The sequence below is a fragment of the Tursiops truncatus genome, chromosome 1 (genome assembly GCF_011762595.2).
Source record: "Tursiops truncatus isolate mTurTru1 chromosome 1, mTurTru1.mat.Y, whole genome shotgun sequence".
Lineage (NCBI taxonomy): Eukaryota > Metazoa > Chordata > Mammalia > Artiodactyla > Delphinidae > Tursiops > Tursiops truncatus.
Window position 1 is genome coordinate 156,336,600 of NC_047034.1, and position 72,089 is coordinate 156,408,688.

General features: G+C 46.2%; 1 long non-coding RNA gene across 1 annotated transcript; it reads right to left on the reverse strand.

Moving 5' to 3' along the window:
• Positions 1 to 40,731: 40,731 nt before the first annotated feature.
• LOC141276225 (uncharacterized) lies at positions 40,732 to 47,550 on the reverse strand. Its single transcript, XR_012325474.1, has 3 exons — positions 47,512 to 47,550; positions 45,897 to 46,020; positions 40,732 to 40,972 (listed from the first exon to the last, which is right to left on the reverse strand). It is a non-coding gene; the product is annotated as an uncharacterized lncRNA (long non-coding RNA).
• Between the last annotated feature and the right edge of the window lie 24,539 nt (positions 47,551 to 72,089).

The window sequence follows — 72,089 nt, forward strand, 5'->3', positions numbered from 1 at the left end:
TTGGTCATTTCTTAAAAAGTTAAACATGCATCTACCATATGATTTTGCATTTCATCCCTAAGTATTTAACCAAAAGAAAAGAAAGTATATGTTCATACAAATATTTGTCCATGAATGTTCATACTGGCTAACAGCTTTTGTTTTGAAACGATAGTCCAAAACTAGAAAACTCAAGTGTCCATCAACTAGTGAGGCAATAATAAATGGTGGTAAATCCATACAATGGAAAATATTAAGCAATAAAAAGGAATGAACTACACATACTATGTGGATGAATCTCAAAAATAATTTTGTTAAATGAAAGAAGCCAAACAAAAAATATCTACCATATGATTGCACTTTTACAAATTTCTTGAAAATGCAAACTTATCAATGGGGACAGAAAGCAGACCAATGGTTTCCTGGGAATTGGGGGGGTGGGTGGAGAAGAGAGGGAGGGATTCCAAAGAAATTTTGAGGAGTAATGATTATGTTCACCGTCTCGGTTTTGATGATAGTTTTATGAGTGTATATACAGGTCAAAACTTACCAAAATGTACATTTTAAATATCTTCAGTTTATTGAATGTCAGTTAGACCTCAACAAAATTGCTAAAAAACTTAATAGCAGGAAAACAAATAATGTAATAAAAAATAGACAAAGATTTGAATGGACATCTCACTGTAGAAGCTATATGAATGAAGTATAAACACAAGAAAAGATGCTTAAAATTATCAGCCATTATGGAAATACAAATTAAAACCAAAATGATTACACACCTATTAGAATGGCTAAAACAAAAACAAAAATAAAACAAAACACCAAACCTGACACCAAATGTTGGTGAGTATGTAGAGTAGCTGGACCTCTCATACATTGTTGGTAGGAATCAAAATGGTACAGCCAGCCCTGGAAATCAGTTTACATTTTATTATAAGTTTAAACATGCACTTACCATGTGATCCAGCTATCCTATTCCTGGGTATTTAGGGAAATGAACACTTATGTTCACCCCCAAATCTGTCCACAAATGGCAGCTCTATTCATAACCATCAAAAGAATGGTAACAACCCCAAAGTCCTTTAATATGTGAATGGATAAAAAGACGATATTACATTCATACAATAGAATACTACTCAGCAATAAAGATGAATGAACTATTGATTCATGCAATAGTATGGATGAATCTCAAAGGCATTGTGCTGAGTGAAAGAGACCATTTTCAAACAGTTATATACTGTATGATTCTATTTATGTGACATCCTGGACAACAGGATGTACAGTGAGTGGATCAGTGGTTACCAATGGTAGGGGGAGAGTTTGGCTACAAAGAGGCAGCATGAGAGCATCTTCTGGGGAGATGAAACTGTTTTGTATCCTGATTGTGGTGGTAGTTACACATATCTACACATGTTAAAGCTCGTAGACCTGTACACCAAAAAGAAAGTCAATTTTACCTCATTTAAATTGAAAAAAATATGTATGGGATGCAGCTAAAGTGTACTCAGCAGGAAATTTTTACCTGTAAGTGCTCTTATTAGAAAAGATGAAAGGCTGAGGATTAATAAGCTAGAACAGGGCTTCTCAGCCTCATCAGTGTTGACATTTTGGACTGCAAATTCTCTGTTGTTGGGGGCTGTTCTGTGCATTGTGGGATGTTTAGCAGCATCCCTGGCTGCTACCCAGTAGATGTCAATATCATTTTCTCCTCAGTTGTGACAACAAATAGTGTCTCCAAATATGGCTAAATGTTCCCTATGGGGCAAAATTGCGCCAGTTTGGGAACCCCCAAACTAAATATCTGACTTAAGAATTTAAAAATGAATAATATAAAAATTATCCAAAAATTAGGAGGTAGGCAATATTAAAAACAAGAGCAAACATTTATGAAATGGAAATCAAACCTACAGTAGAAAGATCCAACTCAAAAAAAGGTTGGTTTTTTTCTTTTTTTGAGAAAAGTAATAAAATTGAAAAATCTCTGGTGAGATTGATCAAGAAAAAAAGAAAGAAAGATAATACAAGGAGTTAAAAAAGGGAACATATTTATAGATGCTGCAGAGATCTAAAAGATAAAAAGGTATAGTGAAGAACTTTGTGCTAATTCTTTGGAAAACTCAGATGAAATGAAAAAAAAATTTCAAGAAATATAAACTACAAAAACTGACTCAAGAAGAAATATAAAACTTGATCAGTCCTATAATTATTAAATAAATTGAATTATTAGTTTCAAAATGTACCCTAAAAGAAAAACAGACCCTCCCAAATGATTTTACTCAGGAGTTCTGCCACCAGATATCTATTGGAATAGATATTTCCAATCTTACACAAACTATCCCTAGTGCAGAAAAAGAGGAAACGTACCACAATCCATTTTATAAGGCCAGCACAGTCTTGATAGTACATCCTGTCAAGGACAGTATGAGAAATTAAAAGTATAAGCTAATCTCACCCAAGAACACAGATACAGAGTTTTAAACCAAATATTGGTAAACAAATTTTGCCAGGTATTCAACTATGCCATGACCTAGTTTACTCAAGGTATGTAAGACTGGGTAAACATTAAAGCCTAAAAAATTAAAGTGATTTCCTACTTTAACGAAATAAAGAAGAGAAGTAATATTTTAATAGATGTGACAATTTAATAAAATTCAACAGCCATTTATGATTTAAAAAAAAAGTTTCTGCAAAGCAAAACTAGAATGAAATGTCCTCACCTGATAGAGAGAACCTACAAAAAACCTACACCAAATATCATATTTAAACGTGAAGCATTGAAAGCATTCCCTTTAAGATGAGAAATAAGATGAGGGTGCCTGCTATTTCCACATCTCTTCAACAGCACACCAAAGGCCCTAGCCAATGAAATAAGACAAAGATTAAAAAAAAACGAAATAATAATTGTGAAGAAAAATCATACTGTTATTATTTTGAGATGATCTGATTATAAACATAGAAATCTCCAAAGAATGTGCAGATACATTAATAGAATTAATAAAAGCTTATCAAGTTTGCTATATATAAAGCTAGTACAAAAAGTTAATTGCATTTTCTACATCAACAATGAACAGTAAAAACTGCACTTAAATAAAGATACCATTTATAATGGTATAATACTTCCAGTAATACTTCCAATAAAATGAAATACCTGGGAATAAATCTAAAAAATACATGCAGGAACTTTATGCAGAAAATTAGAAAACTATTGAAAGACATTTAAAAATGATTAAGTACACAGACCTACTAGAGAATGGACTTGAGGATATGGGGAGGGGGAAGGGTAAGCTGTGACAAAGTGAGAGAGTGGCATGGACATATATACACTACCAAACGTAAAATAGATAGCTAGTGATGATAGATAGATATCATTATAACACTCTAGTAATGAAGACCGAGTGACCTTGGTTTAAGAGTAGACAGACCAATGGAAATGAAAAGACTCTCATATCAGCCCTTACACATTCTGAAGTGATCTTGTTTGCTGATTAGAATGTCAGCTCCCTGAGGTCTGGGACGTTTGCTGACTCATTCACCCCAGCGCCTAGACATGGACTGGCAGTCTGAAAGGATATTTGTGGACAGGAATTCAGGGTTTAAAAAAAAAGGCCAATTGGAAGATGACTGCCTAAGATTAGTTAGAGGCAATGACTTGTCCTTTGAAGGCATCATGGTAAACAGGGGTTAACTTGATTTTAAAATCACTGAAGACTTCTGACTGAAAGGAGAGTTATGTAGAACAACAAGGGGCCTGTCTTTGCGGGACACGGGTAACAGCACAGAACAAGTTTAAAAGAGCCAAACAAATTAAGCTAAAGAGAGAATAAGTTTAAATTGGGTCGTTTTCCCTGGAGATTATTGCAATTTTAAGGCTAATGCTGCTCCTCAGAATGTTAGCTTTACTTGGTCACCATGGATGTGACAGTGTGTGGGCCCATCATTAATCAGGATAAGGAATTACAGATCTGGGTGCTATTACCCTAGGCTTGTTTGTAAAATGGATTTCTCTGCGGGAAGCACTGACCTGTGACCACGCGATGTTTGGATTATGCTTCAGAGCAGGGGACGACTTGGCAAAGGCCCTTGTGGTTTATAACCGATTTTATTGTCTACAATTGAATTTTGAATTTTGAGGTCCAATCAGTTTGAATTCTTTCCAAGTATAATTTTGTTACCCATGCGATGGCTTGAATTTAAGTTTCATGAGAGTAAGTTTGCATGCGGTTTGGGTTTTAAAAATTAAGTCTTATTGGAAACATTTTATTATTCTGAAATGTATTTGTTTTGGTGATAGCAATCATAAGGGTAGAACTGCTTGCTCACAAATGGGGTTGTTACTGGATTTCCTTGTGCCTGGATTGATGGATGACGGAGAAGACACTCCTGTAGCATAAGGCTCTTTTTGGGTGGTCATTTTGGGTACAGTTGTCACGGAATCCAAAACTATGAGACGCAGAAGTAGAGAATTTAGTTCATGTCCCTGAGTGTAATTGATTTCAATACATTCAGTCAGAATGTGTGCTTATGGGGAATTAAAGGATCAGCAATTTACAAATGCTGCCATTATAATAGGATCTGAAAAAGAAATGATAGAACCTGCTGAGTGATGTGAGGCGATGGGGAATGTATCTTTTGACAGGAACCTAAATGCCTAGGGCTTTCTGTAACGTGAAATGCGGTGGGTGTGCTGGGCTGGGTGGAAAGCCACCAGTTCCAGGATCAAAATTATAAAAATAATTGTAATAACCGCCACTTATTAAGAATTAACTGTGTGTCAACAATTGACTAAGAATTTATCTGCATTATTTCATTTAATCTCCTAAGAATCCTATGTGGCAGGTCACACCGGGTTGTCTGTTGTCTATGTGGCGTCATGGCCACCTGTCATCAGGTGTTTCTTGCATTGCAGAGGAGAAACTGGGACCTACATTTCCCAGGATGCCCTTCCTCATATGGTTCCTGGTTTGAGTTGGCCAAGAAAGATGCTTGTAGGAGATTTGGAAAGTGGAGAAGAGAGTCAGGTAGATACATAGACATGAGTTTTGAAGCACCTTCCAGATGAGCTTCCGAGATTCACCTGTTTCCCTCCTGCAGCCTGAGAAGGTCGGCAGGTGCTTCCCAAGGAAAAAACACCTGCTCTAGTGATGTAGCTGAGGTCTTCAATGTACTTTTCCCAACGGTTGCTTTCCCAGCCCTTCCAACAGCTGTGGAAGCTTCTAATTCCCTTCATTAAAGCCCTTTCTATCAATACATGGAATATATCGAGTGGCTTCTGTGTTTTTGATTGGACACTGACTAATACATAGGTGTTTTTCTTATTTCTGTTTGTCAGATGAGTAAACTGAGGTTTAGAGAAGTGAATTGCCCAAGTGCACACAGAAAAAGGCAGAGTGGAATTTAAACCCGCGTCTGCCTGATGCAGGATTTCCATCACCAGATTCCACTATTTCTGAACATAACCTGGAGATCCAGGCACTTGAACTTTACTCATGACCTCATACATGCAAAGCTGGCTCTCTCCCAGAACTCTAGCCCTGGGGTTAACTATCAGCGTGGGCGTCCCTCTTAGAGGCAGAGCCTGCCAGTTTGCTGATCCACTTAAACTGCATGGGCACCAGCCAGCTCTGATTACTCTTTCTTGTTGGAGACATAGGCAACTTCCAGGGGTTCCTTAACTTGTGGGTGAAAATGAGGGATGTATTTTCCCACCCTGCCTTGCTCATACCGATTGCCATTATAGAGGGCAGATTTTTGCACTGATGATTTTAGGGATATCTAAAATTGTTCATCATAAATGTCCACTTAAAGGTCACATAACAGGATATTAACATTGGTTACATCAGAGGAGAGGTAGTGGAGTGGGGACTGGGAAAGCTGTAATTTATAACCTTTCTATTGTACATTTCAATTGTTACAACAAGTCTATATTCCTCTTACAATTTGAAAAATATTTCGCAAAAAACCTGAAAATAAAATATAGGTTCACTTTGATACAATGGCATGTGGCATGATGTATGTAGGTGTGACACTAAGTTGACAACAGACATCTATAATGTCACATAGTGTGTTTTAAGTGATGGCTCAGGACATTTTGTATATGATGGCAAGTAGAAGAGCAATGGTTCTCAAAGTTTTGTTTCATTACATGGTGGATGCTATGTTTGAAATGCCTGTTAGATACCCAAGTGGAGATGGGAATATGCAGTTGTATGTATGGGTCTGAAGTTCAGAGAAGAGGGCCTGCCTGGTGATATACATACAAGAACCATCAGCATATGAATAGTATTTAAAGCCTTGGGACTACGTGAGATGTTTCAGTCAGCTTTCATTAGGTTATGCTGCTGTAACAAACAGTCCCTAAATTTTCAGTAGTTCATAAAGAACACGTGTTTATGTTCCCATCTCGTTACCTATTACCTGCAGGTCAGATGCAATGTCTCTGCTCTGTTTTGCTCTGTATGTCTTCTTCATTCTGGCAGCTGGGCTGAAGGAGCAGCCTCCATCTAGGACTCGTGGTCCTTAGGGAGGAGGAAAAGAGCAAAAGCAGGCAATGTGATAGCACTAGAAGCTCTGTTCAGGTGTGGCGCGTGTCACTAATTGGTTTCATCAGAACAAAGGATCGAATACTATGTGCGTGCCCCTTTCCCTCCAACATTCACATTTTCACCCTCCTATACCATGTCCTCCAATACATAGAGCGTCTGTCTGTGCCCTTAGATAAGTGGCTGAGATACATGATGTATGAACTGTCCGTGATGACTTTGGAGTGGAGCATGTGTTCCTCCTCCGCAGGCATGCCTCCCTGTGTATGTAGCACACGTGACCACATCCTTCCCTCCCTGATGTGTTAGCTGGGGGACCCTCAGGCTGCTTCCTACAATCCTCTCTCGGGCCTATGGAGGTCTTCCCCTTCCCAGATCTTGAGTTTCCTCCCCTGATCTCTAGATGATGCCACAGCTGGAAGTTCTAGGATTGGGGGAAGGGGACAGGAGGGGGAGAGCAGGCATCCCAGATGGAGCAGGTAAGAAAAGCATCTGCATCGAATCCCTAAAGAGTAGGGATGAAAAGACAGTCTGTCACCAGGAGAATAAAGGTGTAACAACAAATGTGCGATTGTGTCACTGAGTGCCATGTCCTTGAGGGTGAAGAGTGAGGGCCACCAGCGAGGGGAGGGGGCAGCTTTTCTGTAGAAGGGTAAGATGGTGGCAAAGGGAAAAGCCACAGAGAAGGAGCCCACAAAGGTGGCAGAGACCCAGCGAAAGAACAGGGTCACAGAGACACAGAGAAAGCCAGACACTGCGATGCTGACAAAGGACAGAGGCAGAGATGAGATGGGATGGAGACACAGAGAAATGGGAGAGTCAGAGAGAGCTTTTTTTTCATGTGGGCTTTCACTGTGGAGACTGGGGCCCTGGGAGATGCTCTGAGGGGCTGTCCCAGGTAGGTGTCAATCAGTGGACATTGGCAGGACAACCCCAATCAATGTGTGGACACACACCAAAGGTCAGCTGGAAGGTACCAGTCAGTACATTTTGGTCAATGAGGGTTGGTCGGTAAATATCAGCCTGAAATTCAATTAAGCAATCTAAGAAACACAGACTGATCACTCTTGGGGTGCCAGGCTCAGTGCTGGGCGTCTGGGGATGGGAAGAGTAGATGAGGCCGAGCTCAGGATCTCACAGGGCAGGTGAACACATCATGGGGAATAAAATACTGCCATTTAGTGTTTGCTGGGTATGCACTGAGCCTAGTGTCTCAGCACAGATCACCTACCTGAGGCCTCCCAGAATCCCAGGAGGAAGGTATCAGTATCCCCATTTTCTAGAGGAAAAAACTGGGCTCAGACAGGTGAAGTTAGTACCAGACAGAGCCGGGGTTTGCACCCAGCTGCTTTGGATCTCCAAAGGTGCTGTACTGGCCTACAGTGTGTTGCCAGGTCTCCGATCAGCACCAGAGGGTTGAACGTGGGCGCAGGTGTGCTGTTTATCTGATGGCGTGTCATTGGAGGGAGCGAGAACTGGTGGGAGGGAAGCCCAGGAAGAGAGGACAGCCAGGGCACACAGGCAAGTTGTTCCGGGCTCAGCTTGTATCTTCCCTGCCCGAATCATGGGATTAGCCTTTTCTTTAAAGAACCCTGGTCTCTTTTGGTGGAGAATGGTATCTAGGAAACAAGATCTAGGTGGCTGGTGTGCTAGTTGCCTCTCTGGGGCAAGACGGAGGCCACTGGCGGAAGGGAGCGCAAGGTCAGAGCTGGGGCAGGACTGGGATCTGGGGTCCGGGGCGGGAGGGGCTGCAGGAGTGGGCCACATGACCTGGTGGTGGGGACGGGTGAGGCGGAGATCCTGGGGGCGGGGCCTGGGGAGGAGGCTCGGTTCTGGCGGGCGGCTCCTTTATTTCACGCAGCCTCTTGAAGAGCTCCTCCCTGTGAAACCATCCATTCCTCTTCATCGCCTTCTATCTTGTAAGCGCAACTTGACGATTTCTTTTTGAGGGCCCTGGGCTTTATCTTTCCCATCTCGTCAGTGAGTTCTTTTCAGAGGTCGCCTTTTCTGTGGCTGAAAGCTCTTCTCTCCAGCTGCGTGCCCCCAGCCCGCTCTCCCCACAGGTGCAGTGTGATGTCTGTCCTCCGGCATTGTTGTCCTCACCTTCTTGTGTTGACAGCACAAGCCCAGACACTGGAAAGCGGCTCTATATCGAACTGCTGGGGCCTCAAGCCTCCGCAAGCTGCCTGGGACACGTCAGTCCTGGGAGCCCTGATGGGGACCGCACAGGACCACAGCTCACACAGGTGGCCCCAGACTCTGCCTGGTGGGGCTTCACGTTTTCATCTTTAGTAAAAGACATGAATCTCCTGTTTCTCTTCTCTAAGCCTGACGTTCAAGGCCCAGAATAGCCTGACGTTGAACTAATATTTTAGCTCTGCCTCCCACGAACCCCCCTTTTCCATGAATGTCAACGTCTGTATGCTTGGGGTCTTCACATCTCTTTACATTTCGGTTCTTTGTATTCATCTTTTTAATTAAAAAAATTTCATGCACTTACATACTGATTGGTTGATTGGTTGAGGCATACCTTGGCTCTTTTCTTACCTTTTCCCACCTTCCACCTGCTGAAATCCTGTTCATACCACAAATGTCACCTCTCCCTAGGAGTCTATCCAGATTTTTCTGATTAGCACTAGTCATTCCTTCTGGGCTCCATGGCTCTTTTAATGGAAGTGATTACCTCCTGCCCGGGTGTTGGGTGCATACTCATCCGTCCCACAGGTTCTGGGCGCCTTCTCTTGTGCGCAAGTGCTGTGCCACGTTTGCCTGTCTCCAGCATGAAAAGGCCTGGCGCACAGTGGGAAATAATCCAAAAGGATTTCATTTAATCAAGCAGAATCATTTTCCATGGATTTCTTTTTCTTCACAGTTTGCTCTGGGATGTTAAAGCCCAGACATTCACAACTTGTCTGCTAGTTCTTTGCTATTCAAAGCATGGTCTAGAGATAGGGAGTGTGACCCCCTACCCCAGGCTAGAGTCAGAACCTGCATTTTAACAGACTCTCCAGGTGTTTCCTATGCACAGGGATCTAGCGTACTTTCTGGGGGCTGGGATGAGGGGGTGGGGACGGACTGCCATGTATGGCCGTGCCATTGTATGCTGCGCAAAGGTGATTGGCTGAGGGGGCAGCTGAGGGCTCAAAGCCAGCCAGGGCCCCACTCTCCCAGGTGTGTGCCTGAGCTGTCAGTCCCGAAGGAGTGCCTTCTAAGAACTCACGCTGAGGCTCCACGTAGGTTGCAGGTGGGAGTGGGAGGAGGTGGGGAGGGCTTAGGCTGCCATTTCTGCTGAGTCCCATTGTCACGGCTTTATCCTTTGTTGGTTCCTAACTCTTCTTCCCCGACAACAGCAATCTGATAGAGAAAATGCATATTTTGTGTTCCAGCCCTTCTGGCCTTTCAGTTCCTCAAATATGTCATGTTTCTTCCCTCCTTAGGCCCTTTAACAGGTTCTTCCCTCTGCCCTCTGTCTCCCTGTCTTCCTCATGCTGCCACCCTCTACTCCCCATCCATCACTAACTCCTGTTCCAATCCTCTGAGTCTCAGCTGAAATGTCACTTCCTTGGGAAAGCTTTCCCTCCTTCTCCAGATTGCATCAGATCCCTGGGTTGTTTGCTGTCAGAGCTCCCTGTACCTCTTCATGGCATTTATTGCCATTTATAATTAAATAACTAATTGTATAATTAGCTGTTTCATGCCTGTCTCCGCCCGATCCTTGATGGGAACGCCTCAAGAACTGTAGCCCCAGCTTCCAGCTCAGTAGTTTGTTCAAAGGTGCTCAAAAAATGTTCGTTGAATGAATGCATAAGACTCTAAAGACACGAACTACCCAGGTCACCCTGTCTTCTCCTTTCCTTGTGATGGGGATTTCAAGCCCTACACCTGAGCTTGGGTCCTGGTCACACTGCTGTGTTAACTCAAACTGTAACAATTCTGCACCCTAAAGCAGGTGAACCTGTCTTCAAAGTGAACAAAGAGATTGGCCAAATCCTGTTCCTGATATAAACCTAATACAGTTTCCCTTTGTCCCTTCCTCTGGCATAGTCTGTGCTTCTGCACTGGTTAGTCTGACCAGATAGTTAGCCAAGATGTTAATTTTCCCACTTTCCCACCTTGTGTTTCATGTATATGTAGGTAGCACAGTGCACAGAAGAATCCAGAACTCAACACTAGACTTGCTCTGGCCACTGACTATGTGACTTTGGGTAAGTTCCTCCCCTTTTCCATCTATAAAACGAGGAGTTGGGCTAGATTAGAGATGGCAAATATGTGACACACATGCTCTCATTCCCCTTCCTGCACCAGTGGCAGACAGTATTAATTGATCACTGAATTCTTTATTGCTGACTCCAGATGAGCCTTAGAATTCTTAAGGTAGTACTCTGACAGCCACTACCAGCCGATCAGAGTTGGTACTTGCGTTGAGCTCTATTTGCCATCTGAGGACCAGATGTTCCCTAAGGTTTGCTCTTGCTCAGGCATTTGAAGATTTTGTTTCCTCTGCTGTTCTCACCAGCCTTTCTAAGAAAACCTTGTCAGCACTCATCTCTTTCCAAAGCCTCCCTCTTCTTACACCCTCTGCTACAGCCATGGGGAATACTCTTTGCTAAGAATTTTGGACATTCTTCACCTCTCCCATGTGCCACAGAAGACAGCTGCCCCATATGCATGCAAGCCAGTCTCAGAAGTCCCCAAACTGACCACAGTTTTGATTCAATTCATTTGAACATGCGTTGAACATTTAAAGAAAATGATAAGCCCTCTCCTTCCTTCAGTGCCTTCCCCAAGCTTTCTGCAAATTCCTGGGGCAGTTTTTGTTCTCATGCTTACCTTTCACTTCTGACTTTTTGCTTCCCTGACTTCTCAGTCATGCACCTGTCAGCACCCCTCTGTAGCTCTCCCTCTGTGTATTGTCTCTCTCCATGCTGGACAGGGCCTCGTTTCCTTCATTCTTTTCAAAGCACCATCACCCCATGGCTGCTGTTATGTGATAGACTTGTCCTGAAGGTTTGCAGTCATTGGGGGAGGGTAGGGCAGAGGAGGGATTGCAGCCTGGGAAAGCACAGTACAAGAAACACTTTAAACTGGAATATCCATCACCTTGTTTCTCCATGTCCCTTAGCCCACACTTCCCCAGAGATGTCCACTGTCCCCCTTTCCTCCTAAGGCCCTCAGCCTACTTGCTGGGTCCACTATCCCCTAAAGCCTTTCTCACACACTCCCCCACTTCCCTCTGTTTTCCCGAGAGCTGCGTGCCTCCTCTCCTGGACTGCCCGGGGAAATAGAACATTGCCTTACCTTATTATACAATTCCTTTGAGTTCAAAGAATTGCCTCCATGTATTTTCCTAGATAAGATGCCATCTCCTCTGATAGGAATTTTGCCATTCTTCCAGGATGTAAAAGCAGCCATAGTCGGTTCTATTTTGAAGAGCGATCATCGTTTCTTCTTCTTCTTTTTTTTTTTTTTTTTTTTTGCGGTACGCGGGCCTCTCATTGCTGTGGCCTCTCCCATTGCGGAGCACAGGCTCCGGACGCACAGGCTCAGCGGCCATGGCTCACGGGCCCAGCCGCTCCGCGGCATGTGGGATCTTCCCGGACCGGGGCACGAACCCGTGTCCCCTGCATTGGCAGGCAGACTCTCAACCACTGCGCCAACAGGGAAGCCCCCATCGTTTCTTCTTGATACTAAAGATGAATAAGATGCAGTCACTGCAGTCACCCTGTCTGTGTATCTTGCTTTCTCTGGAGCCAGAGAGTCTTTCATCTTGGATTTTCTCTGGGACTGTGCTTCACATTTCAATCTCATTCTCTCTGGTCTGGTTTCATCGATCCTTTTGACACATCAGATGGTTGCCCCACTGTTTCCAACTTCCCCAGCAGTGTGAATTATGAATTCCACACATTACTGGGAGGAGAACCTGATTGGCTCAGCTTGAGTCATGTGCTCACTTTTGTCCAATCAGCTGTAACCAGGAAGATGAAGTCATTTCGTACAATTAATGCTGCCATGGTCAACCACCAAGGGTATCCAGATAAGGGACTCACCATCCTCCAAAAGGCTCTACTATTCCCAGACTCAGTTTTCTCTTCTCGAAAGTGGGGTGATAATTCCTACTTACGGTGACGGCCAAAGGAGCTAATGTACATATGTGGAAGTTCTTTTTCAACTCTGTAGCACCACATACAAATGGCTACCCGGTATCCATTTCTTCTCTGGGACTGGAGGCACATGATTCCTCACTTTGCCACCCCTCAGTGAGGGAGACGTCCAGGAGCTGGAAGAAGCAGGAGGGGCTGGACGCTTATCCTCCAGTGCAGGATTGATATTAAGCTGCATTTTGACTGGGAGCAAGTGGACATATATCTGAGGTGGCTGGTCTGGTCATGGGTCTGCTTGGGTAAGTGTGAGCTTTGTCTCTGCTCTAGAAGCTCTGGAAGTAGGCAGCAGGGTCAGCAATGAGGACACGAGTGGAGGAAGTCGGAAAGCCAAAGCCCAGGCAATGCCAGGCTCAGGATCCATGGACGTGTCTGGATTCTGGGAACAAAGGACCAGGGACCAAGCTCAGGGAGGTGCTGGTGACTTCTTCTGGATGATTTGGGTGCTGCTAAAGCCAGGTTCTATTGGAGCCTTAATCTAAAAGATTAAGTTTTTTTCCCCAAATCACATAACGCGTTAAGTGAGGGGAGGATGGGTTCAAATCCATCCTGCTGGACCCCAAAGTCACCACATCTCATTGTCTCCTATGTGTTATTGGGAAAGGCTTTTCCCCAACTCCGGATGGTTCTTCCTGTGAAAGGAGTTCTATTAGCCTAACTCTGGGTCCCTTTTCACCCATTTATTTTTCTACCCTGGGGAGATGGAATGACTCATCTTACCAATTGGTAAATTTAGGAAGAAAACCCACAATGCCTGTGTGGTGCCTCCTCTCTCACGGGAGTGATCTGTTCCGGAAGAGAACCTGAGGGCTCTACCCTGCAGTAGACAGGCTTGGCCTCCCACACAGAAGTCTGCCCTGCTCGGCATTGCCGTGACCCTTAAACCCTGGATTCATTCTCCCGCCCATCCTCTCTTACATTAAGTTACATTTTCCAACTCAGCCTCTGTCTGTAACACTGTCAATGTTTTGATCTCCATCTATCTGTTTCATTAAACTTTTTTTTCTGGACTAAGTGAAAAAGATGGCTGCTACTCATTGGGCATCCCTTGGAGACCCCAACATTGCAATAGTTACTAACAATATAAATAGGATAACAAAAGGATGGTGACAACAATGAGGATAATCATAGAAATAATTCCCATTTATGGAGATCTTCCTATGTGCTAACATCCTTGCATGGATTAACTGGAAACCCTGGCAGCCACCTGAGGAGATGGAAGCTATTATCATCTCCGTTTTACATTTAAAGACACTGAAGCTTGGAGTGACTTGAAGGTTAAGCAATGTGCCGAGTCACACAACTAGTCCATGGTAAACCCCCCCGCTAGCCAAGACCAAAGCCATGCTCCTAACCGCCAGGCCATACAGCCTTCTGGAGACAAAAGATCCACAGAGATGGTGTCAATGGGGAGGGCTTCCCGGAGGAGGGGTGAATGGAGGCCCCAAGCTAAATCTTAAAGGGTAGACAGATAAATACTTTGAGCCATTCGTTTAGCAGTTCTGTTTTGCTTTGTTCATTGTCAAGTCCCAGTGGTATGTACTCCATAACTCCTGGGTGCCTCTCCTTGAATTTAGATATCATATCATTTGTTTAACTTGCTGAATAAAGTAGTTAGTACCTGGGAGCCTGCCTGCCTGGCACAATATATTGGTACAGCCTACGAAGTTTACGCCTTCAGGCCTTGCAGTGGAATTTGATTTAATTTGTCCCAAGGTTAGGGAAGACGATGGGGGACTCCGGCATCTCCTCCATCTCCATCACCGAGTTAATTCATTGAGAGTGTGGAGGGAGGCGACACTGGGCTGTTTCGGCACTAATGGGACTCCAGAAACTTTCCCACCGGAGTCTGACTTGCTTTACGATGCAGCCGAGCAGCTACCAAACTCCTTTCATGGGGAGATGCTGTCTTTCAGAGTCACAGAGACTAGACCTGCGGGAGGGGCCCTCTCAATTCATCTCATTGCTATGGCCACTGCAATGGCCTTTGCCCACAGACTGTGAGCTCCTTGGGGTGGGGACTTTATTCATCTCTGTGTTTCTGTCCCAGAAGAGGCATAGCTGGGACTCTGCCTTCCATTCACTCTAGCCTGTCTCCTCTGCGTGGTGATAATCCTCAGCTTGGAGGGAGGGTGAAACCAGCTTACCCTTGGCCTCTGCTTGTCCAGCCGGCATCTGCGGTCCACTGTGCATCCAGGCCCGTGTCTATGCTGTTTGCTGTTATGTTCCCCTGGATAATGGGCTTTCGTTTTGTCTCCAATGTTCTGAATTTTCTGTACCTTTTTAGTCTCTGTTCTAACCTTTTCTTCCTCTGGTGCTGTCTTCCCTGGACTGTTCCAGATGGTATAGCGTTGGGAAGATCTGTAGTTCAGATCTGTAGGCTCTAGAGCTAGACGGCCTGGGTTCACTCGTCAGCTGTATTGCTTCTTTCCTGTGTGGTCTTGGGCCAGTTCCTTAACCTCTCTTTGGCCTGCTTTGGTCATCTCTCAAAAGGGAGCAGATAGGGTCGTGTGAAGATAAATGAGGTGATCTACAGATAAAGAACAGTGCTGGTACACGGCACGGGCCACCTAGGGGTTAAACCACGTAATGTCGCTCTCTCCCTCCACCCTCTGGGCCTCTCAGGGACTCCTCACCTTCAGGATGCTGTTGGGGATGGGTGCCTCGTCCTGCTCTCATCCTCCCTGAACCTGCGTCTCCTGGCTCCGGGTCCAGCTGTCAGGCTGGACCTTCCCCCACGGGCCTCGACAATGGTCGGTGGATCTCAGTCGGCCTGAAATGAAGTGCGCAGGGAGGGCTGGCCGGCATGTCCCTGCTCCTGACCTTGGCTCTCCTCAAGGTCATCCCAGGTGAGCTGAGGTTGAAGTCCTTCCCCTCTCCTCATGGGCTGAGTGTGCTGTAGCAGAGGCCGACCTTTCCAGGTAGACAAACCAGGGGTTCTGCCAAAGGAGGGATAAAGTGAAAGAAATGCTCACAGGTCCTAAGCAAAATGTCTTGTCCTCCAAGCTCAGTGCACTGGGGGAGGGGATGAGTGGGCAAGAGGAAGGGACTCAGGGATGCCATCCTGGTCTGAGGTCCCTGTGGGGCTACTCTTGTGGACAAGAGTTGGGGGCTGCTCTCAGGGCGGAGTTAGGACTTAGGGGGAAGGGGAGACACATATTTGGCTCAATATCCAGGTGACTATTCTAATAATAGCTAGAGCTGCCCCAGAGGGCTTTGCAAGATACTGAGCTCCCCGTCACTGTCACTGGAGAGGGTAAGTCCAGCCTTCTGTGGGGTCTGTTGTGCCGAAAACACTTCTTAAAAGCTTACTGTGTGCTAAGCCCTGCATTAAGCCCTTTATTATCTCAGTTACTCCTCGCTGCAACTTTATGAGGGTAGGTACACTGATCATGTTATATACATAAGGAAATTAAAGCCCAGAGGGTTTATGAGACAGACCCAAGTCAGGAAGGCCAAGTTTCAGTCTTGGCCTGACCACGTCTTATATGTCACTGGGCACGTCACTTTTAGTTCCTCTAATCTCAGTTTCTGCGACTGGAAACCCATGAACTCTGTAAGTGCCCAGCAAATATGTGCTACTGCTATTTTCAGGTGAACACAGCTGATGTCAGCATCTCCTCTTAGACTAGGTCACTGTGGTCCTGGGTTGAATCAGGCTCCAGTCCCTCTTCTTACCTGCAGTCAAGTCTTAGCTGCGCCAAGAGCAGTTTTTCAAAGAGGGTTCCGCAGGATGTCGGTAGGTATCCGTGAAAAAGATCCCTTAATCAAAGCAGTTTGGGAAACAATGGGTTAAACAAAGCTAAGTAGGTTATTTACTGCGGGACTTCTCAGAGCTTTTAGAATGCTAATGCGAGGACTTCCCTGGTGGCACAGTGGTTAAGAATCCGCCTGCCAGTGTAGGGGACACCGGTTCGATCCCTGGTCTGGGAAGATCCCACATGCCGCGGAGCATCTAAGCCCGTGCGCCACAACTACTGAGCCTGCGCTCTAGAGCCCACAAGCTACAACTACTGAAGTCCGCACGCCTAGAGCCCATGCTCTGCAACAAGAGAAGCCACCGCAACGAGAAGCCCACGCACCGCAACAAAGAGTAGGCCCCTCTTGCTGCAACTAGAAAAAGCCCGCGCGCAGCAATGAAGACCCAACACAGCCAAAAAAAAAAAAAAAAAAAAAAACAACAGCTAATGAGTACTGTGACGCTCCTAAAGAAGGTTATGGTATGCAGCACCCCCAAATTTATTTAATCACGTACATCTCTCCATCCTTTTATTTTTGGCATCATTGCTCAGGACTGTTTGCTGACTCTCTAAGCTAATTACTTTTGGGAAAGCTCAGACCTCCCTGGCTCTTGATAAGGGGCAGGGAGAATAATCAAGACAGGAGGCTGTCATGATAGCTAGCACCCAAGTGGAATCACAGGGACTGCCAAGAGAATGACCTTCCCCAACTCCTGGACAGGGGTAGGCATGCAGGTGCAAGATGTGGGTTCTCTGGGTTTATTTAGGCTGGTAGCAACATGGCAGTAGGGGAAATGACAGCGGGCACCGAGCCCACGACTTTGCTGAGCGTTTGGGTTTTGTTTATCCTTTATACCACTCAAGCCTGCCCCCTGTGCTTTAGTTCTCTATCCTATGTGCAAACGTTGCCCAGTTTGGTTCCCGGATCTCCTTCTCAGTTTACAAGAGCATCCAGGTCATCTAATCTTTTCCTCATTGTCATTTCTGGGTGACCAAGATTCTTAGAGACATGTTGTTCTTGCTGACCAAGATGTTTATTAATTCTACCGATTCAATACAATACATTCCTTGTCTACCAAGGAAACATGATAGATAAAATATACCAAGCTCGTGTTACCACATGCAGAACCTCTTACAAGGTATGCTTCCCTTTCTTATTATCTAGCCTAATTATTTCTCCCTGTTATAGTACAATACATTTTCCTCCTAATCACTGGTCCATTTGGGAATCATGTCTTGAAGACAGTTAGGGAAAAGAGGGTGGGGGGCTCAGTCTCTAGACTTTAGCTCTGGAAGTGCTGAAGGGCTGCTTGGTCTTTCAGCCCAGGAAGGGTCCAGTCAGCCGGTTCTGACCCTTGTGGCCTCTAGGCCCTTGTGGAAAAGAAAAATGAGTCAGCATCAGCTCCAGCGTAGTTTACTTCCCTCCTAATCGGTGCCAGGGCCCCAGACACCAGGGATGTAATTACTTATGCTGTCGAGAGAAGGGAGTTCTTAAAGTGTTTTATCATGGCGGTGACAGAAAACAACAATTGCTCATCACTTAAAACAATGAGCCTGCCAGCTGCTGACCACGCGGGTGTGGGCAGGGGGAGGCGGCAGCATTTCATCTCCATTGGGCTTCTTTGGCGGAGTTAATGAAACATTAGCCCCCCAAGGAGATTTCCCTCCAGGAAGAGACACCCCCTGGCATCTATTAGGCCTTTGTCAGGGCTGTGCCACCCACATGAGCCCTTCTAAAAGGATTTAAAAACACTTATCAAACTTTTACTATATCAGGTGCTGTGCTCAGTGTTTTGTGTACATCATCTCACAACAACTGGTACGAGGTGGGTATCATCTCTCAGGTGCACTGAGACTGCCCAGGAGGCAGAGGTCGCCACAGCAGGACCACTCCAAAGGGCTGAGAGAGCCAGTTGCCATGGCAACTGGATAGCCATGCCCATGTACCTACTCTAAGGACAGGAGCTGATGACCAGGCTTAAGATTCCAGAGGCAGAAGTGAGCACGGGGGCTCTCTATGGCCCCACACTTGATCCCCAAATCAGAGGTGTCTCCTGACTCATTACCACAATGTAGCAGCTGGGATGTTCTTGTATGTCTTTTCTCACAGTCTTTGTTTTCCTCTGGCTAGCCTCTTGTGCAACAAAAGCCCTCTACATCACAGCCCTCCTCCACCTCTCTATTCCTAGGTACACGCTTCTCCAATGCCCCCTTTCTCAAGGGGCAACATAGTGCAGCGGTGAATAACATGCAGCTGGAGTTTGACTGCCTGCCTTGTAATCCCAGCTCCTCTTCTTAGCTGTGTGACCTTGAGCAAGTTATCTAACCTCTCTGTGCCTTGGCTTCCACACTTGTAAAATGGAGGTACTAAAAGTATCCACCTTAGAGTTACTATAAACCTTCAAGAAGTTAATGCGTGTAAAGTGCTTAAAATGACTTTAATGTTAACTATTTTTACTTCATTAATATTTTGAGCAGTCACAGACTGTAAAATGATGCAGCAGCTATGGAAAATGGTATGGGAGTTCCTCAAAGAATTAAAAATAGAACCATCATATGATCCAGCAATCCCACTTCTGGGTATATATCCAAAAGAATTGAATTGAGGATCTCAAAGAGATATCTGCCCTCTCGTATCGATTGCAGCATTAGTCACAATAGCCAAGATGTGGAAGCAACCTAAATGTCCATCGATGGATGAAGAAAATGTGGTCTATACATACGATGGAATATTATTCAGCCATTAAAAAAAGAAAGAAATTCTGCAACATGCTGCCATATGGATGAACCTGGAGGGCATTCTCCTAAGTGAAATAAGCCAGTTACAGGACAAATATTACACGATTCCACTTATGTGAGGTATCTAAAATAGTCGATTTCACAGAAGCAGAGAGTAGAATGGTGGTTGTCAGGGCTGGAGGGGGGCAAAGTGGGGAGTTGCTACTCAGTGGGTATGGAGTGTCATTTCTGCAAGAGGAATCAATTCCAGGGTCTGCTGTACAACATAGTGCCTGTACTTAACAATACTGTATTTTGCACTTAAAATTTTTGTTAAGTGTTTTGATAGTGAAAGCAAAACCAAAAATAAAACCCTAAAAAATTAGAAAACAAAGGGGCATGAGGAAACTTTTGGAGGTGTTGGATGAGTTTATTAGGTTGATCGCGGTAGTGCTTTCATGAGTGTATGCATATGCCCAAACTCATCACATTGTATACATTAAATTAACTGTGTGCAATTTTTGTATATCAATTATATCTCAATATAGTTGTTAAAAAGAAATAAAACTCAAAACAACAGGAAAGTATCATTAAAACAAACAAACAAATAACTAAACAGTAAAACCACTATTTTGAGCACCCACCATGTGCTGTTGCTGGAACTGTTGCTGGAGGTACAGCAGACACCCTCATGGACACAGCCTCTGCTCTCAATGCACTTAGTCTTCTCCAGAAAGCAGACATTAGTCAGATAATCATAGAAATAATTATGTACCTAAACTCATGACAAATGCTACAAAGAGGACGTACAGAAGCTAGGAGAACATATAACAGGGGGATGTGACCTTGTGCGGGAGATCAGGAAGGGTTTCCTGGGGAAGTGATGTTTAAGCTCAGACCTGAAAGACAAGTAAGGAGTCAATAGACAAAGGGAGAAAAGAGGAGAGTGTTCTAAGTACACACACACACACACACACACACACACATACACACACAAACACACACACACACAGAGGTATGTGCAAAAGTACTGGGGTGGGAAGAAGCATGCATTTTTGTAGAACCAAAAGGAAGACCAGTGCAGAGAGGGAGGGTATAGAATGGGGTGAATGATGTTGGCGGTTGTTCTTATTTTCCATACCTGGTGAGTCCCAGCCTCCTTCTACCCCATTTCCTCTCTCCCTCCTCTCAGAGAGGACAAGTGATCATTCTGACTAGTGAGTTTGGGCAAAGGGGCTGAGTGTTCAGCCCCCCACTTTGTCTCCTTTAGGGATCTTCTGCCCCTGTGGGGTGAAGCTTGTGGTCCTACTGCTCCCTGTGGCTGGAGGTGTGAGGCTGTCTTATGTGGAGGGCGGAATCAGGAAGCCCAGTGTTGCCACCTGAGCCACAGTCCCCAGTGGAGTCCCCAACACTCGAGATAGTACAGCTGGTATTTCACCCTCCATCTGCTGGCCTCCCTAAGTTCTGTGTTCAGGCAGAATCAGAAAGTGGTGTCACTTACAAGTTCTCATCAGCCACCCTCCCTTTCTCCGTTCTCTGGCCCAGAGTCCAGTCTTTCTCAGTTTGGAGGGCTAGCAGGTATTTTCAATACAACCTGTGTTTCCTTCATAGATGGACGGTTGGGAGTGCGGGAAAGGAGTCTGGGAACCTCTTTAAGATTGGGAGGTCCAGAGATTCAATTACACCTTTTTTTTTTTTTTTTGCGATACGCGGGCCTCTCACTGCTGTGGCCTCTCCCGTTGTGGTGCACAGGCTCTGGACGCGCAGGCTCAGCGGCCATGGCTCACAGGCCCAGCCACTCCGTGGCATGTGGGATCTTCCTGGACCGGGGCACGAACCCGCATCCCCTGCATCGGCAGGCGGACTCTCAACCACTGTGCCACCAGGGAAGCCCCAATTACACTTTTTTTCTACCAGAAAGTGAACCAATTTTAATGGAATACATCAACAATTTAAATGGCATTGCTGACTTTTCTCTGTGATGAGAAATTTCGAACTCTTGAGTTTTGCCTCTCTGAGCCCACACAGCTTCTGGGTCTGGCTTGTGGCCCAGAACATGAGGGTCCCCTCACTCTTTTACCCCCTCTCAGATGGCAAACTGCCCAAGCCCGGCCATCCCTTTGCAGCTCATTATGCAAGGGATGTGCCTTCCATCTCACTTCATTCTCACAAGAACCCTGCAAAGGGAGGTCTCTGGTCCTATTTTATAGATAGGGTGACTGAAGCTCACAGAGAGGAAGTAACTGGCCCAGGGACACACAATAAAGAGTGGACACTCCAAGATTTGAGTCCAAGCCTCTATGATCTCAAAGGCCATGCCACTGTCTGCCGGGAGCCTTATTACTATGTTGTTCAGGGGTTGCTCATTACTAGTCTATGAAAGAAAGATGGGGGTCGCCTCAGAAAATTAGAGGCAGAAGCTTCAGGAGCCTCAGGCCAGGAACTAGAGCCGCACTGACCTTCACGATCCTCTTTTCATCTTGTATTTTCCTTCCTTTACTCTCACGGCAGGTGGGCTTTTCCCACTTAGTGGGGAACAGGGCCACTCACAGCCCCAGGTGCCTATCCTGCCAGTTCCAGAACTACTCTCACCTCTCAGCTCAAAGATCCCTTCCTCAGGGAAGCCCTCCCAGATTGCAAGGTTAGGTCTCCGTGTCATTTTCCTCCATTGCACTGATCACAGTTTTAACTTATACACCATGTGGTTATTTGATGAATCTATGACTCTTCCATGAGACTCAAAGCCTCAAGAGGACAGTGCCTGACACATCCCTGGCACTCCACAGACACCCACTGAATAACCTCAGCAGGTGGAGAAGAGGGGGGAAAGGCGTTCCACGCAGAGGGAATAACACATGCCAAGGCCCAGAGGAGAGAAGGAATCTGAAACTCTAAAAGCAGGCAAGTCAAGGGTCTGGTCAGATTGGGCCAAAGGCAAGGGCAGATGGTTCAGACATCGTCAACCCGGTTAAGGATTTGGGACTTTCTCCCAGGTGCAGTGAGAAAATTTTGCGAGCCGGGGAGTGATGAGGTAGGATTTGTGTTATAGCAAGATTGTTCTGGCTGTAGCAAGTGGTGAGGCTGGAGGCAGAGAGACCACGAAGGAGGCACCATTCCAGGAGAGGGATGAGTGTGGCTTGGAATAGGTTGGTGTCAGTGGTGTTGGAGGGAAATGGACACATTTGGGAGATAGAATGGATGGGACTTGGTGTGGGGCTGAGTTGAGAAAGGGGTGGAGAGAGACACTTGTGTCTGTAGCCCAGGCAGTAAAGGGCTGAGGGTTTGAGCAGGGGTGTGGTGGGTCCAGGCTAATGCTCAGTGGCAGGTGGAGGTCTGGTTCCCTCAGGGCTCTTGACCTCTTAAACATCTCAGAGGACTGCTCTGAGCTGGGTCCCTGATAAGGTTCGCATTCAAGGGCTCAGGAGCTCTACACTCCACAGCTAGACATCATCCCATTACAGATAGCAGTTCTGGTCGCTCTGTCAGGCCACCTGAAGTCCCACCTGAGTCAGCTACAGGAGCTCAGGCAATCTTTGCTGGGCTGCAGTGCAGAGAAAGGCACCCTCATGTGGAAACCAGAGGGACAGCGCCTTCTCAGTCTGAAATGCCCAGATGAGTCAGGACAGGGTTTAGAAGGTCTGAACCAATCTGGGCTTGTTCATGCAATGCCAGATAAGAGCACCAGGGGGCTCCCTTGAGTCTTGAGAAAGATTAGCACAGGCCAAAAAAGGAAGGTGGGTTTCCTTACCTTTGTCTTGAGTGGTTTTTAACAGACTCATGGTACTTAGTCCCTAGAGGGGATTAAGGAGGCTCTAGTACAGGAGGCTGGGATTGATTGATTGATTGACTGATGATCATTCATCCAACAAATAGCTGTTGAGAGTCTCTACGCGAGGCCCTGGCGTGCCATGGGAGTTGGAAGATCTGGACTTGCTACTAATCCACCTGGTAACCTTGGACAAGCCCCTTCTCCTTCCTGGATTGATAATCATAAAAGCTATGCTTTACTGAGTCATTTACATCTTCGAGGTGCTAATCATTTTAATCTCTCATAATGGTCTTTTGAGGTAAGTAAGATAATCCTCATTCTACAGATGAGGAAGCCATGTTTGGAGAGATTTAGTAACTTCCTCAAGGCCACAGGGAAACTAGGGAGAGCTGCAGTTCAAACCCAGTGCTGAAGATTAAGGGTGAATGCGCCACTCTATGTCGCATCTTGGCGGCGGGGGACCATGAAAGGATTTGAAGCAGGAGGACGACATGATCGAAATCTTTATGGAAGATGGAGTGAGTGGGGGAGTGACCAGATAGGAGTGATAGTGGTCCATGCTAGGGATGAGGCCAGAGTGAGGGCAGAGTGTCCACAGGCCTGGAGAGGAGGGTGTGATATGAACTACATTGGCAAGGGCAAATCCCTGGAATGTGGGGTCTGAGTGCACAGTGGGGTAGAGAATTCTGAGGATGTCAGTCATGTGCTGGAAAGATGGTGGAGCCACTGGCAGAGACAAGGAAGGTTGAGGAAGGACAGGTTTTAGGGGAAGGTAGACCTCTGCAACCTAAAGGTGCCCAGACAAGCAGTGATGCCTGAGAGGGCCCTGGTCTTCTTTGGTGTGAAATCCTATCTTTCTTTAATAGTTTTCCAGGTAGGGGCCGTATCTCTCTATTTAGCGTTTAAGAATCATTTGAAATTGTGTATGACAGTGTACATGCGTGTGTGTGTTTATTTCTTAGCTTTTAACCTTGGCAACTTGTGCTTCTTAAGTACTAATTACCTCTCGGACTCTGACAATTCTGCTTTCTTAAAACAGCCTCAGCAGACTCCTCCTGTCCGTGAAAGGCCAAGCATGTGGTTGTCTCTGCGCGGAAGGCCCCTGGTTAGTGCTGGTCCTGGGATGATTAGCCAGGAAGGCTGAGGCTCCTGGAGCAGACAAGGTGACCCAGGGCTGGCAGCCACAGCATCTCCACAGTGGAGTCCTGGTCTCCAGGCAGAAGACTCTGCAGCAAGCTGCTGGCTGAGCTTCTTCCTGTCCCCTCCCGCCTAATGAGAAGAGACAGGCCAACCACGGTGTCTGCTGGATGGGGGGGGTAGGGTGGGGGGGCAGGGCTGTCCATGTGGACCAGGCAGATCCTACCCTGGGCAGGCTGACAGCCCCACTGTTCTCTCAGCACTGGAGGGGAAATTACCTTCCTCCTGTGGGAACATAGCGCACTGCACAGTCACCAAGCTCCCTACTCCTGGAACCAACTCTGCTGAGTTCAGAGCTGAGCCTTCCCCCAAGACAGAGCACCAATAGTTGAGGAGCAAGTGTGGGGCCTTCAAGAGATGTGAGAGGTCAGGGCTTGTCCTTCAAGGGAGAGGGTACAGGTAGCAGATATATGGAAGACATGATAAGAGCCATTCAACACTCTCATGTACTCCAGCACTGTATGCAGTGTGGTGTAGATTAGTGGTTAAAATATGTATAGGGGAGGAAAATAATCCCCCCTACTCTTTTGAATGCTTGGCCGAGACTCCTGGAATAAAAGAGATTAATAAGAGAAAAATAAACAGAAGTTTATTAACCTGTATACTCATGTTTACATGGGAGAGACCCAGAGAAAAACGAGTAACTCCAGGAGGTAGCTTAGAACTCAAGCCTAAATGCCATCTTCAGCTAAAGGCAAAAGAAAGAAAGGTATGGGGGAGGCCAGTTCTGGGGTGGTGACGAGGAAAAGCACAGTAAAGAAGAGTAAAGTTTGTTATGCAGATTTAAGTTGGCACCTTCTTCACTGGTAGGGGTCTGAAGTTGTCTCCATGGAGTAACCTTTGTTCTTCCTGGTCCAGAGCAGAGGAGGGACACATTTGTAAATTTACATCCTGCTTTTAGGCAAATGGAGGAGGGCAGAGAGCTTTTCTCATATGTGCTTCTTCTCAATTGCCTTCGGTTCAAAATAATCCTTATGTCAAAGCAGCATTCTCTGGGGTGGCATATTCTGTTTGGAGATGTCTGTTTGGAACCTCTGTCTGAAATCTGGCAAACCTTGGTTCAAATTCCACTTCTTGTAGGCAAGTTACTCAACACCTATGAATTTCAGTTTATGTGAAATGGGGATAATAACAGAGCTGACCTCCCAGAATGGTAGCAATGACTTGAGGAGATCGTATTCATTTGCGGGGGCTGCCATAATAAAGTACCACAAACTGGATGGCTTAAACAATGGAACTTTATTGTCTTGTAGTTCTGGAGGCTAGAAGTCTGAATCAAGGTGTCAGCAGTGTTGGTTATTTCTGGGGGCTGTGAGGGAGAATCTGTTCCTTTCCTCTCTCCAGGCGTCTTGTAGATGGCCACCTTCTCGTTCATGTGGCATTGTCCTGTTATGTGTATCTGTCTCCAAATTACCCCTTTTTATAAGGACATCAGTCAGGACATCAGGATTAGGACCCACCCTAAAGACCTCATTTCAACATGATTACTTCTGTAAAGACCCTATCTCCAGATAAGGTCATGTTCTGAAGTACTTGGGGTTAGGGCTTCAATTTATGAATTTCAGGGGAGGCACAAAATTTAACTCATAACTGAGAGTTAAACACCACCCTCACCCCTGTGGGTAGGTAGGGGTCCCCATTGTCTACCATTTTGGGATAGGATTTGAGATATTGCAATCAAGACACTCAAGTATGGGGTTAGATAGTACAGACTAAGCATGCTGTAAATCATCATCGCCGTCACCACCACAGTCCCTAACCTCTACCCCCCATCTCATGCTCTGTTTTAGCCCCAGTATCCTGCCTGTTCCCCAATGCTTCCTACCCTATTCATTCCCACCCTAACTTCTATCTCCTCTCCTTCCTTACTTGAGGAGTCATTCGCCATCCTCAACACAGAAAGGGTGGGTGATAAATGGCGTGAAAGGTTGAGATCATCAGGTGTGTGGACCACAGGTCCAGGCTGCTGGGTCCTGGCTGCTAAGTGAAGCCCGCCTCCCGCATCTTTGACGATCTTCACTCTGGGACTTGCTCACTTCAGCCTCTAAAAGAGGATGTGGATAAGGATTAAGAACGTGGACCCTAAAGCCAGTTACCTCCCAGCTCAAGGGTTGGCAAACTACAGTCTATGGGCCATCTGTGGCCCACTGCCGGACTTTGTAAGTAAAGTTTTATTGGGACACAGCCACACCCTTTCATTTACATATTGTCTACGACTGCTTTTGCTTTACAAATGCAGAGTTGCATACTTGCAACAGAGACCATATGGCCTGCAAAGCTAAAAATACTATCTGGCTTGTTATGGAAAAAGGCGAATATCTTAACCTCTTGTGCCTCACTTTGCAATTTATTAATTGGAAGCGGTAACGATACCTTCCTCATGGTACCTTCCTCCTATGACAATGGAGCTGTTATGATTATTTAATGATCTGATACACACCATGCTGCATTAGCTATGAGTATTATTATTACATGAGTATTAGTATTATTATTATACAAAACTGTAGCCAGACTCCATGGACTCAGAGCCCTGTGCTCTCAGCTAGGGGTGCAATCAGGGCCCAAGGCCCGAGCACACAGCCTTGCTGGAGGACCTCAGCTTCTCTAAACCCATAGCATCTTCTGGCCTGAGAAGATCTTCTCTGGCTCCTTCTGGCTTGCATAGATAGGCCTGTGGTGTCTCTCTAGTTTTTATCTCCAGGCTGCCCTAGACCTGGAATCTCACACCTGCCCCTGTCTGTGCCATCTCCTTTGACTACTATTTATTGAGAACCTACTATGTGTGCAGAAACTCTTGAGCTGAGCATTCTCATGTCTAGAGATAAATATGACATCATCCCTGCCTTCAAATTTATCGCCCTCCTTCCACTCCTTATATAACAGGGCTCCTGGTAGATCGGACCTTACAATTTCTGAAGCAGAAAAACTTATTTTAAAAATAATGCACAGTGTCTGTCTTTTAGGGTGGAGACTGTCGCTTTGTTCTTGGCAAAACCTCTTGAGTGGGCCCTTGTGGTTATGTAAATGAGAAGCAAGTGCTCTCCCTGCTTCTTGGAGAAGGCCTAAATGTGATGTTAGGTGTACTGCTTAGTAATGTAAATCAGAAGGGTATTTTAGCAGAACCATTCCTCTGCAAATTATGTTCCCTTTAGAGAAATGTTTCCTTTCTAATTCTGAATCCAGACTGCCCCGTGCCTGTAAATTTTTGCATTTGTACCAAGATGGTGAAGTTTTTCTTAGCGCCCTTGTTGGAAGCGAAGGTGGAACTGGGAAAGTGGAGAGCATAGAAGGGCTGTGTAGCCTGAACTTCTGGGCACTGCCAGGGAAGGAGTGGGGAAAGGTCTGGACTGGCCTCAGCCAGCACAACCTGGTTCTCCCAGAGACCCAGATTTTGGGAAATGTGCCGTGGGATTCTCGCAGGGTTGTCTTGTCGGGGACCTGGTGCCAGACCTCACCCCTGTGGGTGGGTAGGGGTCCCCATTGTCTACCATTTTGGGATAGGGTTTGAGGACTTGGGATGCAGATCTGTGCTTGGAGAGGAAGGGCTGGCCAGCATTCAAGCAGGGAGCCAGTCCCACAAGACGTTTTGAGGTCAGGTTTGGGCCTGGATGTTCCAAGGGTGGCCACTACTAGAAGTAGCTCTAAATTGTGCATAGATAGGCCTGTGGTGTCTCTCTAGTTTTTATTTATTTATTATAATAAATAATTTATTTATTAATAAATAATTTATTATTTTATTTATTTATTTTATTTTATTTTATATAAAGGAAGTACAGTGGGCTGTACTTCCTTTTCTTTAGTCCCAAATCTTCAGTAAAGTCCTGCTGAAGTTCTAGCTTGTTCGCAGCAGTAACATAGGTAATCGGCATTAGCAAATCGGGGGAGGAGATGACCCAGGTTCGGAAGAGCAGTCAGTTCCCGAGCAAGGGCATCAGAGGCGGCCATCCTGTGGCATCAGGCAAGGTCAGCTGGGCTCAGCAGCCTCTTGACCTCACTGGAGGCGACAGCTTGTTCTGGAACACGCTGGGCTGTACCTGGGGAGACTCTCGGAAGGAGCTGGAGGACAGGTTGAGGGGTTCATTTCCAGCAGTGAGGGGCATGTTCTCCCAGATTAGGCAGGAACAGCAGTCTGTCACCCTTCATTTCTTTGCCTGCTAACCCAAACCACCTGGTGATGATCTGTACTTCCTTTTGCCTTGGAATATTTCACTGTCACCTTCCCCCTGGTTGACAGGCTGGATCTAAATACATTTAAAATCTGTTTGGCCTATTGATGTTAGACCTGACAGAGAGCGCTTGTGATAAATAAAACCACCTGCGACAGAGTGTCTGGAGCAACCAAGCCCTTCAGCACGTGTGAACAGGCGCTCAAGGTCAGGTGCCAAGGGCTCGCAAGGTGGAGGGAGGAGGGGACCTCTCAGGACAAGCGTCCCTGGAGCACGGGCCCAGGGTGAGTGTCGTGTTGGTGAGAGGGCGTTGAAAATGAAGGTGGCTGTGCAAAGTTGCAATGGGAGAGGGTAGCTTTCTCTTTCTTACTGAAGCATCTTCTGAATGTCCACTTTTTTGAGCTTGGCAGGTAACACCTATTTTCTAGTTCCCATCATTCAGTCAAATCACCAGGGCTTCCATGAGCTAAACTCCCTGACTGTGTCTGCTGTTCCTGGTACCGGATCATTCTCTGTGGGGGAAATGGGATCTGGGTAGGAACTAGCTCTGTGTAGCAAGGCAGTAGATTAGAAGGAAGTTCTGTCTGAGAGTACCTACATGAGAAATAATCACAGAGGAAAGGGTGAGAAGACACTCTAAGGAGAAAAACATTTAGTGCATGAACCAAGGCTTCGCACACTTTTGGAGCCCTGAAGGCACCATGTCCTTTGCAGAGGGACTGCATGGATCAAGCAGCACTTTTTTTTTTTTTTTTTTTTGTGGTACGCGGGCCTCTCACTGCTGTGGCCTCTCCCGTTGCGGAGCACAGGCTCCGGATGCGCAGGCTCAGCGGCCATGGCTCACGGGCCCAGCCGCTCCGCGGCATGTGCGATCTTCCCGGACTGGGGCACGAACCTGTATCCCCTGCATTGGCAGGCGGACTCTCAACCACTGCGCCACCAGGGAAGCCCCAAGCAGCACTTTGCTTGGAAAATTCAGATCAACAGCCTGCTTTCAAACTTGGAGCCGGATGCCTGTTGGTGTAGAATGTCTGCCCGCTGCTTCCTACAGGTGATTTGCATGGGTGGTTCCTGCCCCTGGGTGGGGCCTCGGTGCTCTCTCCATGACTCTGGGTGACTCTATTCAAGAAGATCCCCAAAGCATAAAAGGAGAACAGGACTAATGGGCTGCAGGTCATGTGGTTTGGAGAGAGCCTGGTGACCTAGGGCAGTGGTTCTCTCTCTCTTTTTTTTTTCCCCATTCTCCTTTATTCCACAAACACCTAGTTACAAGTTGCATAAATCAAAAAATAAAGGCAGAGAAGGGTGTGGGGAAGAGTTTTGTGATGTGTAGGGGGTGGGAAGGGAGGAAGGGGTGGAAACCTGTCCTCTCCCTGCATCCACACACAGCCCTGGACTAGGGCTATGGCCCCTGCAGTGGGGAATCTGAGGATGAGCTAGGCAAAGAGTAGCTGAAGGATGGAGGAGGCCCTGAACCCCAGAGCTCACCCCAAAAGCCCCTTGAATGCATGGCAGGGGGAGAACGGGGAAGGTGAGGGGGTTCAAAGAGAGAGCAGCAAAATGAAACATCAAGGCAGTGGATACAGGAGAAGCGGAGTCATCATGGGAAGGAGATTAAAGAAAGAAAAAATAGGTAAAGGGTCAGTGAAAGGCAGGGGCAGCAAGCAAGCCCTGCCCCTCGGAGCTAGATTGCTTGTGATTTCAGGAGAAGGAAGCTGGCCAGAGCCCAAGGAGAGACTGACAGGTCTCCTCTGCCCCCAGGGCAGAGGAGAGATGTTCTGGACTGCTGCGAGGCTGATGTCCTTTTCCTTGAAATAACGCAGACAAAGGCAGAACCTATGACTTTTCCTTTGAAAAGGAATTGAATTTTCCAGGGGAGGACATTTAATAAGTTTCACTCAGGAAGTGTCTGTTACCAATAAAGACTTAACAAAGTTAATTAGACTAAACAGCAATTATCGTGTCTCCTCATTGTTCAATTATCTGCTGAACTGGTGTTTCCTGATTAATTTTCTGATTAAAATGTATTAAACTAAAAAAACCAGCAAACAGGCCTTGGCAGGTTCCCAAAGAAGGAGGGAAGCTGCAGCTGGCTGTGCAGGGCAGTGGGCATCGGGGCCACTGAGGTTGGATTCCACCTTCCCAGGTAGGGGCCCAGGGCAGGTGATAGGGCGAAGGAAGGGGAGGTGGCATCCTGCCTGCCTGCATTCCCACAGACACAACTATCAGTGTCATCACTCAGAGTCTTCCCTTCCCCAAACCTGGGCTTCCTCCTGGATGGGGACGGCATCTTGGCAAATGGCACCTACCTGGAGGTGTCCTGCAGAAACCTAGGAGTCACCCTCCATCTCCCTTGCCCCCTCCTTACTGCTCAGGATGTATTATAATCATTTCCTTCTAAATGTCCTTGACTGCCTTCCTAGCAAAACCTCCATCCTGGCAAGAGCCCCATCCTGGCTAACTCCACTCATTGGTCCTCCATGAACTCGCACCTCTGAGCATTGCTATAGAAACCCTATAACCCTGCTGAGCGGTCTCGCTCTGAATTCATGACCACAGACCTCAGATGGGCACTTGACACTGCCCAGCAATGCCACAACACTGCCTCCCTGTGTTCCCTTTCCCACTCGGAGACAGCAGCCTCTCTCTGCTCAAACCCCCAACCCTCCCCCACTTCCTCACTGTCAGCTCACGACCTTGCCTTATACTTCACTGAGACAGAGAAACCATCAGACAAGAACTCCTGTACCTTCCCATCACTACCTTGACATACCTCCTCCTATTGCAATGGAAGACGTGTCCCTACCCTTAACAGAGGCTGACACCTCCACGCGGCCGTGGATCCTGTTCTTTCTAACCTTCTCAAGGACTTTGTTCCTGTAAATATCCTCTCTCTTTCCTGCATCATCGGTTTCTCCCCTCTCAACTGGATCATTCCCATTAGCATACAAAATGCTGTAGTACCTCTTATCTTAAAAAAAAAAAAAAAAAGAAAAACTCCCTTCAAACAGCACATAGATCCTATAGTTATTCTTTTGAATGTCGGATGCACTTCACAATCATAAAAAATAAAACAAAAGTTCCTTCTCCTGATCCCACATCCCATCCCTGTGTTGCCCATTTTCCTACCATCCTTTACAGCAAAGTTTCTCAGAGGAGTTGTTTGGATTCATTGTCTTCACGCCCACATCCCCGGTTCTCTCCTCCACATACGTGAACTTGGCTTCTGTCCTCCCTAGGTCACTGAAATTGCTCTCATCGCAGCCAACACCCACACATTTGCCCAATCAAATGGCTCTTTCTCTTTCTCCTCTTACCCAAGCTCTCGGCAGCATAACCACTATCACCTGTTTCTCCCTGAAATGCTGGCCTGGCTCTTCTCCTACCTCGCGATCTACCCCTTCTCAGTCTGCCTTGGTCTCCCCTCCTCAACTCCACATTGAAACCCTAGGGTTTCTGTACCCTCTTTTTCTCCTCTTTCTATGCTCTCTTAGGTGATCTCATACGACTTGGCTTCAACACCATGGCTTTAGATACTTTCTCTAAGCTGAGTGACTCACACATTCTTATCTCCAGCCTAAATCTCTCCCTTGAGCTCCAGTGTGAATGTCCAACTTGGAATTCCACATTTCCGCTTGGTTATCTAATAGATATTTCGAATTGAATCCATCCCAAAGTGAACTGCTGATCTCCCTCCACGCCTAAACACCCCCACCCAACCCCCAGTTTCTTCACATCTCAGTAAATACCCCCATTGTTTGCCCAATTACTCAAGCTGAAAACGTGGCATCTTTCTTGAGTCTGCTCCTCCTCTCCTACTCACATCTAACCAGCAAGTGTTACCTCCAAACCATATCTTTATTCTGGCCACTCCCCTCCATCTCCACTGCTACCATTCCAGGCCAAGTCATGTCTGTTCTTGCCTGGACCGATGTCTCCTAACATTGGCCTCTACTCTGATTCCTATAGAGCCCTGTCCCCATAGAGCACCGTATCAGTTATCAACTGCTGTGTAACAAGTCATCCCTAACTTTAGTGGCATAAAACAATAATCATTTTATTTGCTCACAATTCTATGGGTCAGCAGTTTGGGCCAGGCTCAGCTGGGTGGTTTTTTTGCTGGTCTGACCCAGGGCCACTCATTCCACTGCAGTCAGCTGACAGATCAGCTGGGGTTGGTTGGAGTAGGGACAGTCAGCTGGGGCATCTTTTCTCTACTCTATGTGGTCTCATCCTCCAGTAGGCTAGCCTGAGTTTCTTCACATGGTAGGGTGATTTGTGCCTGAGTCTTAATTTATAAAGATGACTGGGTGATGACATGGAGAAGTCAGTGCCATTGAAAGAATAATTTTTTTTTTTTTTTTTTTTTGCGGTACACGGGCCTCTCACTGTTGTGGCCTCTCCCGTTGCGGAGCACAGGCTCCGGATGCGCAGGCTCAGCGGCCATGGCTCACGGGCCCAGCCGCTCCACAGCATGTGGGATCCTCCCGGACCGGGGCACGAACCCGTGTCCCCTGCATCGGCAGGTGGACTCTCAACCTCTGCGCCACCAGGGAAGCCCTGAAAGAATAATTTAAAGTTACAGTTTCATTAGAAGTGAGAGGCACAGCACTCCACGTAGGGCCACAGGGAGACGCACCAGTGTCATTCAGGAGGCAGAAAGGAATGCAGGGAAGGCATCAGCCACAGCCTTTATGGAATTTCTGTGGGAAGCAAGGCCGGCCTGGGCAAACAGTTTAGGATTGGCTGGTTTGAATAATTCTAGCAGGCTTTGAGGCATAGGAGCTGTCTTTACTTGTCTGGTAGCAGGTCCTGGTTGATTTAGGACAAGGGAAATATTGGCCTGGTATGAGAATTAGATAAAGGAGGCGGTTGGGGTTATGGACTTGGGACTGGTTGGTTTATAAATGAAAGTTGGGCTCACTGACAAGTTGTTTACTGTCTAGGAATTAGCCAGCCCTGGGAGGGCAGTCACTCCCCAGCCAGCAAGGCCCTCTGAAGATGACTAGACCTCATAAAATATAGAAAGTAATAAATACGATTAGTACACAGGGTGGCAAGATGGTAAGGGTGGAAGGAAACTGTACAGTTTCTTTTGAGGTTTAGCTTTGGAACTCACAAACATTTCACTGCATTGATCAAAGTAAGTCATAAGCCAGCTCAGGTTCAAGGGAGATGGGGAAACAGGCTTCTCCTCTTGCTGGGGGCGTGGCAAATCACACAGCAAAGGGATGTGTATACAGGGATTGGAGGAAATTGGAGCCATATTTTGGAACATTTTACAGGCAGCCAGAATGATGTTTTAAAAGTAGGAATCAGAGAATATCACTCTCCTATGTAAAACACTCTAATGGCTTCCTTCCTGCTGCTACTGAAATAAAAACACATGGCCCCGCAGGCCCTCATGATCTGGTCCCTGCTGACCTCTTTAGTTTTATCCATCACCCCTAGCCTTGGTTCACTGTGCTCTGGTCACACTGGCCTCTTCTCTACTTCCTGGATGCTCCTAGCTCATTCCAGCCTCAGGACCTGTCCCTCTGGAAAGCTGATCTATAGAACTTAGCCATTTTGGTTCCTTCATCCCTTTCTTAGGTTTCAGCTCAAGAATAGCAGCCCAGAAATCCATTTCTTAACCTGTTAACCAAAATCATCTTTCCCTACCTCCACCATGAAAGCCTCTCTCTAATGCGTGGGTCCTGTGTTATTTTTCTTAATTATAATGGCTAATACTTACATAGTGCCTACTATGGGCCAGGCCAGTTTGAAGTCCTTTACGTATATCAACTCATTGCATCCTCACAACCATCCTGTGAGGTAGATACTATTAACACCTTCATTTTGCAGATGAGGAAACGGAGGCACAGAATAATTCACTTGTTCAAGCTCACACATCTTTTTTTTTTTTTAAGTCTTTATTGAATTTTTTACAATATTCCTTCTGTTTTATGTTTTGATTTTTTGGCATGGCTGTGAGGCATGTGAGATCTTAGCTCCCCAACCAGGGATCGAACCTGCAACCCCTGCATTAGAAGATGAAGTCTTAAGCACTGGACTGCCAGGGAAGTCCCTAAGCTCACACATCTTTAATCATGTTTGTTTTTGTTTGCTTCTTTATTTTATTATTCTTTTTTCACCCCACCATAAGTTTTACGGGGATAAGACTTTGGCTCCCTTGTTCATTGCTAAATTCCCAGTGTCTAGAATGGTGCCTACTACAGAGTGGGTGTTCCATAAATATTTGCTGAATAAATGAATAAGCCTTCCAGTCCAATTTGTTGCCAAATCCATCTATAATATTTCATAAACATTTCTTAGTTTTGGCCACATTTCTCTATTTCCACCACACAAGTAAAGATAATCTCTTATCTGGTTCCTTGTACCAGCCTATGTAGACTCAGTTTCACTTTCTCCAACCCACAGCAGAGTGAGCAAGCTGAAATAAAAAGCGAGGCAACATCCTTCTGCTTAAAAACCTCTCATAGCCTCTGATTATCATCACAACACACTGCATGCTCCTTAGAATGGCCTACATGGGCCTTCCTGATCAGGCTCCCTCTGCTTCTCTCCCAGAACACTTAGCACCAAGTCTGCTTCCCAGACTTGCAGACTTCTTCCCACACACATGTCCTTGGGCGGGGTGCCTTTCTTCTCTTTCTCCATGCAGACTCCTGTTCATCTTTCGAAACCCAGTTTAAATGATCCTTGTTTATCTTCACAGGCACGTAGTTTGTAACTCACTTCTCCATACCACAGATATTCATCCATCCATCCATCCATCCATCCAGCAAACATTTACTGAAAACAGCCTGTGGAAGCTCAGTCTACGGTTTAGAGAAGTGCAGTAATTTTTTTTTTTTAATACTTAGCCATCTGCATGTTTGTTTCTTCCTTTACGTTGAAAGCCTCATTTGCATTTTTTTTTTTTTTTTTTTTGAGGTACGTGGGCCTCTCACTGTTGTGGCCTCTCCCATTGCGGAGCACAGGCTCCGGATGCGCAGACTCAGCGGCCATGGTTCACGGGCCCAGCCGCTCCGCGGCATGTGGGATCTTCCCGGGCAGGGGCACGAACCCGTGTCTCCTGCATCGGCAGGGGGACTCTCAACCTCTGCGCCACCAGGGAAGCCCCTCATTTGCTTTTATATCCCTAATGCCTAGCTTAATAAATGTTTGCTGAATAAATGAAGATAATTATGAAACAAGCCAGCACAGACTATTGAGGGACAATTGGAGCAGGCCTAACCCAGTGTGGGAGGATCAGGGAAGGCTTCTTGGGAGAGGTGATGTCTGAGCTGAGATTTACTTTTTTCTTGCCTTTCTCCCTCAGATTGTGAGCTTCCTAACGGCAAGGGTTTTGTACCATTCATGTTTTTATCTGGGCCAGCATGTAACACAGTGCACATATTAATTAACTCAATACTCTTTTTTTCGATTTTTCTTATCATGGGAAAATACACATAACATAAAATTTACCATCTTAACCATTTTTAAGTGTACAGTTCAGTAGTATTAGGTACATTCATATTGTTGTGTGACTGTCACCACCATCCATCTTCAGAACTCTTTTAAATATTGCAAGACAAGAAATAATTTTTGAATTAATGAGTGAATATTCTCTGTTTCGTTTCCTATTCCTTCATGCCTATCCCACACCCAGTATTTACAGTAGCTCAATCATTCAATTTACCCATAACACCTCTTGTCAGAGTAAGACCTAGCTACACTATGCAAAACCAGACCACGTGACTTAGAAATCTACCAGGAAGGATCAGAGTCACACTAGAACCACGTGCACTTTGCCTTTGAGCTCTTCATAATTCAGGATGTCTCCTACCCCCAGACCTGGGAGGGCTTCATCTTATCAACTCTGCCACTGAGTTGGAATTCTAGCTTGGTCCCTGGCATCTGAGCCCAAGTGTTCTCATTGTAACGGGAAGGCTGATTAGTTACAGGCTCACCCCCTTCCCCTGCTTCCTTCCTCCCTGTGTTAACTGTGTAGGCATCTGTCTCCCCTGCCAGCTTACATGCTCCTCTGAGGCCAGAGACCATACCTTGGGCATGTTTGTATTCCCCACAGTGCCTGCCACATCACAGGCAGACATCAATAAAGGGTTGTTAAATAAATAAATAAATAACCCACTCGGAATGATTTATCCTAATTAACTCCTTGGGAATAGTTCCCTCAGGATGGATTCAATATGTGGTTTCTCACATCTTTTGAAAGGCTTACCCTTTATCTGCACCAAATTATGGTCATTCCAGGTTCTATGTCATTGGTCTCCATAAACTACCCATGCAGGTCTCTCCAGCCCGAACTGTAATAACCGGCTGGGCTCTGCAAGCCGAGGGCCCTCCTGGGCGCCCAGCTTGATGCCTGGGCAGGAGTTTTGGCCTCACTGACTCCCAGAAGTGATACTGCATTGTGACTGAGATACGATAGTGTGATGGTCGTAGGCTAGGAACTCAGGAAAGCCTGAGGGTGTTCTGTGCACAGGAAGGCTTTCTTACCAGGGGCCTTGGCTGTAAACCCAGTGTGATGCATGAGTCAGCAGCCTTGGCAGTGAGGGGCCACCTCGGCCTTAGCTATGTGGGCAGCAATGACCTAAACGTTTTGTCTGCTTCATTTTCTTCTGCCCAAAGCTTGGACCCCCATCTCAGCTCCTATGATTTCAGTGGGGGGACAGATTAGTCCAAAGCTTCAGAGTCAGGGAGTGGAACCAGAAGAAGGATTGAGAGAGGATTTACCTTGGTGCTTAGAGCTGAGCTCGCCTAGATCACCCAAGGCTTTTTCCCCTGGGACGTTTCCTTTGTACCCCTCTTACCTACTCTCATAGGAGAAGAGAGGACATCCATAAAGTGACCACACCCATGTTTGCACAACCCCCTTAAAGCCCCATTCAGTGGGACTATGGCGGCCCTGAATTTGAACTCTGCTGAGCGACACCCCTCCTCCAGGAGGTGGGGAACCAGGTAGATGGGAAGGTACAGGTTCTTTGATCTCTCCCTAGATCCCAGTACCTTCCTTCCCACCACCTCCAGGCCCTGGGCCCAATTCAGTTCTGAGGAAGGGGACTCGAAGGAACTCTAATTTAGGGTTCAATATCTCAAGGACTCAGTCCAATCTTGGAGAGAAGCCTTCTGCTTAATCCTCAAACCAAAGCCCTCCTTTGTACCCCTGGTATCTAGGGCTTAATTTGCTCCTCCCTCCTCACCTTATGTTCTTGCCTTGTACCCCAGTCCTACTAACACTGAGGTCTTACCTGGTTCAGACCATCTTTGTAGGTATGGGATTCTGTCTCTGAGCCCTGGTCTCTGGGACCTCAATCTTCCTTACTCCCTGCCAGGTTCTTTGCATTGGCCTGTTCCACTCACCTTTGAAGCCCTTATTTTTGCCTAAATCCTTTTGCAGCTGAACTTGCTTGGAAAACTGTTCATCTGTTGATTATTTGTTAGCCCTTCTCTGGATCCTGGGGCACCCCTGGCATGGGTTGACTTATTTCAGTCAGCTTCAGCTGGGCTCAACTTCTGGCCCTGGCCACGTTCTAGCTGATATTCTGGGTCTTCAGGCATATCAGCCTCTCCTGGTCCCACTCAAACCCCTGCTCCCTGGTTTCCAGCTCCTCTGCTGATCGATCTTGCATGAAGACTAACTAGGTCTAGACAGAACTGCTTGAATACTGATCATTGCCATACTGTTTAGTGTCACCCAGATGGCAGCTTAAAATAATGAAAAACTTTGGTTTTTTTCCAGCATTATTGATTTACTATCAGTCATTAGTCCCCAAAGAGAAAATATTTGAGTGGATGCAGATTAAACCATAATAGGAGAGAATAGTAATGGCCCCATGTTCAATGGAATAAAATATGATTACACTCTGTTATTTCAAATTTATGTTTAAATAATCTAATTGAATTTTTAGATGACCTGGATATATCTACTCCTGCTACAGTCGTTTTGGAGGCAAACAAGTTTTCTTTGCTGAGGACTGGTTTGCTGAGTATAAGTAAGGTTTAAGAAATGAGTATTTTGTTGATTTGTGCATTCATTCATTTATTAATTATGAATGCATGTGTTTATGCATTTGTTCACTCTACCAAACACCCCTGGAATGCCCAGCATGTCCCAGACGCTGGGCTAGTTGTTGGCGATTCGGAGGTAGGTCAACAGTGGTGCCGACCTCAAGGAGCAACTGTTCCAGAAGAAGAGGCAGATTATTACAATGCAGCATGTACAGTAGGCAGCCTCTCCAGTGGCCCTCCGTGGTCCCTGACCCCTGTGTCCATACCCTTGTGTACTCTCTTCTGTGTGCGGGCTGGACCTAGTGACTCACTTTTAACAAATACAGGAAAAGGGATGGGATGTTACTTTTGTGACCAGGTTACAGAAAGTCTCTGGCTTTTGTCTTGGGCTGCCCTCCTCCCTCTCTCCACCTCTTGCTCTGAGGGAGGCCTGCTCTATGGATAGGCTCATGGGGAAAGAACTGATATCTCTGGCCAATAGCTAGTGAGGACCTGAGGCCTGTCAACAGCCACAGGAATGAGCTTGGAAATGGAGCTTCTGAGGTCTACCAACAGCCATGTGTGTGGACTTGGAGGTGCATCCTACCCCTCTTGGCTGCAGCATCCCGAGGCACTTAGCCAGATGCTCCGAGCTAAGCCACACCCAGGTTCCTGATGCATAGACACTGTGAGATAATGAGTGTTGTTTGCTGTTTTAAGCCACTACGTTGTGGGGTAACTTGTTATGCAGCGATAGGTAACTAATACAACATGATGCTTTGCTCAAGAGATAAAGTATGTGTTGTAGGAGTACCGAGGTAGGAGTGATTAGATCTGCATGGAGAAGTTGGGCAAGGTTTCCCTGTGATTGGGATGGTCCTCTAGCTAGAGATGGGTACAGATAATTTGTGGTGATTCATCCTCCCCATCTCCTTTCTTTTATCTCCACTGCACAATCTCCCATCTCCTCCCTGAGAGTTCTTCTCGCCTTGCAAAGTAACCCGGCCATGTCATTCCATAGATCCGGGCTAACGCACTATTGGTAATGGACTAAGAGAGATGCTTCTCTTCCCACACTTCTTTCAGCCGCAGCAGGCTGGCCCTGTCCTGGCTCTCTCAACTAAATCCCAATCCTGGCTGCTTCTCCTCTAAAACGGGCCTCAGACATTTCATCTTTCATTTACGAAGTCTCTGCACATCTCCCTGTGCCCTCCTCAATTAAAAATGGCACAAAAGTAAAGGAGACACATAGCTCTTTGAAAAAGCTTCTGGATCCAAACTTCTTAATGAAGACAGAATATAAAGGGCCTGTCTTATCTCTCCAATGCGACTCCCATGTGCTGTAATCAAACAGAATTAAATTAAAAGCAATCAAGTGGTGAGTTGGCATGGGGGCCTGCGGCACCAGTCTTTCATCTTTGCCATGTGAGTGCTGTCCCTGAGGGGTTGGGGCTGCAGGCAGCAGAGCGGGGTGGGCCCAGCGCTGGGAGGGAAAACCAGCTCACCCAACAAGCCTGCATTGCTGGAGCATGACCAGTGCTGATGGAGCAAGTTGGATCTGACTCAGAGAAGCGTTTCTGCATTGTTCTGGGTGAAGGGTCTAGACTAATTTCTCAACCTCTCAGGCTATGGACATTTGGGGTTGGATACTTCTTTGTGGTGGGGGGCTGTGCTGTGTGTTGTAGGGTGCTCTATCCATTAGATGCCACTAGCACCTCCCTAACTATGTAGATCAAGAATATCTCCAGACGTTACCAAAAGTCTCCTGGGGTGGGGTGGGGAGAGCAAAATTTCCCCCAGTTGAGACCCACTGGGCCAGACTAGAGTTCCCTTCAATAAAGGTGCATTGAGCCAGCTGGACAAGGATACCTTTCAGTCACTGTGGACCCTGGGGCACTAGGGCAGCTAAATGATGACAAAGACTCTCTGGCCTGCTGTCACTTGGGAAATACTGTTATCCAGGTGGGGTCCAAGAGCCAGTTGCATGGAGGCAGGCAACGTGAAGCCTTGAGTCTAAAGAGGGATGATCCCCCTTTAGACTGACATAAGATGCAGGAAATCCTTCCCACAGTCAATATTTTATAGTCATTGCCAAGAATTGCACACTCTCCCTAATGTCAGTCATCTTCTGATACTGTGATATTTCCCAATACACAGCAGTGGGTAGGGGTGATGGGGTTGTGGTGGTGGAACATCAGGGCACTTTCATGCGCAATTTGGTGATGTTGGTTTTCACTGGTCCCCTTCTGTCTCTTTGCTTACAAACATCTCATGAGATCTTGGGATTTTTTGCACCTGTCACACCTGAAGGATATGAGCTTTGTTAAACTTTTTCCATACCAAGGGTATGACCTGGACAGTCCCTTATTTGTCCAGCAGTAGTAAATTAAGTGAATGAAATCATATATAAGAACCAGGGGGGAAGAGGAAAGCAGAGTAAGGTACCAAGGGAGTGCAGGCTTTCACCCAGTGGCCCCGTTTATTAGATAAAGAAAGACAGAGAGTTGAAACATTGCTTAATGCAGGATGGCAGGGGCTGCAGCATTGCTGGTTGTAAAGAACAAAGGAGGAGGAGTTTTCGCTCAAGCTTGTTTGGTGCTGCTTCAGTGGAGTCTATTACAGCTTCCCCCTTCTCATCGATTATCTGTCTTCTTAAGCCTCCCCATCAGACTGGATACTTGCAGGATGGGGAGGTGTAAGACCATCTTTCCTGGATAGGGACAGAAGGAATGGGTGACTTTGAAAGTGGTGGGGAGACTGTTTTTAGAACCTCCATTTTGTGCCACGTACAGTGTTCCTACTTCATATTCTCTAAACTGCCCTGAGAGGGGGCTGTCATTACCCTCTTTTATGGCAAAGGCAACGGAAGCAACTAGGCAGTGGCTGAGTTGGGATTCAAATCCAGTCTGCTGACTCTCAAGTTTATGGTTTTCCCCCTCTATCAGCTCCTTTCCTTATGCTCATGAGATAGGCTTAAGGACGTGGGGTCTCAGAGCTTTTAAGACAAGGGCTGATGATGGGCAGGTGGTGTCAAGGGATCCCAAATCCACAGGAAACAGGGACAGGCTCAAGCTTCAGGCTCTGACCGACCTCTGGTCATTTCCAGGGTTCCTTGGGGGTCAGCGTTTCAGTGCAAAACTGGGCTGCATTTTAAAGAACAATTGGGCTGACACCTTTGCCCTTCCTGGTGCTTCCCTGGGTCATACTGCCACACCTCACCTGTGACTTATATTTCCAGAAAGGTCCTTGTCTTAGTCCATTTGGGCGGCTTTAACGAACTACCACAAGGCTTCCCTGGTGGCAGTGATTAAGAATCTGCCTGCCAATGCAGGGGACGTGGGTTCGAGCCCTGGTCTGGGAAGATCCCACATGCCGCAGAGCAACTAAGCCCATGTGCCACAACTACTGAACCTGCGCTCTAGAGCCCGCGAGCCACAACTACTGAGCCCGTGTGTTGCAACTACTGAAGCCTGCATGCCTAGAGCCTGTGCTCCGCAACAAGAGAAGCCACCGCAATGAGAAGCCTGTGCATCACAACAAAGAGTAGCCCCCGCACAGCAATGAAGACCCAACACAGCCAAAAAAACCAAACCAAACCAAAACAAAACAAAGAAACTACCATAGACTGCATGGCTTATAAACAACAGAAATGTATTTCTCACAGTTCTGGAGGCTGGGAAGTCCAAGATTAAAGTGCCAACGGATTTGGTGTATGGTTCATGGATGGCGGTCTTTTCGATGTGTCCTCACGTGGCAGAAGGGCTGAGAGAGCTCTCTGAGGTCTCTTTTATAAGGGCACTAATCACATTTATGAGGACTCTGCCTTCACGACCTACTCACTTTCCAAAGACCCCAAATCCAAATGCTACCACATTGAGGATTAAGTTTCCACATGTGAATTTTGAGGTGACACAGACATCCAGTCTCTAGTCACCCTCTTGCTCAAGAGTTACCCCTATCGTGCCCTTCTCTGGTCAGGCCTCAAAAGATATGCTCATGTTTTAATCACGGAACCTGTGAATGTGACCTTATTTGGAAAAAGTATCTTTGCAGATGTAAATAAGGATCTTGAGATGAGCTCATCCTGGATGATCTGGGTGGGCCATAATCCAGTGACTAGTGTCCATGTAAGAGACAGAAGAAAAGACATGGGGAGAGAAGAGGAGGAAGCAGAGAGTGGAGTGATGCAGCCACAAGCCAAGGAATGCTTACAGCTACCCGAAGCTGGAAGGGGCAAGGACAGATTCTCCCCTTGAGACTTTGGAGGGTCTGTGGCCCTACCAACACCTTGATTTTGAACTTGTGGCCTCCATAACTATGACAGAATAAATTTCTATTGTTTTAAGCCACTAAATTTGTGGTAATTTGTTACAGCAGCTCCTGGAAATGAATACAGGGACTCGAGGGTTAAGTGTGAAGACATTGACACTTACTGGGGCTCCATCTGCCCCCACTGTCGCGATGCCCAGTGCACGTGTGGCCTCCAGTTGCAATGACAGAGCCTTGGTGCCCTGGAGAAATGCAAAAGCCATTCACTGTGGCTCAGTAAAAAATATAAGAGTATATGGGTAGGAAGCTATTTTGTAGTAACCAAGAGAGACATGATAGAAAGATGGAGAAAGTATGTGCTCTGAGAGATGCTGAGGGGTTAGAATAGGCAGGACTTGGTGATCCATATGGTGTTATGGGCCAGGGAGGGAGAGGAGCCCTAGGTTTCTGGCTTGTGTACTTGAGTAAATGCCGGTTCCCTCCACTCAGGGAACATGGGGAAGGTTCGGATCTTCTCTTTCACATTCCCGTGTGTCTCCATCATGCTCTGCCCTTTACCTCTAATTCCAAAGTGACCCTTTTACTGGGAGGGCTGTTCCCACTTGGTCAAGGCGGCACATCTAGGAGAAGAGTTAGTACCCCTGGGAGCCAGCCAAGCTGCCAGGGAATTCAAGCTCACAGTGCTGGACCTGTTGACTGTTGAAGCTCTCCAGGCACTTGAATTTTTAATGTGTCACCAAGATCTCTCTGCTAGTGGCCTATTTCCATGAAAGTCATCACAGAAATTGTTGTTTTAATCAGGTCAATTAAATTAAGATTCCCTGTCCATATCCTAGAGAGACTGGAGGTCAGTGACTCCAAAAACCAGACCTGGCTAATGACTTTCAGATCCAAGGACCCCTCCATGCAGCTGCAAGGTGATTAACCGACGTTGATGACTTTTGTTCCACTCAAGTTGACAAATGAAAACAGAAGCAGCTTTTGGGTCTGGGGCAGGAGCAGAATCGAGTCACTAGCTTGTGTTGAGAGTAAAAACAGAATTACAGGACTGAATGGGGCTGCCCACTGCCACTCACTACCCCACATACTCCCCTGTGTTCTTCTGCCAGGGCTCCTTTATTTCCCCAGGCTGCCTTCCAAGTTCAGTTACTTGTCACCTGTCACCTGGGTCACCCTGAAGTCTCCGAAGTGGTCCTCTGTCTTTCCCTCCATTTTGACCCCTCCTGCACATCACCCATGGAATGTTCTTTTTCAAGCCCCAGGTAATTGTGGTTCTATCCAACATCCTATTGCCTGCGGGCCCAACGCCAAAGTCTTTAGCCTGATAGTCTTATGCATCAGTCTTTCCCTTGTCTTTTGCCCTCAGCTTCCCTACACCTGCCAGGGCTAACACTCTGGCAGATCCTGTCCAAGACTTGTTTATTGCCATCTTTGTCTTTGTTAGATGTCTCTGCTTGGGATATCTTCCTGTTTCCTCTCCACCCAAGCTTTGAGAGACTTTGTAGTATATTCATTAAATGTGTAGACCTTGAGTTAGACTCCTTGGGTTCACATCCTACCTCTGTCACTTACGTGAAATAAAATATATAAAGCTCTCAGCACAGAGCCTGATATGAAATAAGTGCTCCATAATGCAGGCGGTGACAGTATTTACTACCTCCATGCATCATTTTCTTCAAGTGTCACTATTCACTTCTTCTCTTCTTAAATTTTAATGTATTATCTAATTTTTAAATTAATTTTTATTGGAGTGTATTTGTTTTACAATGTTGTGTTAGCTTCTACTGCACAGCAAAGTGAATCAGCCATACATATACATATATCCCAGTATTCACTTCTTTCAAAAAGTCTTTCTTGAGGAACATCAGTGTAGCCCTCCCTGACCCTGCTCACTCACAGGTGATAAAACCTCACCTGGCGAATCCCATCAGAGTCTTTTCAGAGTGTCTGACCCAATGGGTGGGCCTGGGATGACTAGTGCTTTCTGTCTAATTTTGTCTCAGTATGCAATATGTTTCGCTGAGTTTCCACTGAACAGGGCTGAATCAAAGCTTTCCTTAACATCAATCATGTACCATCCATCTATCCATCCACCTATCAATCCATTCACTCAATCATTCAGCAATATTTTGAACACCTATTATGTGCCAGGCACTGTGCTTGGTGTTGGGTATACCAGGCTGGACAAGACAGACTCTGTCCCACCTTCACAAAATCATTGTCTAGGTGGGAGACAGACACTTATGCAGGCAGCTATGATACAGAGAGGCAAGCGTTCGGATGAGGAAAGTACAGGGTGCTGAAATAACCTAAAAGCCTGAAGGGGAATCTCTTAACTCTTCCTTAAGATCAGGGATGACTTCCCAGAGGAAGCAGGGTCTAACCTGAGACTCAAAGAATGAGCAAAATTTAGCCAGGTGAAAGGGAATTACAGGTAAAGAGTGTTTCCGTTGAGGAAACTGTATGTGAAAAGATACAGAGGGGAAAGAGGGAATAGTGTATTGGAAAGCTGGATGGAGAGAGAGAGAGAGAGAGAGAGAGAGAGAAAGAGAGAAAGAGAGAGAGGGAGAGAGGGAGAGAGAGAGCGAGAGAGCGCATGCACATTGGAGGTGGAAGTGTGAGATGAGGCTGGAGAGGCAGCAGGGGCCAGGATATGCAGGGACTTATATATACTGTCTTTAGAAGGTTGGGCTTGCACATCATAGGCATGCAATAAATTTTTTTTGAGAAAGTGAGTGGGAGTGTTTCAGTGGGGGAATGGCATGATCAGATTTATAATTTAGAAAAATCACACTGGCTGCGGTGTGGAGAACGGAGGGAGGCTGGTTTGTCACCGCCACGACAGAGAGTCGGCCTCACTTCTCTTCCCAAGCATCCCACTTCTCACCTGTGCTGGACCCTCTGCCTAGTTCTTGTCAGGCCCCCTGCTGGGGGCTGGACTCTGTCTCTTATTCTCAGCTCTTGACTCAGGTCTTGCTCAAAATGGATAAGTGACCTGGAACTAGGGTCCTGCCACTGCAGGGTTAGTCTCTACCTATAGGGCGTCTCTGTTCACTTGATTGGGTCTCTTGCACACTGAAATTCTTGGCTACTGGTCTGGCCCAAGCTGGAGATGGCCCCACGTCTTTGGACAATACAGTTTGGACCTTTTAGTATCACTTCATGGGTAGCAACAATTTCATTCACTCATTAATTTGTCTCAAGCATTTACCAATTATACACTATGTCTGCAAGGATGTATCCCAATGGATACATCAGTGATAAGCAAAGCCAATATGGTTCTAGAGATGAATCTTAAAAATAAATTGTTCTCTGATATGAAAAAGATTAAGGTTCCAACTTTGAGGGTAATAAGGGGAACTCACCTGCTGTCTTCCTCTTGCTCCTCCAGGCACTCCCTCCACCCTTCTTACCCTGGTCTCTGCCCTGGCAGGCTGACCTGGATGGACCATGTCAATGGGCTCTCTTGTCCTCTGCTTCTAGTGGGTTCTGCCAAAGGAGATCTCCAGCAGGATATTAGAGAGGAGGATGAGGTTGGGGTATTGGTTCTCCTAGCTTCTCTGTGCCTTTATAAATACTCCTTTTATTAAGCCTCCTTGAATTATCCTTATGTGAGTGTGCCATTGTTTCCCGCCAGGACCCCGACGGATACAGATGGCAACAGAAAGCCTTTCTGAGGAAGTGACATTTAAGCTAGACTTGTAGGATGAGAGGGAGCCAGCCATGTGAAGAACGGAGGAGGAATGAGGCTCCAGGCAGAAGGAAGTCGCATGTGAAACTCTGAGGTGGAAAAGAGCTCGTCCTCATGTTCAAGGAGCAGAAGAGAGAGAAGGGCAGTGTGTCTAGGGCACAATGACAGGGGAAAAGGGCATGAGATAAGGTTTAAGAGTAGGCTGAGGGTAGAGCATCTGGAGCTTTGCAGACTGTTTAAGGTATCTGAACTTCACCTTGACCACAGCCAGACAGGCAAGGAAGTTCTTAATATACCTCCTGGTCACCACTCCCCTCGTGGTGACCCTTACCAGAGATAAACATAGCGATAATGAACATTACTCAGTACGTTCCAGGCATTGGTCTAAGTGCTTCGGTGCCCTGATTCATTTAATCCACAACTCTGTGGGGAAGGTATTGTTAGCATCCACATTTCACAGATAAAGAAACTGAGGTTCAGAGAGATTGAATAACTTACCCCAATGCCACAGCTAGTCAATGGAACAGCTGGGATTTGAAATCGGACCATCTGGGGCCAGGGCTTTGCTCTTAAATCACTTTGCTATAACTCTATTAAACTGATGATTGCTAAGTCCTCAGCCCCCACTGGTCCCTTATCTTACATGCCTCACATGTGTAGTGGTTTCCTGTATCTATCCATCATTTCTAGTGGTTTCCTGTATCTGTCAATTGTTTAATTAATGATGCATATTTATTCTGCCTTCTCAAATATATCATGGACTCCTTAAAGACCTTGGTGGAGTCTTTTAATTCTCCACTACCCATAGAACCTCGTAGAGTGGGGAACACAAAGAAGTACTCAATAAGTGCACTTTGAATGCTTGATTTAAATTAAACAGTGGGTGTAAAGTAATAGTGCCTGGAAAATAGAAGGTGTTTGACAGATGGAGTCTGTCACTGGCACTTATAAGAAGGAAGCGAGAAGGAAGGAAGTTAGTTTCCTAGGCAATTGTTAACCCCAGATCAAACATGAGATCATTGGATCACCACACTAGGTCATCTCCATGGTGCCTGCAGTCCAGGATCTTGTTTGAGTCCAGGACACGAAAGAGTAAATTAGGAGAAAACAGGATTGTTCTCCTAGATGTCAACTTAACATGACTCTCTTCTTTCAATAACCCAAAATATATTTACAAGTTTGAGGAACCTCTTTATGTTCCAGCTGCATCCCTTCTTGGGATGATAAGCTCTACAAGCTTGCTCCCTGCTGAGTGAAGGCACACTTTCTTTTATTGATCCTGAATTTACCTCCTGCAAATTTCAAGTTCCAAGGTTCCTCCCCTCCCCATTCCTTTATCTTCTGCTAAAATGAGAACCTGGGGATAGATAAGCAGTTTCTTACGTTCCACGCCAGCCTTGCATCAACCCTATTGTTCATCCCAAGAGATCTGAAGATTTTCTCTGTTCTCATTTTCCTCCTAACCTTTCCTTTCATCTCTTTGGCATGATGGAGATAGTAGAATGGCCTTCTAAAAAGAACTTTCCTAAAAACGAAGGCAACCCAGATAAGAAAGAAGCAGAAAGTACAGTGCTTAAGCCCCCGCAACTGAAGCAGAGAAGTACCTCCCCAGGCCTCTGGTTCCCAGGCACCAAAAACACTGCGTTTATTTTCTAAGTGGTTGGCTTGCTGATTTCCACCTGATTTCTTGCCTGTCTTTTGGCCAGGCGGTTGGTTGCCAGGGATCTTGTTGTTTTCTTGAGTCACAAAGGCTTGTCTACCATCTTGTCTCCAAGCAAGACATTTTGACAGAGGTGACATTTTGTTCATCCATGTTGATGTTACCATGTCAAGGTGGCTACATCAAATGTAAGAAAAGTATATTCTTAATGACCAGGTAGTTTGAAATCCGGATATCTTTGAACCCTCTGACCCATGTATCTCTCTCCTTCTTGGAATTGTGCCCCTTTCCTGAGCCTTACTCCATCTGAGTTCTACCCCAGAACTCTGCCTCTAGGCCAACGGTCCATCTCCAGGAAATCCGCCTAGTGTGGGTGCAGGAGGAGGAGTCGCGTCGTCAAGCTGTGCCTCTCAGAGGGCGTGAGTAGGGTAGGCAATGAAGTAAGTCTTGTTGGGGGCCGGGTCGTAAGTTTCACATATTACTTGGTGAAAAACAGAAAGGCTAATTTTTTTTTTTTTTTTGGTGACATGAGGATGTCACCAGCTTCTAAATGACTGCATCCAAGTGCCCATATTAAAATTTCATTTGTCGTGGAAACTGTGGTTCTCAACACTGGTTGCATTTTAGATTCCTGTGGGAGTTTTTAAAAAGATCAGACAAAGCAGTGTCTGCCTTCCCCTGTCTCCTGCTCCCTGCCCTCTGCCCTCAATCTAGGTAAATCAGAATCTTTGGGGGTGGGGACCAAGCATTATGGGTAAAGGGTAAAGTACTGCTGTCTTGATCAAGTGTACAGACTCTCAACGCACAGGCTGTCTCTCTCAGTCTGTCTTTTTCAGAATGTCTACAGCGCCAGTGACAGTCAATGAGTGGGGCTGAGGCCATGTTGAAGGCTTATCCAGGAGAATATTGATTCTGGGCCCTGATTAATATCTTCTGTATTGGGTTTTTGTTTTTAATTTCTTTATTGTATTTTTAGTATCCAGTTCCATTTTCTGGAACTGACTGGTTTATGGTTCCTGACAGGAATTCATGCCTGGTTGATGCCTGAGTTACAAGCCTCACTCAAATTTATTTATTACTTCACTCATTTATTTGTTCACTCATCACTCATCCTCTAATTCACTTATTCTGTCCTCCACTCATTCATTCATCCATTCCTCTGCCCATCCTGTCTGTCTATTTATCCATTTATTTACTCATTGGTTCATTCACTGATTCCTTCCTCTTATTTATTCAGTTGCTCATTAGTTCATCCATTTGTCCATCCGTTTACTCTCTCGGTCATTTGCTCATACATTCATTATTTGTTGATTTATCCACTTTTCAGCCATTTTCTGACACTTTAGAGACTAAGGCTCCTGAGCCTGGCTCTGGGGAAATACAGATGAATGCACAGGCAGCAGGGTTGTATTTGGAGGCTGGACTTATTCACACTCTGGGGCCAGAGAATCCTGGCCTTTTGCTCTCCTTTGTTTTTGTTTTTGTTTTAATTGAAGTATAACATTGATCTACAATGTTGTGCCAATCTCTGCTGTTCAGCAAAGGGACTTAGTTTTACATGTATATACATTCTTTTTTAATATTCATTTACATTATGGTTTATCCCAGGAGATTGGATATAGTTCCCTGTGCTATACATTAGGCCCTTGTTGTCCATCCATTCTAAATGTAATAGTATGCATCTACCAACCCCAAATTCCCAGTCCACCCCCCCGCCCCACTCCCTTGGCAACCACAAATCTTATCTCTATGTCTCTTTTGCTCTCCTTTGTGATCAGACATAATGACTTTTGGTGGGAAACTTTTCATGACCCTACTGAAAAGTCTTTATAGTCTAGGGGCTCTCCCAGGACTGGACCAGAAGTTCTCCTTTGGACACAGGAAATGGCTCTGTAGCACTAGCTGGTGGGGAGTGATGGGTAGAGATGGGGGTGACATTTAGTGTTCCTGACTTAGGATAAATCAGCTGCTTAAAGCTATGACTTCTTAAAATGGAACTTCCTTTTAAATAGTAATGAAGAAAACAGGAGAAAACATAATATAAGGGAATAAACTAGTCTAAAAATGACACAATACAAGGAAAATAGAGAAAGAACAAAAGAAAACTGCTGTAGTAAACACAGTATAGAAGATAACACAGGTACCAACCTCCAAGGGACCAATGGGACCCGGTGGGTGAATTAAGCATTACAAACCTGGTGGCAGGTGAGAGGCAAGGTGTGCTATCCTTTAGAAGGGCAGAGATGTAAATTGGAGTTCCCTTCCGTGCTCTGTGGTTAGAAAATCTGGCTGAGAGTTCTTGGGAGAAAGGTTCTACTCTTAATGCATGCCTTTGAAAGAGACATTTATTTATTCATTCAACATAATTGTAGAGCATGTGGTCCACTGCCTCCTTGCAGTTTACCTTATAGTGGAAAAGACAGACACTTGGACAAGTAGTGACACACAGGGGTGATGAGTGTTATGAAGCAGATATACGGTAGCTATGGGCATGTCTACTGGGAGAAACTAGTCTAAGTGGTTGGGGAAGGTACCTGGAAAATGTGGAGGTCCAGGCATAACTTGAAGATGGATGTATGCATAGTATAGTGGGAAAAGGGTATATGGAGGCAGACGGTAAGAGAGAGCATGAAATGAAAGCTATCCTGTGTGGCTGCTATGTAAAGCGCAAAGAGGAGTGTAGGGAAAAAAAGAGGCAGAGAAATAGAAGTGTTATTCATTCATCCATTCATTCAACAAACCATCCCTAAGCATCTGCTCTTCAAGGTCCAGAGATGGGTGTTGGGAATGTAAAGACAAACAGGACAGTTTCTGCCTTCAAAATCATCTACTGTCCAGGGAGCTCAAGTGGAGACCACAAAGGAAGGGTTAAGAGAATATTGTCCAGGTTGTCTCTGTCAGCTCACTGACTTTCATGCATAACTCCCTGCTGTAGCTGAGGGAAGCACAACCACTTTGTTTCTTGGGGTATGTTACACCTGGGTGGAAATGCCTTAAAACTGGACTTTTCCAGCTAAAATGAAAGGTTTTCCTGATGAGCCACTAACTGTGTGGTGATTATTTCCTAGGAGGGAGCAGCAGGAGGAGAAGGAAGGGGAGGAATACGACAGGCATGGAGAACATGATTAGGTGGTCCAGATTAGCTACATGGGCAATGGAGCCTGTTGGGGCTGGTCTGGAAACATAGAAGGGGTGTTTGAATGTTGAGGTATTTATGAAGCTGAGGTGCCGCCAGAGAAATCTGGGTGTCCTCTTCCCCCAAGATCTTCCAAGGTGGCACGTTTCTCGGTGAATTCACCCATATCCAGACTTTAGTCAAGCCTTAAACATAGAAACACAGTTTAGTGCATGCCCCTGAATTACTCAGACTCAGGAATGCCCATGAACTTCATAAGCATCTGATGTACGACATCAGACCTCATTGAAAAATATTACCACTTTGGGGAATGGTTACTCATAGGTTAACTAGAGCATTCTCTCTTTGTGGCCATGCCAAGTGAGAAGTGAGATTACAATCAGAAGGTGCTTTTGTGTATCAGTCAGTGTTCAATGATGGAAACAGAAACTCTGGATAGTTTAAGAAGAAAGAGATTCATTTATTATGAGGGATTAGGTACTTCCAAATTTGTTGGAAGGGTTGGAGGAGAGACTCTAAAATGGGCCTCGAGAATGACTCCCAGTAGAAGGGACTCATCAGGAGAGCTATTGCCTTTGACATAATCTGGACTGTGGGAGATCGGGGGTTGACCCTGAAATCACAGAGGCACAGAGTCCACAGCGATATGATCCAGGACTCAGGAATCTGCTGCTGCCACCACTATTTCCTGGGCACTGAAACATAATCTGAAAAAGGCCTACTGGTGTTTCTACCCTCTTGCTTGTCACCAGGAAGATAGTATCTGGTTTATTTTCATCTGCAAATATCTCAGTGATACTGACCAGGGTTCTTGGCCTTCCCTAATCAAGAAACTCAGGCAAGGCTTTATTGGAGCCCCTGCTGTAGCAGGGGGAAGCGACAACAAGTAACAGGTTCCCTTGCTTTCTCACTCCCCGAAGTGGGGCTAGCTGGCTCCTTATATGGGGTGAGGGTAGGGGTGTGTCCAGGGATCTGGCCGGAGGGATGGGTTAGGTGTTTTGCCCACCCCTTAGGTGGTGTTGAGTGCAGGGGGCATGTGCAGTACCCTGCTTTTGCTCCCGACACCCTGTTTTTGCTCCTGGCTCTTCAGAAGTGGCAGTTGAGGTTTTTGGTCTTTTTTGTATCTTTTTGTCTCTAATTTGCCCCACAGTTATTTTTAGTCCCTTATAGTTTCTTTGTATTTTGTAGCTCAAGGAGACGTTTGCCCAGGTGCAAGCCTTGCAGCACTGCAGCAAAGGGTCCCGAGTTCCAGCCTGTCTCATCACTTGATTGTTGAAACCCATCTCTTACCCAGAACCAATCTTCGAGGGAGTGTGGGAAATGTAAGTATATACATAAAAAATCTTTTCAGTTTCTCCAGTAGAGGAAGGAGATGGGGACGGCTACTGAGAGCCAACTGACCATTTACATCTGACACGTGTGGAATTAGAATAATAGGATTTAATTATGTGATTTGAAAGCTGCATAGTGTGACTCTGACGCATAATAAACAATTAACCTCTACATCTGCCACCCATATGCCATTGGAAACTGGAGGATCAAAGCCATGGAACACAGTGACCTGAGCCGTCGAGGCTCAGATGGACACGCCATGGTTCTCTTCTTGTTCTGTGCCTGTGGCTGACCACTTCGTGTTTTGATTCACAAATAGTTTCTTTAGTCACAAAATCCCCGTCAAATCTTTAACCTGACTTTGCTGATTTCAGAAAGTATTTGTAGATTTATTTGTATCATTATGTTGAATGAGTTATGATGACTTGTGGGATGTCATCATAAACGACTTCATTTCTGTCTCCCACTGTCCCAGTTTATATCCATTCTGTGGGGCTAGTTCTCCTGCCTCTGGATGAAAACTTGACATCTCTGATTGTTGCCCAGCAAGAAAAAGTATTATGTATACTTTATGTTTCTACTGTATTTCTAACTTAGTGATTAAAATATGCAGCCCTGCAATTTTGCCTTAAAGATGCCCTCCACTGAGGCCTATTGCAGGCTGGAAGCTGTTGGGGAAGGGAGATGTATGACTGTGTTTTCTCTCTTTCTTCATCTAGTACTTCTCCTCTGCCATCTTGCTAGCCATGTATGACACCTCCAGGATGGGATGGAGGAGTGCTAGAAGAGGTAAGGGGAGGAGGGACTGTTTCCATGGTGGTGACCAGTTTCAACACTCTTTGGACTTGGCAGATGTTAAAAGTGAACTCTTTCTCTCCTGGGTGCTTTTGTGGGCCGTTGGAGACGGTCATCTCATCACTGGGGATCTTTCAGCCTACAGGTCTAGAACACATGCATCTCTATTTTGGCTATTTGCTTTCTCCTGGGAATCCAACAGTGCCTCTGGTTTCTCCCTTTGACAGGACCGACAGGACCTAAGATAACCGCCACACTGGCTCACTCTTGCACTTGACTTACATTTCGTTGCCTTTGTCATTTCTTTGCTTGGTGAACTCTGGGAGTAAGTTACTTCCCAAACTGTAGCTCTCTCCTTTGCTCTACAGGCTGCTGCAGCCAGCCTCTTGACATTTGCCTTTCTCAAGTGAAACTACGGGCATCCCACTTAAATTCTCCAAGTAGTCTCTCAAAGCCAATCTCTCGTCACCCTGCTGGTAGGAGGTAGCATCCGTGCACTAATAAGACTAAGCTAGGTTACTCTGAGTTAACAGCATCCAACCAAAATGACTTAATACCACACAAGTTCACTTCCTGCTCTCAGTCCCCCATGGATCCAGACAACCGTTACGGGCAGTGGTCCTCCAAGTGTTGACCCAGCATTCCAGGCTGCTTTGATCTATGGCATCTCCATGTCAAAAACGTTTCTACAAAAAAGTTCTGGAGATGGAGGGTAGTGATGTTTGCACAACAAAGTGAATGTATTCAATGTCACTGAACTGTACACTTACCGATGGTTAAAATGGTAAATTTTATGTTGTATATACTTTACTGCAATTAAAAAAAATGTTGCATGGAGAAAAACGTTATTTTCAGTGAACTTAACTTTTGCTTCGTAAGAGAAAATAATTTTTCCTTAACTAGATGCTAGATATTCATTCGGACATTATCAATATTTTCTGTTTTCAGCACTTGGTGTAAATTGATGGGTGGAATAACCTTAATAGAATTAAATAATAAGAAAAAATTCTTCTACCATTGCCACAACAAGGGAAGATGGGACTGGAAGGATGTGCATTGCCATGAAATTCATTGGCCAAAGCAAATTAATGGTCATCTCTAATTTCAAGGGGGTGTGTGTGGCTGGGATACAATATCTCTGGTGCCCAGAAGTAGAGAAAAACCAAACATCAGTGAAGAGTAGTAACGACTACCACAGCCTCCCACTCCTTCCCCTGGAAGGGGGTGGGATTCACAGCACAGTTTATCTCAAGAAATTCTTTGTTAAGATATTTCCCCCAAATCCAACTTTTGACCTGTATGTACACTTGAATGTGAAACTGGTTTTGACAACCTCATTTGTAAATTCTGCATATGGTTTAGTACCTTCTTTGAAATATGAGAGCTACTGTCTCGATGCCCTGGCTAACACTTCCATTTAAACATCCTGTAATATATTTGTTCATTGACTGTCTCTCCTACCTGACTGAAGGTCCTTGAGATCAGGGACTGCATTTGTCTTGTTTCTAGGATGACCTATTAGGCTGCATGCCCAGCCCAGTACCAGGAATGCAGCAGATTCTCTATAGCTATTGTAGGCAAGAGGGAAGGAAGGAAGGATGGAGGGAGGGAGAAACAAACAGGAAAAAGGCAGGATGGAGTTGAATCAGGAAGCAGGGGAAGCAAAAGGGGCTCACAGGAGGAGATACAGACAGAAAATGAAATTCCAGTGTGGAGCCCCAAATTAGACAGGGACCCAAAATACCAGGGGCAAAAGGAGATCACCTATCTCGAGATGAATCAACTCAGGAACAGAAACGAAATTATGACAGAATGTCCAGGATGTGGTGACAGTGTGGCAGGTAAGGCTCAGCGTTTCCTGGGAGGAGGTTTCATGGGAAGGGGGAAGACAAGAGAGACAGCATTTGTTGAATGCCTACTTTATGCCAGGCATTGCACCAGCTACTTCCTATAGGTTATCTCACTGAACTTTCACACTAACCCTGTTTATAAACCTGGGAAACTGAGCTCAGAGAGGTGAGGTAGCTTGCCTAAGGTCACACAGTTGATCAGTGCAGTTGGAAATCAGACCTGGGTGTCTCTAGCATCAGGGCTGTCTTCGTTCCAGAGGGCTCCCACTTAGTCCATCTCTGAGGACAAATGACTTCTCCACCCCTTTACCTCTCTCTTTCCTTTTTGGGAAACTCACTTCCAGATAGCCATTCTGCTAAGTGGATAGTATAAGCTGTTCCTTTCTTTGTTTCCTAACCTCTGAGACATCAATAACCGTTGTGGGAGGCATAAAACAACTTTAGGATACACCTGTCTGCCTCCACTCCGTTTATGCCTGGATTCAAGATTCCTCCTCTCACCCAGCCCCTGACTTGTCTCCCATGCAGCACCTCTGGGCTTTCTAAGCAGATAGTTTAAAGGGTTTTCTGCAGTTCAGTTCTCTTTTAAAGAAAGATACACACATCTGTATTTCTGTATGAGTGTGTGTGCAGCACTGCTTGTGGTGTGCTGTCTGGGGGACCTCTGAGATGTGCAGGTGTGACCACAGTGACTGTGCGCTGAGTGTGAGGTATGTGTGTACGAGGTTGTTGACAGCTAGCGTTCCCCACCGTGGCCTTAGTCTAGCAGTAGCCTCGAGGGCTGGTCAACGTTCCAAGTGAACCGCTGTCAAGGAGCCCCCTCGGGTGTGAAAGCACTGTCATCGATGTTATGACTGTGACTTTTCTGAGTTCCCCAGGGAAAATGAAATGGTGCCCACTTCACACAAGGAGACGGTTGTGTTTTGGCTTTGCTGAACCCTGCACTGCCCCTTCTGCCGCGGTGGGACATTAGGAAGACTCACATGCGCACGCATGGGCCTACCTGCCGAGGACCGGGTCTGAAGTCCACCCAGCCAGCGGTGCTGGTGGCCTGGGAGTTCTGCAGGGACCAAGCTTTCTGTGAATGCCCCCTGGGCACATGGGGGACTATCCTTCTATCTTAACTCTGCCGTGGCAGCGAGCATTTGTAGATCCAGTCTGTGTGAAATTTGGGTTGTATCAATATGACATTAAGAAGATCAATTGATGCTGGATGAAAATACACCACTGTAGTAGACATTTGATATTAAAATTTTTGCAATACCCCATCTCCTTCTTTTGTGAGGCAGCGCCCCCTCTAGGGAGCTCCCTTTTCCTGCCCCTGACTTTAAGCTACTCCCAATTCCCACTAGATCTTCTCCCCACCCTGTCTGTGTCCCAGGAAGCAGTTTAGCCACTGGGGACCACTGGCAGATGTGGGAGAGAGCGGAGAATATGGTTTGAACTGTTTCTTCAGGCAAGATTCATCCACATGATGTATTCTCCTGGGATTCAGAACTGAACACGCCAGCTTGAGCACGGGGGGTGGTGTTAATAGTCTATTCCAGGGGTTGGCAAACTATACCTGTGGGTCACATCCAGCCCACTGTGTGTTTTTGTATGACCCTGGTGCTAAGAATGGTTTTTACATTTTAAAATACTTGAAAAATTCAAAAGAAGAATTGTTTGTTATATGTGAACATTCTATGAAATTCAAATTAAGGTATCTATAAGTAAAGTTTTATTGAAACACAGCTAGGCTTATTTGATTGTGTTGTCTATAGCTGCTTTTTTTTTTCAGAGCTGAATAGTTGTAACAGAGATCATTTGGCCTTCATAGTCTAAAATATTTACTATCTGGCCCTTTACCAAGTTTGCCACCCCCTGGTCTACTGGAGTGCTTCTCAAACTTTTAGGAACAGAATTACCTGGAGGGCTTTTTAAGTCATAGACTGCTGGGCCCCACCCCCAGAGTTTCTGATTCTGTAGGTCTGGGGTGGAGTTTGAGAATTTACACTGTTGATAATTTCACAGCTGCTGCTGATGCTGCTGGTCCAGGGACCACATTTTGAGAAGAACTGTCTACTGGGTTGGCTAAGGGAAAGCTGGACTCAGTGGCCTACAGTGAATGAGATCAAGGAGCCAGAACTTCTCTGGCATCCTTCATTGTGTGTGTGTGTGTGTGTGTGTGTGTGTGTATGTGTGTGTGTGTGTATGTGTGTGTGTGGTGGCAGGGGCTGTCTTGAACACTGAGGGATATTTAGCAACATCCTTGGCCTCTAGATTCCAGTAGCACTCCTCAAGATGTGACAACCAAAAATGTCTGCAGACATTGCTAAATGTCCCATGGGGGGCTCAGAACTACTGCTGCAAAAGGTGTCCGAAGCCTCGTGAGATGGGAAGGGAGGAAGGGATCATTGATATGTAAACTGCTCACCCTCCCAGCACTTCCTACTCCCGACCCCCCACCCCACCCCACCCCCGCCCTGGCCCCTATAACCTGGGAGGGCCTGAAGCTCCTTTCACCAAAGTATTGAGAAATACATTGTCAACAGGCACTGAAATCCTTAAAGAGTTCTGTAGTTGACTCATCTGTAAGCTGGGTGTGGAACCAGGATCGCTGTTCTTAGTGGGAATAATGGGATCCTAGCATTGTTGAGGCCGAATGGTGATGCTGAACCATCAGAGACAAGGTGTGTGCATTTTCCACAATAACCCAACACGGAGATGCTTACCCGGAACTTTCATCAGGCTGTTTCACTTTCCTGTCAGGACAGCGACTTCTGGGAGATGGGGCAGGTGATAAGCCTGGTGTCCTCTGGCCAATGCACTTCCTAATACTTTGGTGAAACCAAAGCCCTCTCGTGGTTTGCTAATGCAGCGTGACTGAGTAGGTCGCACAAGTATGGACTTGCCATTCTTCCCCACAGCACTTCTTCCAGAGCTATCGTTTCTGGACTTAAAGAATTCCTAATCTATCTCCTTGGTATCTTACACAATCATATCTCCAACGAGGGGACACTTTTCAAGGCTTCCAAGAAGTAAGACAATGGACTCAACCCATGGAATTCACTGTTCTTACCATGTGGCCCATCACCCAGAAGCACTTGGCTTGACAATATGGTGGAGAGGTCTGTTGAAGGTTAAATTGCAACACCAACTGGGGGATAGCATCTGTGAAGTTGGGTGGGGTTCTACAGGGTACAGTGTAGGCCTTAAACCAGTAGCCAATGTCTGTTGCTGCCTCTCTTGTAGCCAGAATGCATGGGTCTGGGCACCAAGGTAGAGGCAGAAGTAGTTCTTTCACTATTACACCCAGTAACTTAACTGAAAATGTTTTGCTTGCTGTCTCCTTGACTTTGGGCTTCACTGGGAACTAGAAGCTGAGAGAGTCCCTTAGCCATTCCGGGATCTCTGTGCTGCTGAGACACCAGGTTGAAGAGGGCATATCTGTACTGGCCCAGGTGGTTGATCCTGGCTACCAGAGGAAAATTTGCTTCTTGCCACATCCTGGGGTAAGACAGACCCATTTAGAACCCCAGGGTCACTGGAACTCCTCTTAATATTCCCTTACCCAATAGTCCTGATCAAAGTAAAACTGTGGCAAACCAGTAAAGACAAGACTACCAGGGACTCAGATCTAACAGGAATGAGGGTTGGGTAGCCCCACCAGGCAATAAACCCCATCCATTCAGGGTGTTCTTAGAGGCCAAGGGAACACGGATTGGTAGTAGAAGAGGGCCACTGTTATTACCAACTTAGGTCTCACGTCCAGCTGTAAAAGTATGGACAGTAGCAGCTAAGTTTTATGTAAAAATTTCCCCCTTTTCTTCTTCTTCTTCTACTACCTTATATGAAGAACACTTGTGGTGGCTAAATTGTTAGGTTTCCGTAGAGAGTTTGAATGAATTGACATCGCCCTGCAATGATATAGGGGCAGATGGACTTTGGATGTTCTCTGTATCGAAGACATGAACTTTTGAGCTTTTGACCCAGAAGAATGACAAAAGTGGATGCTAAGAGATAGAAAGAGTGTCTCTTGCCAGATATCTTACATTTACTTCTTCAGATCTTTTTGCCATCCTGCCCTGCTCTGCTCTGTGCTCCCAGAGGCTGACTTTTATCCACATCAATGGGCCTGTTGCTCTCTGGGTTCTGGTTGAGTGTGTCCAATGGAGGACTGTTGCAGGAGACTATAGAGAGAGAGGAGAGAGAGAGAGAAATAGAGAAGAGAGTGAGGTCTGAGTCTTTATTTTTCTTTATCCCTCGCTGCTGGATCACTTGGGCTGACTATGTCCCTCTCCCTAAGGTCACAGCCCCTGTAGGTGGCCCTCTATCTCTGTAAGACTCTTCTGGGTTTCTGTAACCACTCCCTTCCCTTGCCTGTTCAGGCTTATCATGGCCCCGTGCCATTACACACTTCAGAATGCTGAACCATTCCTGTGGTTTCCCTATACCCTCCCTTCCCCTCTGTAAATAGCCCCTTCATTAAACTCTTAATCACCCAATTCCTGCCAAGACCTTTACTGATACAATGGACTTGGCCAGTTGGTTGTTCTGCCCAGGACTTTGAAAATGGAGCAAATTATTCAAAGAAGAACTATGGTTGGGAATTCATCTGTGGTAGCCATTGTGGTGCCTAGTAGTGGCAGTAGCTGTGGCTAGTGTCAGTGGTGTCCTGCTGTAGTGGCCATAGCACACTGGCCAGATCATTTCCTGTGTTGGGCCCTTGGGGGAGCCCTTGGTTCTTGCTTATTTTCCAACCCTGGCACCTAGTTTCCTAATAATTTTGTGAACCTTCAATATCTTTCTAAGAAATTCTTTAAAAAAATTAATATAGCCAAAGATGTTTCCAGTGTTTGCAACCAAGATCCCTGACTGATACAGCCGTTCAAGCAGATGTTTGGCGTCTGATCCAAAGCTTTCTTTACTTTTTAACCAAATTGGAAGTGTGTGGAGCTCTTCAAAAGGGATAAACAGAGTTTACATGTACCTTTTTTGCCCTTTGCCTTTGGTGTTTCCTCTTCTTTTTACTTGGAATGTGGGCTGATGTTGGAGGTACAGCCACCATTTTGTAATCTAATCATAAGGAAAAAACCAAGAATATTATACAGGTCTTGGCCTAGATGTCTTGAGCCTCTGGGCCAATGCCAGCAACAGCCTTTTCTAAGCTTCTTACCAGAGAAGAGAGAAAAAGCCCACTTGGCGTAGGTCATTGTTTCTCAGATTATTATCAGCAGCAAAAAAATAATTCCTTTAGTATTATTTCCTTTCATCTTTACAACAACTCTACCTGAGATTGGATTATCTCTGTTTAACAGGTGAGGAAACGGGCTCAGAGTAGTGACTAGTCCAATTGCACACAGCTAGTACTGGAAAGGAGAGATAAGCTGAGAATAATTACACATGAATATATTTGGGCCCTTTTATTCATTCATTCATTCATTCATTCACTTACTCATTCATTCAGCAAGCATTTTCTGAGTTCTCAGCTTGTGCCAGACCCAGGTGCAACATTTGAGATACAAAGATGGGTACAATGGAGTCCCTGCCATTGGGGTCCATCAAAGTAGTCCAAGCAAGGAATGATGGGAAGTTGGACAAGGAAGATGGAGAGGGGTGGGCAGATTTAAGAAACATTTAGGAGGGAGAATCAGTAGGACTTAGTGATGGATTGATATAGGGGTTCAAGGGAGAGGAAGGTATTTAGAGTGACTCTTAGGATTCTGGCTTTCCGGCTTAAATACTTGGGAGATGTATGTGGTCATTGCTGGGTTGGAGAATGTCAAAGGAAAGGCAGGAGTGGTGGGAGGCAGCGGGGAGAGAGCCGGAGGGCAGGGGACCATGAGCAGAATGAATTTCTGAGGCGGGCAGGGCAGTTCTGGGTGAGCATGAACACAGGGGTGTCCTGGGCGTGGTGACTGGGGTGCAGCAGAGGTGAAAATCGAGACTAGCCTGGCAGCCTTACTGTTGCCTATTAACTACTAACAGCACCTTAGCTCTTCAACTCCTACAGGGCTGCTCGTCCAACAGGACCCCAGGGGGATAGCAAAGGAGGCTGTGCTTTCACACTGGGCCCTCACAGAGGGCACTGGCAGGGTTTCCTCCCTCTCCCCAGCCGATTCCTGGTCTCAATTTCAGCATTTAGTCATTTGTCTCATTAGGAGGAACTGTTCCATGGGTCTGCCGGACCACTCGATACATGTAAGTCAGACAACCTTAGGAGTTCCTTCCGTAACAAGTACTTAAGCCCACCATTAGCCCCCATTAGGACTGTACTTACTGCTTAAGGATCAGAAGCTCCAGGGACTGGTGGGGCTGGACAGATGGAGAGCGGGGAGGAGCTTCCCCCATAAAGAGGTGTTCCAGCGCTGCTTCTCCAGAGACTCCAGGATGGAGGCTGCTCTGCCCTCAGGCACAGGCTTAGTTACAGCTCACTGTTCTGTCTTGGTTAGAATAGGTAGGAATCTCTGTTTGATGATTCTACCAAAGGAAGGAAGGAAATTCTATGAGAATCTAATGCTCCTGCTTCTTTCTAATGGGTGGCACCTAAGGGTGTTTGTGCTGTGTGTTTGTGTGTGTGTGTATTAAAAAAATTAAAAAAAATTTTTAACATCTTTATTGGAGTATAATTGCTTTACAGTGGTGTGTTAGTTTCTGCCGTATAACAAAGTGAATCAGCAATACATATACATATATCCCCGTATCTCCTTCCTCTTGCATCTCCCTCCCACCCTCCCTATCCCACCCCTCTAAGTGGTCACAAAGCACCAAGCTGATCTCCCTGTGCTATGCGGCTGCTTCCCACTAGCTATCTATTTTACGTTTGGTAGTGTATATATGTCCGTGCCTCTCTCTCACTTCGTCCCAGCTTACCCTTCCCCGTCCCCATGTCCTCAAGTCCATTCTCTAGTAGGTCTGTGTCTTTATTCCCGTCTTACCCCTAGGTTCTTCATGACCTTTTCTTTTTTTCTTAGATTCCATATATATGTGTCAGCATACGGTATTTTTCTCTTTCTGACTTACTTCACTCTGTATTGTGTGTGTGTATTTAAGGGAATGTGTTCTCTGGGATTTAGGGTTAGACATTCCAGTTTGTATAATATAAATTTCTGCAGCATCCACCGGTTTGTGGGTATCAATGAGGTGACTCAGATTTCACTGCCGTGTGCCCTCACCTTAGACTCCTGTAAAAGATCTCACTGTTTCCTGAGAATCCCCCGCTGTGTCCCTGGCGCCTCTGGACAGCTATGTGGCTGTTTTGCTGAGTCCCATGTCCTCTCTAGGGGGTGCTGCTGCTCCGATGGGTACGGCTCACCCCTGCAGGTACTGGAAACTCCGGGCACTGTCGCTGTTCTGCTGGGCACTGCAGCCTCTCCTTCTGTACTCCTGGGCAACCTGTCGAGTTCTGCTGCTGATCTGCCAGGCCCAGCAGTGGCCACCAGGCACCACCATTGCCTCCCTGGGCTCTTTCATTGCTGCCATCTCTCAAGGGACACAGTCTGAATGTCAAAGCTGAAAGGTGGTCTATAGTGAATGAGGGTGGAGAGCAAAGGAGAAAGCCTCTTCCTCCTTTGTGCTGCACTGTCTTGGAATCATCCCCCAATTCTATAGAGTCTGATGAAACAGTCTCGCCGTCTTTACTTAGGTATCTTATTGTTCAGCAAATATTCACTTCCTTCCCCCAAACCTCTATGAGAGGTGTGTATTTCCCAACCATTCACGTTGGTCTTGACCATGTGACTTGCTTTGGCTAATGGGACGTTAACAGATGTAGAACAAGGAAGGGCTTGAAATGTGCCTGTGCGTTTGGAGCTACCTTCTTGGACTGTTGCCATTGTCAGGAGAAGAACATGCCCTCCTAGATAGACCACTGTCCTGGAAGAATGAGAGACATGGGGAACTGAGCCAGACAGAGCAGACCTGTGACTGAGGCAGAGCCTCCCTAGTTGACCCGCAGATGCTAGAGTGAGGAATAAATACTTATGACTGTGTGCCACTGAGTTTTGAGATGGTTTCTTATGCGGCATTATTTAGACTATAGCAGACTGAGATAAGCCCTCTTCCCTCCAAGACCCAGACATACATAAATGGAAATGAGCTCAGGACAGGTTGGAGTTATAGCCACTACTAGTAATGAGAAATTCTATTCTGTACACTGACTTAAACTTTCTGACTGGGTCAGGCTATTTGGGTTTGGTCCGTTCTTTACTTAGGGTGAATTCTGTCAAAGGCTCTCATGCAAACGAGCTTCATGAGGACCGTCTACTTGAGTCATGCACGGACTCAAGCTGTATATTCCTTCCTTGCAAACTTTAAATTTATTAATTTCCACAAGTGCTGTAGAGCAGGGGCTGGCAAACTTTTCCTATAAGGATCCTTAATACTTTTGGCTTTAAGGACCATACGGTTTCTGTCACAGCTGTCCAATTCTGCCATTGTAGCTCAAAAGCTAACATATACAATAATAAATACCTAGGCACGGTTGTGTTCCAATAAAACTTTATTTGCAAATAAGGTTTGCTGACCCCTGCTCCACAGCAAAAGCGCTTCAGCTCTTCCTGCCACCAACAGATGGCGACAGTGGTTGTAGTTGGTTGTCACTTGATTTGTTAGGGCTTGTTTGCAGTGTTGGTGCTTAGAATGAAGGTGTTTTACAAACATTGTTGTCATCATGACCGATAAGTGGAGAAGCAGTGAGTGAGAGTGCACTGAAAATGTTAGTTAGAAAAGACATATGGTTACGATGGAAACCAAAGTGGAATAATAATTTCGAAAATTGAAAGTGGTGAGAAAATGGATGTTGCAAATGAAAATGGGATACACTTGTTGACAGTGGCATGATTGTGAAGGACCCAGAGTGAATCAGGCAACATACAAAAAAAAAAAATGCTGCACCCACGCTATTGACAATAACCAGTAAAATATGATGAGAAGAAATTGACCAAATCAAAAAAGTAGAAAAACGTTTGAGTATTTGGCTAGAAAGGAGTGGCATCAAGGGAGGCTCATTAGCCTAACATGAGTCCAGGAGACACCTAGGAATCTAGCTGAGAACTTGGCCACAGTAAAAGTCTTACTGCTGTTGTGAGCTAGGAATGATTCCATAGGCTCAGTGCTCCTAATGTCTCCCCAGGGCCAAAATGATGTTGATACTATAGCTGCCAAGGGCTTCTCTTGTAAAGATCTTGAAGGAGGGCTTTGCCTGCTTCAACAGATTTTCAAAGTGGGGGAACTAGGAGATTTTGGAAGAAGAACACATATCGAGCAAAACAGAAGATTGTGCGAAGCATCAACTCACTTTTCTATTTGGTGGAAAACGTACCTGGGGATTACAAACTTAACCTTCACGAGGTTCTTTGGACTTGCAAACAAATGGCCTTACAAACAGCTATTTGGAACTGAACTTGTTATTAACACTCACATGCACACATGCCTGCATGCACGCGCACGCGCGCGCGCACACACACACACACACACACACAGATCCATAAGAGAGGGTAGAGAAATAAAGGGCAGAATCTATTGCTTTGCAGAGCACAGTCTTCAGGTTGGGGGAGGGATGGAGAGGCTCTCAGTTTAGCCCCTGCTTCTCACTCAGGGGAAGGAGGGAGGATTAAGGAGACAGTTTGCAGATGAAAAGCTGAGATAGACTGGAATGAACGTGAGTTTTGCAGTCAGCCAGACTTGGTTTGGTGTCTGAATGTGTCCCTTACTTACTGTGTGAACCTGGGTGCCACTGTGAAGAGAAGCTTCCCACTCCTTCAAGGCAATGAAAGAGAAATGCATTGCTGGGAAAAAAATAGGGGATGCCTGTGCTTTGGAGAACAGAGGGAGAATCTGGGAGGGGCCTAGGCTTTCTGGCATAAGAGGAGAAATCAAGATGTTACAGTAACATGTCAGATTCCAGGTTGAGATGGTAAATAAAGGATTAGGGAAAAAATGTGAACTGAAAAAAGCAAGTGAATAAAAGAGCAAACCCAAAGAACTATGGGTGGGAAAGGGGTGGGATTAGGGCCATTCCCACTGAAAGAGCATAGGGTGAACTGGGAATGGGAATGGGATACCAGTATTGGGAAGTGGTGGTGATGACTTGGGGGATGGAGGGTCTGCCTCTGTTATCTCAGGCTCAAGCCACTGTATTTGTTAAGGTTCTCTGGTTGCAAGTAATAGAAACCAATTTGAAGTAGCTTAAGGGAAAATATATTCTATTTATTGGAAATATATTTGAATGTCTCACAGAATTCAGTTGAGAGAGGGATTTAGCAGTAGGAGTTCTTGGACTTCCTTTCCTCTAGGGCAAAGCTCCTCTAACTTTAGCTAGCATCAGAATTACCTGGCAGACTTGCTGGACCCAACGCCCAGCAAGAACTTGCATTTCTCCCCTGGTCCCAGGTGATGCTGCTCTTGGCCCAAGAGCACTGCTCTTAGCCTGACTCAGTTCTCAACTCCCAGCCCTGTCCCTTAGTTCAAATTTTTGAGTGGAGAATGGATTGGCTCATTTTAGTTACATGTCCTCCTCTCGTCCAGTCATCGATGGCCAGGGGGTGGAGCCGCATAGTACAGCCGCAGCTGTCTGAGGGCCATTCTAGCGCGTATCAGGAACAGTTCAGAGATAGGTAGGGCTTGGTCGATGTACCAGAAGGTGTCTGTGATTCCACTTCTCTCAACTGGTGCAGCCAGGTGTCTGAGTCTTCAGCTCTGGAGTTCATTCTGTGGCGTTTGTCTTTAAGTTCCACTCTATCCCTTGGGACCCTCCCTACTAAAATTAGCCTTCGAGTAGGACATTGTCTTCCTGTCCCTTAAAGCAAGTAAGTAGGGCCTTTACATTTTAAGGGTTTTACTGATAATGCCTACCAGGAACTTGGAAGAGGTTAAAAAAAAATCTAACCAACTTTTGAGAAATTGCACACATTCTGGAATTGTCTAAATCCTTTACGGTGGTAGGGTGTAGCTGATGACTCCTGGTTCTTTTCTGAGTCAGTAGCTCGGTAGCTGGTAGCTGGGCTGTACCCTTGCTTTCCTCTGCCAGAAGGACCTCTTGCCCTAGCAGTAGGTCTGCTTTTGATACAGGGCAGAGTCACAGGAGTTCTCTCCTCTCAGTGGAACATTGCATATTTAGGGACAGCCTACAGTGATCCCACTGGTTATTTCCTTAGGAAGTGAAATCCTGGGAGAATGCTGCAGATTACCTGGATTCCTCCTCTTCTGCTTACTCACATCCTCTTTATTTATTTCTTGGTGAAGAACAAGGCTTTAAAGAAAAATAAAGCGCCCTTCCTTGGACTAAACCCTAGTTGTGTTTGGATCAGGAAGAATAAGGGAAGTGTTGCCTGCCACTGGGGAGGAATCACACACAGAGAGAAAGCAGACTTCTGCTGCCATTTGGCACCATCTTTTCTGCCAGAGAAATGGATCCTCAGAGTGGCAAGGGCTCACAAAACTTCGGCAGGAGGAGTGCATCCTAAGTGGAGAGGTAGTAAGAGACACAGAATCACGGGCTCAGGGCTGGGAAAGACCCCTACAGATCCATGCCTTTCTTCTACAACTTCTCCATCAGGTAGTTAGCCAGCTTTTCCTTGAACCTCTCCAGTGACGGGGAGATCACTATCTGTGAAGTCAGCATGCCCTTTCTTCAGGCAGTTCTGAAGAAAGATACTTACAAAAGTGTCCCATATAGTGGCCTGTAATCTCTCCTGCTCCAGGTCAGCACCGATCAGTTCATCAGGTCCCTTTGCAGTTGGGTCATTTTACCAGCCTTGAGCCCAAACATACCAGAGTAAGTATGAGAATCAGGGACCAAATCAGGACCACTCTAATTCAGAAAGAATTTAGACTTTTCCTGAGACCCTTCACATAAAAACAAAAAGACGACACAACGATTCAATGTGAACGGTACTCAGATTCATTGGCAGTCTGATAAGGCCCCTTGTAATTAAGCAAGTGTTCATTAAAGAGGGCTGGAGATGGTGGAGAAGTAGGAGGAGAGCCAGGAAGGGCAGTCCTGGGTCATGTGATCCACCATCACTCCTCCATCTCTTATAGGCACTCCCCTCTCCTCCAGTCCATATTGCAGGTACTTGTTTTTTTTCTTGTGTGTGTGTGTGTGTGTGCTGCACCACAGGGCATGCGGGATCTTAGTTCCCCAACCAGGGATCGAACCTGAGCCCCCTGCAGTGGAAGATCAGAGTCTTAACCGCTGGACCGCCAGGGAAGTCCCCTGCATGTACTTGTTTTTATTTTAACGGCATAGTGGGCATGCTCTTCTATCAGAGAAAGCCACAGATTCTGACAAGTCAGTAGCTTTGGGAGGAAGAGGGAGGTCAGGCCTTTGTTGACAATTTCCATCCAAGCTGTGGTTGCTTCGTCTCTTGCAGAAACCACGAGTTCCCCGGGGGGATGATGATTTGGAGCTGCAGGTAGGGCTGGTCAGCAAGCTCGCACCTGCTCCTATGGAGTGTCAAGACTCAGTACTTCCACTGTGCTGTCTTTGTTTTCCCAGTTGCTCAGTCTCTGAGTGGCTGAAGAAGACACAGGTCACGGGGATCCCTTGACTTCTTGGCCTCTTCTGATCTTGTGGACACTTCTGACCTGACTAGTCCTAATACATTCTTGGGGAACTCACAGCTGGGCTTCCACAGTGCCCATTTTACATGCATGGAGGCTTCTAAAGGGGTTCAGAGGGGCAGCCTCCTGCCTTCATTTGCCAGGTGCTGGGGTTGGAGTCTGTCCCATTTGACTGGGGTTGGGAACTTGCTTCCCCAAATGCTTCTGATGTGTAAACATCTTGTTGACCATCTGGAATAAGGGGCCAGGCTTTTACTAGGTGTTACTCTTGGGGAATCCGAATTGCAGAGCCTCCTTAACCCTCTTGCTCTCCTTCAACAGACCTTTTGTAATTTGGGGTCTCCTCATTCGGTTAGTGGTGGAATCAGAATTTTAATTCACCTCCAGACAACAAATCCTGAACTCTTTCCATTCAGGTGAATCAACTCCAATGGGGCTTCACTGGTAGAAGTTGGGGTCTCCATGGTTAAGGGATTACTCAGTATTTAAAGAACTCCAATAATGCAAATAATACGGACGATAATAATTGTTGTCCTAATAGTCATGGCAGTCGTAGACGTTTATGCCATGCTTTGCATTTCAGAGTGCCTTCCGCCGGCCACACAAAGCAATTAGAACACAGGAATGATTATGGCGAAGCCTGTCTTTTAGGACCGCACAGTCTAGTGAGAGGGCCAGATCCAGAAATGAGTCCACTAAGACCCATTGAAAGTCAAATGAAATATGGTGAGATTCCTGTGTAAGTCCTGAAGTCTTGCTGAGGGAAGTGGGGTTTCAGGGAAGTCTTGAAGAATAGCCAAGGTTCAGGCAGGTGGAAGAAAGAAATAGGGCATTAAGGTCAGGAAGTTTGAGAGATAAGTCTTAAAGATGGGACTGTGTCATCCCCAAGTTGAAAATCCTTCAGTGTTCTCTATCATCTTTCAAGATAAGCGTCCAGGTATCACATGATATCCAAGCTACTTCACGACCCGGCTCCTTCTTTCTTCTGTGTGCAGAATCATCTTCCATCACTCACGGGTATGGACTTTCTGATCCAACATTCAGAAGGACTTTTTCCTTGTCCGTATTATGGTATTACATGCCTTTGTTCCTTTGCTCATCCTGTTCCTTTGGTTTGGGATAGCTTCACCCTCGCTCAGCCTCTCCTCCCCTCCCCTCCCCTTCCCTGCTCGCTTCTCCCCCCCACGCCCACCCTGTCCCCAGCCTCACCTCTTCTGGGAAGCTTTCCCTTTCCAGAAAGGGCTCCTCTGTGCTCTGGAAGCACCAAGTACCATGTGACCAGAGTCCCTAATCGTCTTGGTGTATGGTAATTTTCTGTTGGCCTAGCTGTTTCCCCCGATCATTATGAGCAACTCAGGGGCAGGGGAGTCCTTACCTTACATACCTCTGTGCCCCAGATGGTGAAGACAGCGCTACCTGCTTTGTGAACCGAACCACAGCCCACTTCGCTGGAAAGGTCACTGCTGCTGCCTCAGCATTGGTGCCTCCTTGGCCCAGAGCAGGCCCTGTATGCTTAGCCACTGGATGAGCTTCCCTCTAAAGGCTGAAGCATCTCTGGCCACTTGGCCCACGTGAACAGTGCAGATTAGGCCCCAGGCCACTTCCGTCCTTAGGACGCTGTAGCTGGTCACCCTTTAGGTACCTGCCTTTTAGTTGCTTTGTCTCCCAGCCTTAGGGTGGCTCCCCACAATGGATTCAGACTGTGGGTACCCCAGAGGGGATGAAAATTTGGCCCCTGCTTCAAATCAGCACTGTTTACCTGTCTGCTCAGTAGCCATAGGGAGGAGGGGGTAAGGGTAGAGGGAAGAATGGGTCCTGAGCAGTTCAGCTCTTGCCCACACTCTCACACCCTACTCAGCACAGCAGAAGTGCTGCAGCGAGTAGGCCCAGCCTCCTGAGAAGCTGGTGAGGCACTTATTATTTCTTAAGCGTGTGCCTTGACGCTCAATTGCACAACTGGCTATCAAAGTCTTCTCTAAGCAGAGGATATTCTCCCCAAGAGCAGTTCTGGGAACATAATTTTCTCCATATCATTGCATATCTAACAATGCGTCCAAGTCTCTAATGCATTGGGTTAGATTTGATAAGCCCGCCCCCTTTTCATTTATTCTTCTCCACTCTTTCCTTGGACGTTGACGTCAATGGAGTCTCTGGTGTTTATTTTGGTCTCAAGCTCTGTTTTCTAGAGAACCCAGGCATGCCCATTAAAAAAAAAAAATCACTGTATCCCTAGCGTCTGGCCTAGAGCCAGAAAATAGTAGGTGCTCAGTGTATTCTTGTGATTATGATCCGGGTTTGGTATTGGGGGGTGTCAGATCAGTCATCCAAGACTCACTCTGAAGGTTGGAAGGCAATGGAGGGAAAGCAAGCAGTGAGTGCCCTCTGGGAGGGACATGGGGATTCGAACTCAGAAGCTCTGTGTATGGCGCATTTCAAAAGGGATTGATCACCAGGAGACCTGCTTCTAACATCCAGTGTTCCCGGCCAGCCCTGTGAAGGGGGAGTGGTTAATGTACGAAGTCCCTGCTTGCCCCCTTCTCCTTAGTCTGGACTAGCCTTCCCAGAACCTGTTCACCTGAGACAACCACTCAGCTTTGCAGACTTCAGCTTTCAGCCAGGGATGTTTTCCAGGTGTTGTCATGGCAATGCTGGAATCAGGAGTCACTCCCCAGGACTCTGCTTTGACTGTAAAAAGTAAACTCTTCCTTCCTTTCTCCTGAAGTGTCAGGTGAAACCTTTCCTGCTGTGGGGTGAGGCTGGGAGAAGCACGCCTACTGATACAGGTGACTGGACGTGCACCACTTCTGAGCCAGCCTACGTGAGCACCCAGGGAAAGAGGTGCTCAGAGCGCATCATCCGTCAGGCTCAAGAAGCCAGGGATCACACGATTGACCAATCAATTCCTGACCCAAAAGCCAGGGATCACACGATTGGCCAATCAGTTCCTGACCCAAAAGCCAGGGATCACACGATTGACCAATCAGTTCCTGACCCAAAAGCCAGGGATCACATGATTGACCAATCAGTTCCTGACCCAAAAGCCAGGGATCACGATTGACCAATCAGTTCCTGACCCAAAAGCCAGGGATCACACAATTGACCCATCAGTTCCTGACCCAAGCTGATCACTGCCTTCAGTCAAGTTCATCTCTGATGGTGTGGTGGCAGGAACTTGTAGGGTCAACTTGCCTACTCCAAGCCAGAGAGGGTTGGCTTGGTGGCTCATTGGCAGTCTCCTGCTAACAGCCACAACATTTGCTAACACTTGTATAATACTTACTAGGTACCAGGCACCATTCCAGGGAACATGGTAAGGGGTTTGGATTTACTGCAGTTATACATGTAAAATGCCTAGCACAGTCCCTGGCACATGGAAGTGATCAATAATGAAGTTGTTAATTTCGGACTTCTCGGACACTAATGTCACCCCTGCCTCTTCTAGCCAGTCTCCTTGACTGCTGATGCCATCCCAGGGTGGCCAGAGATCACCCCACCCCCTTGGATTTAGGATATGACTGTCAATTGGAAGAGCCAAGCTGGATGCTACATTCCTTTATTCCTCATTCTCCAGAGCCCTGTCCTTGCCCCGGCCACCTTTGTTCTCTTTCTCTGAGGAGTTCCTAGGGGGTCAATGTCCACAGACTGTCTGGGCTGGACCCTTGTTCTAGTGGCCAGTTTTGCAAGGATTCAACTCAGAGAAATCCCCAGGTTGTATATGTGTCTTGCCTCCAGGCTCAGCATAATGGCATTGACAGTTGAAGTAAGCAATTGGCCAATTTCCTTCAGGAACGTTCGAAATAAAAAGCAGTTTGTCTGAGTGGAGGAAATTGTGAGAGCCCCAAATGGAACTGATTAAATTTATTGCTGAAGAGTTTTTACATATTGAGCCAAAGGCATATCTTTTTGTACTCAGTCTTTGGTTTCAAGATAACCGCACTGCACCAGAGACGGAGGGTTCTGGGCTGCCGCCAAAATTGGCCTGCAGGATAGAAACCACCATCCCATCATCAGTCCTCCCAGGAGCAGCCTTAAATCTGCCCCATGAAAATGGGAAAGATTTAACTGTTGGGATAGGAAACACTCCAGCCTTTTTCACTGGAAAGCAAAGCGTGATACCTGCATCTCCAGACAGGATGTTGACCAAGACTTAGCACCCTTAGCATCAGTCATGACCCTCATCAGCTGCTGGACCATCCAAAGGCTGTACTAGGTGTGACTTTCCTGGTGGGGCTTCCAGTCCTGAAGTGATGAGCTCAGGGGGCAGGAAATGTAGGGGCTTCCAGGGAAGAGATCTTTCAGCAGTTTTTTCCTGGGTGGGACTGATAAATTTTTGATTTCAAGTTCTGGATGACACTGGAGATTTTATGCAAGTCAACATCAGAATAAGATATAAATTATTTGTAGAACAGCAAGGGGATATAGTTGCAAGAGCTTGGCAAGGCTGCTATCACACCTGAGACCTTGTCTGACTTGGCACTTGTGTGATGATTAGCAAGCAAGTGAGTTTTCTTCTCTGGACCTCAGTTTCCCTACCTGTAAAATGAGGTG